The 72089-nt window shown below is 40.6% G+C and overlaps 3 protein-coding genes across 3 annotated transcripts in view; 1 reads left to right on the top strand and 2 right to left on the bottom strand.

The window, feature by feature from the left end:
• Window positions 1-208: 208 nt before the first annotated feature.
• LOC311049330 (myosin heavy chain, fast skeletal muscle-like) lies at window positions 209-16015 on the top strand (the record flags this gene model as incomplete). Its single annotated transcript, XM_084062883.1, has 39 exons — window positions 209-409; window positions 536-679; window positions 1056-1212; window positions 1301-1328; window positions 1412-1523; window positions 1608-1700; window positions 1811-1874; window positions 1972-2070; window positions 2169-2272; window positions 2418-2556; window positions 2730-2848; window positions 3025-3174; window positions 3692-3862; window positions 4133-4439; window positions 4585-4658; window positions 4788-4875; window positions 5059-5176; window positions 5260-5383; window positions 5487-5623; window positions 5722-5977; window positions 6443-6685; window positions 6770-6946; window positions 7030-7175; window positions 7664-7754; window positions 9222-9611; window positions 9898-10024; window positions 10281-10399; window positions 10507-10703; window positions 10794-10977; window positions 11075-11240; window positions 11640-11764; window positions 11851-12159; window positions 12266-12469; window positions 13404-13529; window positions 13722-13892; window positions 14035-14139; window positions 14456-14551; window positions 14888-15019; window positions 15906-16015. The coding sequence occupies 39 exons, from the start codon at window positions 209-211 to the stop codon at window positions 15921-15923; spliced, it is 5811 nt and encodes a 1936-aa protein (XP_083919009.1). The 3' UTR covers window positions 15924-16015.
• A 3898-nt stretch (window positions 16016-19913) lies between these two features.
• Window positions 19914-35573, bottom strand: LOC311049331 (myosin heavy chain, fast skeletal muscle-like; the record flags this gene model as incomplete). Its single annotated transcript, XM_084062884.1, has 39 exons — window positions 19914-19943; window positions 20379-20510; window positions 20649-20744; window positions 21334-21438; window positions 21542-21712; window positions 22116-22241; window positions 23043-23246; window positions 23346-23654; window positions 23959-24083; window positions 24659-24824; window positions 24925-25108; window positions 25204-25400; window positions 25511-25629; window positions 25737-25863; window positions 26705-27094; window positions 27986-28076; window positions 28175-28320; window positions 28398-28574; window positions 28694-28936; window positions 29113-29368; window positions 29656-29792; window positions 29889-30012; window positions 30152-30269; window positions 30489-30576; window positions 30906-30973; window positions 31425-31734; window positions 31840-32010; window positions 32105-32254; window positions 32350-32468; window positions 32954-33092; window positions 33228-33331; window positions 33431-33529; window positions 33620-33683; window positions 33772-33864; window positions 34156-34270; window positions 34360-34387; window positions 34491-34647; window positions 34734-34877; window positions 35373-35573. The coding sequence occupies 39 exons, from the start codon at window positions 35571-35573 to the stop codon at window positions 19923-19925; spliced, it is 5814 nt and encodes a 1937-aa protein (XP_083919010.1). The 3' UTR covers window positions 19914-19922.
• A 6242-nt stretch (window positions 35574-41815) lies between these two features.
• Window positions 41816-72089, bottom strand: part of cacna2d2b (calcium channel, voltage-dependent, alpha 2/delta subunit 2b) — a gene marked incomplete at both ends in the record, with an annotated part of 43825 nt that continues 13551 nt past the window's right edge. Inside the window, 34 exons of the mRNA XM_084061841.1 lie at window positions 41816-41911; window positions 42161-42243; window positions 43035-43144; window positions 44166-44289; window positions 45681-45736; window positions 46008-46060; window positions 46961-47113; window positions 47805-47876; window positions 49593-49640; window positions 49735-49826; window positions 50006-50104; window positions 51038-51141; window positions 51304-51366; window positions 51549-51639; window positions 51738-51835; window positions 51933-51993; window positions 53291-53367; window positions 53535-53596; window positions 53836-53907; window positions 54604-54678; window positions 55609-55683; window positions 56362-56436; window positions 59047-59115; window positions 59688-59777; window positions 59966-60015; window positions 61673-61751; window positions 62265-62375; window positions 62557-62718; window positions 62852-62951; window positions 63696-63746; window positions 64062-64119; window positions 64252-64383; window positions 65902-66037; window positions 66444-66488. Coding sequence (XP_083917967.1) covers window positions 41816-41911; window positions 42161-42243; window positions 43035-43144; window positions 44166-44289; window positions 45681-45736; window positions 46008-46060; window positions 46961-47113; window positions 47805-47876; window positions 49593-49640; window positions 49735-49826; window positions 50006-50104; window positions 51038-51141; window positions 51304-51366; window positions 51549-51639; window positions 51738-51835; window positions 51933-51993; window positions 53291-53367; window positions 53535-53596; window positions 53836-53907; window positions 54604-54678; window positions 55609-55683; window positions 56362-56436; window positions 59047-59115; window positions 59688-59777; window positions 59966-60015; window positions 61673-61751; window positions 62265-62375; window positions 62557-62718; window positions 62852-62951; window positions 63696-63746; window positions 64062-64119; window positions 64252-64383; window positions 65902-66037; window positions 66444-66488 — 2922 coding nt within the window. The remainder of the gene's footprint in view (window positions 41912-42160; window positions 42244-43034; window positions 43145-44165; window positions 44290-45680; window positions 45737-46007; window positions 46061-46960; window positions 47114-47804; window positions 47877-49592; window positions 49641-49734; window positions 49827-50005; window positions 50105-51037; window positions 51142-51303; window positions 51367-51548; window positions 51640-51737; window positions 51836-51932; window positions 51994-53290; window positions 53368-53534; window positions 53597-53835; window positions 53908-54603; window positions 54679-55608; window positions 55684-56361; window positions 56437-59046; window positions 59116-59687; window positions 59778-59965; window positions 60016-61672; window positions 61752-62264; window positions 62376-62556; window positions 62719-62851; window positions 62952-63695; window positions 63747-64061; window positions 64120-64251; window positions 64384-65901; window positions 66038-66443; window positions 66489-72089) is intronic.

Here is a 72089-nt window from a genome sequence, read left to right on the forward strand (position 1 = left end):
TATGCCCCAGTTAGCTAAAATACAGATATATTGGGCCAAAATATTGGCCGGCCTAGGCCATCAATAAATACGTAATTCATTCACTAACAGTAGTCAATAATAATAATAAAATAATAATAATACATGTGATCACATAAAGCTCATATTTGTGGTTTAAATAAAACAGATTTTTTGTTAAACATCTACTGTCTTGCAGTGAAGTGTCATCATGGGGGATAAGGAAATGGCGTGTTTTGGCCCTGCGGCCATTTACCTCCGGAAGCCAGAAAGGGAGAGAATTGAGGCCCAGACCATCCCATTCGATGCTAAAACAGCTTACTTTGTGGTTGAACCCAAGGAGATGTACCTCAAGGGTACGCTTCAAAGCAGAGAGGGTGGAAAAGCCACTGTCAATACCCTATGTGGACAAGTAAGTATAGACGACTAACAGAGTCTCCTGCCATCATTATTATGCCAAACAATTATAAATACGGTATTATAAACAAATCTTAATTATGTGAATAATGTTATGTTATGTTATGTCACTGACTGACAGACCCTCACCGTGAAAGAGGATGAGATCCACCCCATGAATCCTCCAAAGTATGATAAAATGGAGGACATGGCCATGATGACCCACCTTAGTGAGCCATCTGTGCTGTATAACCTCAAAGAGCGCTATGCAGCATGGATGATCTATGTGAGTTTTTGGTGGTGCGGGGTGGGAGTGGGAACAGTTGATTTTTCAGTATTGAACATATCTATATTAATCATAATATGTTTTTACACTTGAACTCAAGTAAAAGTATGACTGAGCAACTTTCACTTGTAGTTGAGTAATATTTGATCAGGAGCAGCCTATCTATACTTTGACGCAAGTACTGGGGTTGGGTACTTCATCCATCACGTAAGGTATTTTTCAGTTTATGTATGTCTGATCATGGTACTGTGGGGCCTACTTCCTTCTTCTGATGTTCCAAAATAAATAAATAGTGTCTATTTTAGAGGTAAAGGACAATTATAATTAAATAAATCTGTATGAAAATATAATGCGCACAAATATCCTCTTGTTACAGACCTACTCCGGGCTGTTCTGTGTCACTGTGAACCCCTACAAGTGGCTCCCAGTGTATGATTCTGCGGTCGTGGCAGCATACAGGGGGAGAAAGAGGATTGAGGCTCCTCCACACATCTTCTCTATCTCTGACAATGCCTATCAGTTCATGCTCCAAGGTACTAATTATTTTGTGAGTGACTATGCACACTGAAAGTCTACATGCGAAGAGCACACTACAGTATATCTCGTTTTCCTTCCTTGCAGATAGAGAAAACCAGTCTATCCTTATTACGTAAGTGCCACAGTTAAAAGAACATTGGAATGGTGCGATCAGTATGTTTCAATAATGTGCCCTTTTGATCTTCCTCCCAACAGCGGAGAATCCGGTGCAGGGAAGACTGTGAACACCAAGCGTGTCATTCAGTACTTTGCGACAATCGCAGTGTCAGGACCAAAGAAAACTGATCCAGTCGCTGGCAAGATGCAGGTTGACAAAGCTGAACAGAAACAGGAATGTTAAATCATAACGGCTGTGCATTGCTCATACTTATGTCATAAATATTTTCTCCAGGGGTCACTGGAAGACCAGATCATTGCAGCAAATCCCCTCTTGGAAGCTTATGGAAACGCCAAGACTGTGAGGAATGACAACTCCTCACGTTTTGTAAGCTTTATTTGACTACATTTCGGGATTTATACGCTGATGTGGTAACATTTATGATTGAACAAATACAAATTCTCACTACTTAAAATTTTCAATCCGTCTCTTGATAGGGAAAGTTTATCAGAATTCACTTTGGAACAACTGGAAAGTTGGCCTCTGCAGATATTGAAACATGTAAGATATTTTTCTGACAGTCCATTCAGTATAGTCCATGATTACTATCCATACTCAGTCACTAAACTGTGCTTCTCATGGCTTAAATTCCCTACAGATTTACTGGAGAAGTCTAGAGTGACGTTCCAGTTGTCTGCTGAGAGAAGCTACCATATCTTCTATCAGCTCATGACTGGCCACAAACCTGAGCTTATAGGTGGGAAATAAGTCGATGTTAATGTAAATGGTGTTATTTTTTTCTTTTGTAAGTGGGCAGTAATGTAAAATTATTGTTTGTACATTACATATTTTCAGAAGCTCTTCTGATCACCACCAATCCATATGACTACCATATGATCAGTCAGGGGGAAATCACTGTCAAGAGTATCAATGACATTGAGGAGTTCATGGCCACTGATGTATGTCGCTCTCCACACATCTATAGCTAACACAGACTATTATTAGGATTATACAATAGGCTCACCTATCATGTGAATGCAATGTATACTGTAGGCTATAAGATCTTATGTTGGGCGACTGATTCATGATAACTTTATATCTCAGGCGGCAATCGACATCTTGGGCTTCACTGCAGATGAGAAGATTGGCATCTACAAGCTGACTGGCGCTGTGATGCATCATGGGAGCATGAAGTTCAAGCAGAAACAGCGTGAGGAGCAGGCTGAACCAGACGGCACTGAGGGTATGAAACCTATAGAGCCTCAAGCTGCATTGTCATATCTTTCGTATGAAACTTACAGAACCATGAGTTGCAGTGGCATATTTTTCTCACATGGACAAAGACTTGGGGATCATATCTACAGTAGATGCATTTGCCTGTTGTAGATTTAAAACAAAATGTCTGTCATTTTTTAGTGGCAGACAAAATTGCCTATCTGATGGGCCTGAACTCCGCTGACGTGCTCAAAGCACTGTGCTACCCCAGAGTAAAGGTTGGAAATGAGTTTGTGACCAAAGGCCAAACTGTGCCTCAGGTACTAGATGCCACCATATACCGTAAATGAAAAGCAAATGATTCCCAGTGAACACATACTGCACAAAATTCGGTCTGCTTTCATCTTTAAATATCAAGGAGACATATTTATAAAAAATAAATAATATATATATATACTGTATAATTATTTTTTTATGTTATCTATTTTTATGTTAGGTTCACAACGCAACCATGGCTCTCTGCAAGTCTGTCTATGAGAAAATGTTCTTGTGGATGGTCGTCAGAATCAATGAGATGCTGGATACTAAACAGCCCAGAAGCTTTTTCATTGGTGTGCTGGATATTGCTGGGTTTGAAATCTTTGACGTAAGTATGGAAGGGAAAGGGAGACCTTTGTTAGTCCCGTGGAGGGACATTCTATTAAATTCTTCACCCAACCGATGGCTGCTCAGATGGTTATGATGAGCGCCCGGTAGGTTGGCAGGAGCAGTATACAGTAGGGGTTACGTGTCTTGCTCAGGGACACTTTGACACGTAGGCTGGGGCCAGCTAGGAGGCGAAACGGTGACCTTCTGATTAACAGACGGCCTCTCTACCCACTAAGCAACAGCCGTCCAAGTATGTTAATGCTATAAGGTTTCTGGCAGATTCATGATTTAGGACAAAGTTGACAGACATTTTCTCAAGATCAGGTCGGCATGAGGAAGCCCTTGACGAAAGGTTAGGATGTGTGATTCTATGAGAAAAATGCTAGTTATATCTTATTTTAAGTGTATATATCCACCATAAGAGTTAAATTATAATTAGCCTACATTTTCCTCTAAGTGTGACTGAATCAGCTTACAGTTATTTTACCCTGCATATTTCTTTTCTCTTTATGTAGTATAACAGCCTGGAGCAGCTGTGCATCAACTTCACCAATGAGAAACTGCAACAGTTCTTCAACCACCACATGTTTGTCCTGGAACAGGAAGAGTACAAGAAAGAGGGGATTGAATGGACGTTCATTGACTTCGGTATGGATCTGGCTGCCTGTATTGAACTGATAGAAAAGGTACGCAATCTTTTATGGCAATGAACATTTTCATTGAAACCTGTGCACTTAAATGCAATTAAGGTGGATACTGTACGTACAAAACTGTTACTTTTCAGGATTCAAATTAAAAAACAGCAAAATGAGTAGATCTACAAGCTTGTGGATCTGGTACTTTTGATGCTTTTGTGTGACACTGTAGTATGATCAAGTAAGGCATTCATTTACAAAAAAAAATAATATGGAGATAATAAGTTTCTGCCCGACAGCGACGATATATGTTTTTTTCAGCCAATGGGCATCTTCTCCATCCTTGAAGAGGAGTGCATGTTCCCAAAGGCTTCAGACACCACCTTCAAGAACAAGCTCAATGACCAGCATCTGGGTAAAACTGCAGCCTTCCAGAAGCCAAAAGCTGTCAAAGGCAAGGCTGAGGCTCATTTCTCCCTGGTCCACTATGCTGGCACGGTGGATTACAACATCACAGGCTGGCTCGACAAGAACAAAGACCCGCTGAATGACTCAGTTATTCAGCTCTACCAGAAGTCCTCAGTCAAGCTGCTGGCCCTTCTCTATGCCTCACACGCTGCAGCAGAAGGTACAAGTCAACAGCAGTTTTATTTGTTTATTTATCTATTGTGTCCTGTATTATATTTGTACATTTCTTGGGTAGATGGAACACCATTAAAAAAGCAAGTTATGTTAGTTCGAGTTGATAATTCATTCTAACGTCTTCTTTACAGCTGAAGGTGGCAAGAAAGCTGGCGGCAAAAAGCAAAAGGGAGGCTCTTTTCAGACCGTGTCTGCTCTTTTCAGGGTCAGTTCACCAATGTTTGGGGTTTTATCCACTATATTTAGTTATTATTGTACTATACAGTACTGTATACAGTATATCTTCTAAAGATACAAGAAGTAAACCTAACTAATTTGAAATGTAATATTCCAGGAGAACTTGGGCAAGCTGATGACCAACTTAAGATGCACTCATCCTCACTTTGTACGTTGCTTGATTCCCAATGAATCAAAGACTCCGGGTAAGCCTCATTCCAACACTAAAATTCATGTTCACCAACACTTGCATTTCAGTACAATATAGAATCAAGCTTCACATTTAAGTCTTCAAGGTTTCTCGTGGGATATCTTGGTCATCCAACAACAGGTTGTGTTAATGCTGTTAAAGCCACAGTCTGTGAAGAATGTTTTATGATACATTTTAGGGCTTATGGAGAACTTCCTGGTGATCCATCAGCTGAGGTGTAATGGTGTACTGGAAGGCATCAGAATCTGCAGAAAGGGTTTTCCCAGCAGAATCCTCTATGGAGACTTCAAGCAGAGGTACAGTATACAAATGCTAAGATTGTTTTTTTGGCGAGCTTGTGATTAGTTATTCCTCACAAATCCATTAACTCCTCAATTAGATACAAAGTATTGAATGCCACTGTCATACCTGAGGGACACTTCATTGACAACAAGAAGGCCTCGGAGAAGCTACTGGGATCAATCGATGTTGACCACACTCAGTACAAGTTTGGTCACACAAAGGTAATGTTTCTGATTTATGGCTGTCGACAGTTATAGTGAACATCAGAGCTGTCTTTGTTCAAAGTGAAAAACAATCAAAAAACTAAGTAATATGGTGTTTTAGGTCTTCTTTAAAGCTGGTCTACTAGGTCAGTTGGAGGAGATGCGTGATGATAAACTTGCAACCCTAGTGACCCTGACACAGGCCCTCTGCAGAGGATACATCAAGAGAAAAGAGTTGGACAACATGGCAGCAACGAGGTAGACGCTTTAATTCAGTGGTATTAGTAATAATATACTATAATGCTACCCAATAGAACTGTCAAAATTGATCTGCCACCTTTGACTTTTATCAACAGGGAAGCTATCGATTCCATCCAATACAACATCCGCTCATTTATGCATGTCAAAACGTGGCCATGGATGAAGCTGTACTTTAAAATAAAGCCTCTTCTGAAGAGCGCTGAGACTGAAAAGGAGATGGCCAAAATGAAGGAAGAATTTGAAAAAACAAAGACCGATTTTTCTAAGACGCTGGCCAAGAAGAAAGAGCTTGAAGAAAAGATGGTTTCCCTGTTGCAAGAAAATAGGGATCTGAAGCTTCAAATTCAATCAGTGAGTCAAACTGATGGAGGCGATGGAAGCACTTATCAAAGTTAAAAACGCAGAAAAAAATGAAAAATTGATTAACCACTTAAGCCTTGTATTATAATTCATTGTACAATGATGACACTTTTTTTTGGGTACATTTTTAGAAAACAGCCAATGTATAAGCTCACAAGCTTGTACATCTGGTATTTTCACATATCTTTTTATTAAGCATTTATTACTCGTAATAGAAGCAGAACAAAACATGTGATTAATAATCGTCAAATGTAGATTTGAAGTCATATCGCCCAATCCTAGCTAGTAGGATCGTTGCAGGGCCAAGAATGAGTTAAACACAGAATCAGATTTACAATCTTCAAGTGCTTACAGTATCTCTCGTAACCTATCCTAAAATTCAAAACTGAAATTAGTTTGTAAATTATCTATTAGAATAATTAATAATTGAGCCGAACTGCCTAATTTTACTTCCAGGAAGGTGATACTCTTTCTGATGCAGAAGAGAGGTGTGAGGGGCTCATTAAAGGAAAAATCCAGCTCGAGGCGAAGCTCAAAGAGACGTCTGAGAGACTGGAAGATGAGGAGGAAGTGAACGCTGAGCTGACTGTCAAAAAGAGAAAACTGGAGGATGAGTGTTCTGAGTTGAAGAAAGACATTGATGACTTGGAGCTCACCTTGGCCAAAGTGGAAAAGGAGAAACATGCTACAGAGAATAAGGTTAGAAAGAGGATCTTTTGATGTATTACTGCTACCTGTACACGAAAACACTGTGCTGATTTAAAATGATATACAATTGTTTAGGTCAAAAACCTTACAGAGGAAATGTCTTCTCAAGATGAAATCATTGCCACATTGAGCAAGGAGAAGAAAGGCCTCCAAGAAGCTCATCAGCAGACACTTGATGACCTCCAGGCAGAGGAGGACAAAGTCAACACTCTGACCAAGGCCAAGGTCAAGCTGGAACAGCAAATGGATGATGTAAGAACGGCCATTCTGTGAGGTGAATTCAATGTCCTGAAAAGGAACAACAAGAAAACAATGTTCTTTCTCTGTTATAACAGCTGGAGGGTTCTTTGGAACAAGAGAAGAAGCTTCGAATGGACCTGGAGAGATCCAAGAGGAAGCTTGAAGGAGATCTGAAACTGTCTCAAGAAACCATAATGGATCTGGAGAATGAGAAGCAGCAGTCTGATGAGAAAATCAAGAAGTGAGTGAATATTCACCTGTAACATCATACAAGGAAAATATGTTCAATGTTAAAATCACTTTGAATGAAAATCTATTACTGAAAAGTGCTAGAGAGCAATTTCAGAATAATGATTAATAGTGTCTGATTATGTGGATCTCGTGATCTGCATGGGAATGGCATGGCTTCATGTGGATCTGCAGACTTCATGTAGCCAGCCTGTGTATGTCAATAATCTATTAAATCAGTTGTCTTTGAGGTAACTATGACAAAGGACTTTGGGAAAGGTTTTAGCCTGATCCAAGCCCAATTGAAGTTAAATATCCACACACACACACACACACACACACACACACACACACACACACACACACACACACACACACACACACACACACACACACACACACACACACACACACACACACACACACACACACTCTCTTATAGATGGCAAGCCTCAAAGTTGGCCTATATGAACTTGTTTATCACCGCCCGGCCCTTTGCAGGAAGGACTTTGAAATGAGCCAGCTTCATGGAAAGATTGAGGATGAGCAAGTACTCTCTGCCCAGCTTCAGAAAAAGATCAAAGAACTTCAGGTTTGATGTTTTTTCTTGTTTTTGTTTTTGTTCATTTTCTATTTTTGGGGCGGTGTAACCGCCCCCTATAAGTGAGGTTTGGACACTGACCAATCCTGCACCGTGATTGGCCAAAGTCTACAACGCAGTCTACAACGCTAACCCTTCCACAGTCAATGCAAATCTATACTTTTGCAAAGTCAGCCAATCACATTACAGCTAGTGTCATCACCACTAGCTGTAATGTGATTGGCTGACTTTGCAAATTCAGGACTGTGATTGGCTAGCGAAACACATGACACATGTGCAGCCCTATGAATAGCAGTATGGACTTAAGTGAATCATTTCCATCACTGTGATGACCACTGTGACCACACCGCCCACTTCACACTGGGTGTGATTTTTTTGGGGCGGTGTAGCCGCCCCCTATAAGTGAGTTTTGGACACCGACCAAAAGATTTGTATACCCCCTAACCCTGCCATTGTTAATGCAAATCGATACCTTTACAAAGTCAGCCAATCACATTACAGCTAGTGTCATCACCACTTACTGTAATGTGATTGGCTGACTTTGCAAATTCAGGACTGTGATTGGCTAGCGAAACACATGACACATGTGCAGCCCTATGAATAGCAGTATGGACTTTAAAAAAAGTCCTTTATCCTTTTTTTAAAGTGAGTCATGTTGTGATGACCACACACCGCCCACTTCACACTGGGTGTGATTTTTTTGGGGCGGTGTAGCCGCCCCCTATAAGTGAGTTTTGGACACCGACCAAAAGATTTGTATACCCCCTAACCCTGCCATTGTTAATGCAAATCGATACCTTTACAAAGTCAGCCAATCACATTACAGCTAGTGTCATCACCACTTACTGTAATGTGATTGGCTGACTTTGCAAATTCAGGACTGTGATTGGCTAGCGAAACACATGACACATGTGCAGCCCTATGAATAGCAGTATGGACTTTAAAAAAAGTCCTTTATCCTTTTTTTAAAGTGAGTCATGTTGTGATGACCACACACCGCCCACTTCACACTGGGTGTGATTTTTGGGGCGGTGTAGCCGCCCCCTATAAGTGAGTTTTGGACACCGACCAAAAGATTTGTATACCCCCTAACCCTGCCATTGTTAATGCAAATCGATACTTTTGCAAAGTCAGCCAATCACATTACAGCTAGTGTCATCACCACTTACTGTAATGTGATTGGCTGACTTTGCAAATTCAGGACTGTGATTGGCTAGCGAAACACATGACACATGTGCAGCCCTATGAATAGCAGTATGGACTTTAAAAAAAGTCATTTATCCTTTTTTTAAAGTGAGTCATGTTGTGATGACCACACACCGCCCACTTCACACTGGGTGTGATTTTTAATAAAGATGTAAAGAATCTATTCTGTTCGATGGCCCTCGCATACAATACTTAGAAACACTGATAGGATAAACTGAAATCAAATGCAATTCTCACAATAACACATTTTAGGCTCGTATTGAAGAGCTAGAGGAGGAGATTGAGGCTGAGCGTGCGGCTCGGGCCAAGGTGGAGAAACAGAGGTCAGATCTCTCCAGGGAACTTGAGGAGATCAGTGAGAGGTTGGAGGAGGCAGGGGGAGCAACATCTGCTCAGATTGAGATGAACAAGAAGCGTGAGAGTGAGTTACAGAAGCTGCGTCGTGACCTTGAAGAGTCCACCCTGCACCATGAGGCCACCTCTGCAGCTCTCCGTAAGAAACAGGCTGACAGTGTGGCTGAACTGGGAGAGCAGATTGACAACCTGCAGCGTGTCAAACAGAAACTGGAGAAGGAGAAGAGTGAATACAAGATGGAGGTCGACGATCTTTCAAGCAACATGGAGGCTGTTGCCAAATCCAAGGTAAAGAGAGTAAATCAATTGGTCACAAACTAAATGAAGAGGTTGCACTTAGTAAAGTGCATACATCAATGCTATGCTATTGTCAAGATATGCTATTTTCAGCATGCCAATGTTAATTCACACCAATTGTACAGGTATTTTGTATAGACATAGATAGATAATAGATTTTGTATGATTACTACATTTCAAAAATGTCTGTAGCATGATAAAACACTTCACTTCCTCCTTTAATGTATCATCTCAGATCATCTTACATACTCTTAAATAACCTACTTTACATTTTCAGGCTAATCTTGAGAAAATGTGCCGCACCCTTGAAGATCAACTGAGTGAACTCAAGTCCAAACATGATGAACATGTAAGACAACTGAGTGACGTAGGGATGCAAAGGGCAAGACTGCAAACAGAAAATGGTGAGAAATATGTAGGCTTTGTCTCTCTGTTATACTACACTAAGATAAAATTGCTTCCAGGTCAAGCACTTTATCAAGGACTGGTTTATCATTCTGCCTTTCCCTAAAAGTACCCCTGAAGTTCTTTTAAAGATTTGCTGTAGTCAAACTTTTTTTTTAAATTTGTTGTCAGAGGTGCAACACTAAACTAGTATGCTAAGCTTTACCTAGTCTTTAGTGGTACTGAATGTTGTTACATCTACAAATTCCCTCTTAGGTGAAATTAGTCGTCAGCTGGAAGAGAAAGCAGCCCTTATTTCCCAGCTGACAAGAGGCAAGGTCGCTTACACTCAGCAGATTGAGGAGCTGAAGAGGCACATAGAGGAGGAAGTTAAAGTACAGTATGAGTTTTGTATCAATACAGCATTGTAGTATAAAATGACTGAACAACTCAACTTTTAGTTTTAATAAAATAATTGTTTATTTGTGCGTTTCTTTGAAAGGCCAAGAATGCCCTGGCCCACTCTGTCCAGTCCTCTCGTCATGATTGTGATCTGCTCAGAGAGCAGTATGAGGAGGAACAGGAGGCTAAATCTGAGCTGCAGCGGGCAATGTCCAAGGCCAACAGTGAGGTGGCTCAGTGGAGGAGTAGATATGAGACTGATGCTATCCAACGCACAGAGGAGCTTGAGGAAGCAAAGTAACGACTGATGCAAACATTTCACTTCATGGAATATGACTTAATCCAAAGTAAACCAGTGTTTTGACGTAAACCTTTTTGTCTTTACAGGAAAAAGCTTGCTCAGCGTCTTCAGGATGCTGAGGAATCTATTGAGGCCGTGAATGCAAAGTGTGCCTCTCTGGAAAAGACCAAACAGAGACTGCAGGGTGAGGTGGAGGACCTCATGATTGATGTGGAAAGAGCTAATGCTCTGGCTGCTAACCTTGACAAGAAGCAGAGGAACTTTGACAAGGTTAGATTTTCATTTAGGCCGTGTATGCAATGCACTGGAAAAGGTAGCCCTTGAGAGACAGAAGAGAGAACACTCTTTCTTGTTGGTGGTTTTCCAGGTTATTGCAGAGTGGAAGCAAAAGTATGAGGAGAGCCAAGCAGAGCTGGAGGGATCTCTGAAAGAGGCTCGTTCTCTCAGCACTGAGGTCTTCAAGATGAAGAATTCATATGAAGAAGCTTTGGACCAGCTTGATACCCTGAAGAGAGAGAACAAGAACCTGCAACGTAAACAAACTTTTGAATACGGTCCATGGTCAAACAGCTAATAACTTCCTGACTCTGCATTATTGCTATGCATCGCTTTGACAACGCATTTAAACTTGTAGCACCAGAGCATGTTCTTCCACTAAGATTGTATTAATATTCAGGGCATTACCGTATTTGAATGCTTTACCATGAGATTAGTTGAAAGGACTGAGTGATGCCATCCAGTCCATGAAACAGCTTTATTAGCATGTGTGCATCATTGTAAACAAACTTCATTATATACATCATATAAAATGCATGTGAAAGTGTAATATTTTACAGGTACTGTGAAACTGAAATAATCACCAAAAGCGTGAGCATTATAACTGATTCAGTTACCAGCTCGTGAAATAACAATGGATATCCTGTTTCTTAAAGAGGAGATTGGTGACCTAACCGAGCAAATCGGTGAGACCGGAAAAACCATACATGAACTGGAGAAAATCAAGAAGACTGTTGAGACCGAGAAGTCAGAACTCCAGACTTCACTTGAGGAGGCAGAGGTATGGTCTAACAACACTTATGAAATAGTACTACAGTACATTAGCACCTACTATTGGAGTCACATCTCATATTGCATTTTGTCAAGGCTACACTGGAGCATGAGGAATCCAAGATTCTCCGTACTCAGCTGGAGCTCACGCAGCTGAAAGGTGAAGTAGACAGGAAAGTGTCTGAGAAGGAGGAGGAGATCGAGCAGATAAAGCGGAACAGCCAGAGAGTGATAGAGACGATGCAGAGCACTCTGGATGCTGAGATCAGGAGCAGGAACGATGCCTTAAGGGTCAAGAAGAAGATGGAGGGTGACCTCAATGAGATGGAGGTTCAGCTGAGCCACGCCAACCGAGTGGCTGTCGAGGCTCAGAAACAGCTGAGAAACATCCAGAGCCAACTGAAGGTACAGAAGAACCTTCTTCTGAATTTGAAGTATAGTAGAATCCTGAAATGATTAATTTGCATTTTCACTTATTTTTCTTTCTATCCATCTTTTATTAACACCTCAGGATGCTCATCTGCACCTTGACGACGCCTTGAGAGGACAGGAAGACATGAAGGAGCAGGTTGTCCTGGTGGAACGCAGGAACAACCTGATGCTGGCTGAGATTGAGGAGCTGAGAGTTGCTCTGGAGCAGGCAGAGAGAGGCCGCAAAGTGGCTGAACAGGAGCTGGTTGATGCCAGTGAGCGTGCGGGGCTGCTGCACTCACAGGTAAACAGGAGTATACCACAACGATATACTATATACCCAGATATACCATATCTAAGAAGGCAAACTAGAGGTGTGCATCGTTGAGCTACTTAAGCATCCTGTGGTGGACAAATCTGCAGATTTAAGTAGATATAAATGTATACAGATTTTTTTTTGTGTCCAGCCCACATGGACTTACAGTATAGTCTCATTATTGTCTCCGCCAGTTATTGTCTTCGCCAGGCCGAAGGCGTGGCCGAGACTATGTTTTCGCCCCTGTCCATCCGTCCTTGTGTGTGTGTGTGCGTGTGTGTGTGTGTTTGTGTGTGTCGCCGTCTGTCTGTGAACAGCTAATCTCCTGTTATAGCGCCATCAGGAGGCCGATTTTTGGTAAACACATTTTTTGATATTAGTCTTGCAGATTTTGTCCAAACATCACACAAATCGGTGCACATTATCTCTAAGTCATGTGATCAAGAAGGGTCCTTCAGATTTTTTCATATTCCATCCAGATTGGCTAAGATTGGTTTCCAAAGTTTACAGGGGTGGCCCCAAATCATGAACGCATGAAGCGTTGAACTTTGAACGCACATTCCCTCTAAGCCAAGGAAGAAATGCTATCCTACATTTTTCAAATCGGCCTCGCTATAAGAGGCAGAGTCATGTTATAAAGGAGGCTGTTTTTTGGCAAAACTCAGATTTTGTCATTTTGACGGATGTGTATTCCATCCTGATTGACTAAGATTGGCTTCCAAAGTTTGCAGGAGTGCCCCGTTTTGAACAAAATGCCTCAAATCATGAACACAGCGTCCGGTTGCCGTGAAACATTGCTGGCCCCACAACAAGCTACCTGCCCTGGCGGAGACCTGTGCTCCGAGGAGCACGTTTTCTAGTTATAGTTTTGTGTTTCTTCACGGCTCAACAAAAAATAAACAGATTCTAATCATCTGTTTAGAATACCAGCCTCCTCAACACTAAGAAGAAGCTGGAAGCTGATCTTATACAGATCCAAGGAGAAGTAGAAGACACTGTCCACGAAGCAAGGAATGCAGAAGAAAAGGCCAAGAGAGCGATCACTGATGTGAGTCCTCGTCTCCCTGTTATATATCAAAGTGGAAAATAGAGTTATGTGTAAGCGTATAATTAATCACCCACCCATTTTGGACATAACAAAACACTGTGTTAGGCTAAAGTATCTTCCAAATCAGATGTTTTGCTGAGTGTGAGCCATAGAAGAATAGCTATTATCCACCACTTCTATGCAAAATTCCAGGCTGCCATGATGGCCGAGGAGCTGAAGAAGGAGCAGGACACCAGCTCTCACCTGGAGAGGATGAAGAGGAACCTGGAGGTCTCCGTCAAGGACCTGCAGCACCGTCTGGAGGAGGCAGAGAACCTGGCCATGAAGGGTGGCAAGAAACAGCTCCAGAAACTGGAGGCTAGGGTGTTTATACCTATATTCTATCAACTAGGGTGTTTATACCTATATTCTAGGGTGTTTACCTGTATTCTTGTCAGTTTACACAAATATCAGCTGCGCTGTGACATTTGCAGATTTTAAACGCATGCTTTTGTTTTCGTTTCAGGTTCGTGAACTAGAGGGCGAGGTTGATTCTGAACTGAGACATGCAGTTGAGGCCATCAAATGTGTCCGCAAATCTGAGAGGAAATTGAAGGAGCTCACTTATCAGGTATTTTATAGTTTTGGACATGATTATATACATATATACTGTATGCTGTCGTACACTATTTTATGTTTTTTCGTAAATTATCTTAAAGCCATTCTTCGTCATACTACGGTGTCACACAAAAGTAGCAAACATAACCGATCTACAAGCTTACAACGCGTTGCAATGCGGCACTTTTTGAGCTTGTAGAATCCTGAAAAGTAACAGTTTTGGACTTACAGTATGAGGTTTCCACCCGACATCGACGATATACAAGATATGACGGTATGAGTAAAGTTATTTTGTAAGATAATATTTTATCATTCCTCATTTACAATAGACAGAGGAGGACAAGAAGAATATCACCGGACTGCAGGATCTGGTCGATAAGCTGCAGTTGAAAATGAAGTCCTACAAGAGACAGGCTGAGGATGCGGTACGTATGGCCGGGCAACATGGACTAAATCAAATATCACAATATTTTTGAACAAATACCTCCATGTTCATATTGTGATAATAATATCATAGTGTAGCGATAATACAAATATTCGTAAAATAGCAACAAAAAAAGCTGATCCACAAACCTCACATCGCCTCACATTGCAACAAGTGTGAGTAAGTGAGTGAAACCAGGTAAAAACACCACTTATCACGACATTACGATATGCCAAATCCAAGACGATATCTAGTCTCGTATCACAATATATATATATATATGTATATCTTATGTAACAATGCAGAGTTTTAACTTGAATCTGGCTTTATTGTGCAGGAGGAGCAGGCCAACACTCACCTGTCCAGGTACAGGAAGGTGCAGAATGAGCTGGAGGAGGCTCAGGAGCGTGCAGACATCGCTGAATCCCAGGTCAACAAGCTGAGGGCCAAGAGTCGTGAGATTGGAAAGGTATATTTTAATTCTGGTCTGATAGGAATCCAAATGAAAGGTAGTGTAGTGCATTGGTTCTCAACCTGTGGGTCGGACCCCACATGATTATGGGGGGAGGGGTGACAATTGAAGGACTTTTAAGACTTTTCAATAAAAAGAGAAAATACCATTACTGCATAGCCGATGCATAGCCGATCTACAAATGGCCGATCTACAAGCTCACAACGCCTCGCTTGGCCTTGTAGATCTGCTATTTTCACAACATTTATCTGTGGAACGGAGTCAAACTAAATGTAATGCCTCAACTCCTACATTCCAAGTGCTTTTCAGGGTGGGGGGTCCCCAGTTCAAATATGATTCTTTTGGGGGGTCGCAGCCTGAAAAGGTTGAGAACCAGTGGTGTTCGTTGCTATAAAGTGTTTGTTCAATAAGATGGGTCTCCTTGTCTGAGTCCAGCTCTTTAAAGGCATAGTTTGTAACTTTGCCCTGTGTTTACATACCAAAACAATATAGTTGTTCAATATAATATACGTTTTTGACCCATCATTTCCCTCTATACCAGCGGCCACTGGAGTAGTGTGGTGTTTACCTAGGTGCGCTCTCACTGTATTTCTGTGTTCTCACTGTTTGTTTTGGTAGACAGGGATGTTTTTGGGCAACCAAAACAAACCGTGAACACACAAAGTCAAAACACAACGAGGGGGCAATGTGTTTCTGCAGGTAAACACCACCACACTACGCCCGTGGCTGATAACTGCTGGTATAGAGTGAAATGATGGGTAAACAAAACATATTTATTCTTTTGTTATGTAAAGACAGGGCAAAATGACATACTATGCCAAAAAAAATAATTAATGTAGGACTAAACTTTGACCATTTGTTCTCTCTTGTTTTGTCATTCTAGGGCAAGGATGCAGAGTGAGAACCAAATCCATATGATATTGCAACAAGGATCATACAATATGAATGTCTTGTTACATGTTAGAGTGAAAACTGAGGTCAATAAAAGTAGATAGTTCACTGCATCTCGTGTCTGTGTCATGTACGTATATGCTACAATGCAATGCCAGTCAGATCATTTCTCATTCATGACTTCTTATTGGCTATAATTCACTTTTGCAATATACTTCTTGTTACTTGTGTTCATCAGCTACTATGCACGTTGATGCGCTTGTGTATGCAAACAAACACCAAAACAAATAGCATAAGCATTAGGCTAATGTCCCTGTGGAAACAGTTTTTTATTAAAATGGCTTACACAAAATGCCCAGAAATAAATGAAACAGCTGGCAGACGTTACCTCGCTTTATCCTGTGCAGTCACAGGGGAATCACTTGGACTTTATGTACATCTGAAAGCATGATTAAAGAGTCAGCACCACAAATTAACTTGAAAAAATGATGACACAGATCTCTCAAGTACCCCCTAAATATATAAACATACATTTTTGATCATAATTACAGTATATGAACAGACATAGGCACATTTGAAGTTAATAACTAAAATAAATAAATAAATATATATATATATATATATATATATACTAGAAGTTCGGGCCGCTATGCGGCCTGAACGTCTAGCGTGACGCGTCGTTCACTTTGCAGTGCCACCTTACAGGCACCTCACAGTGTGAGAGAGAGTTTTGTGCTCTCCTAAATCCACGGCAGGCTTTGAAAGTACCCACTGCTGTCGTGAGATTACGTCACACTGGCGTTGTGTCCATATTCGGGACGACCGTCTCATCGTGATGTCACGACCGTGATGTCATGCTGTCGTGAGATGACGTCACACTGGCCACATACAACGTACATACATACTGACAACCGACATGGCGCAGGATTCAAATTGTATATATATACTAGAAGTTCGGGCCGTCTAGCGTGACGCGTCGTTCACTTTGCAGTGCCACCTTACAGGCACCTCACAGTGTGAGAGAGAGTTTTGTGCTCTCCTAAATCCACGGCAGGCTTTGAAAGTACCCACTTCAGAAAGAGGTGACGTGCATCACCTCTCCAATGACCAAAACCCACTATGGAAGCCGTCGAACTGGTGCGATCTGACGGCATCCTAGAATTTATAGGTAGGATGTGATGTCATGTGATGTCATGCTGTCGTGAGATTACGTCACACTGGCGTTGTCATCGTGATGTCAGATTACGTCACACCGTCACACTGGCGTCGCATACGGACAACCGACATGGCGCAGGATTCAAATTGTATATATAGATATATATGATTTACTTTTATCATATATATAATATGACAATAATAAAACTAACAATAGGGTGCCTAGTGCGTGCTTGGCCCCCTAAATAAAGCCAGGGATAAAAAAAAACACGGAACTGGCTGACGGAAGTAAAAGTAATTAGTTTTCCCCTATGACAGGAATTATGTAGGGAGCAAATGTGATTGGAATGGGTAAGCAAAAGCAACCCATTTCGTAGCCCCATATAGTACCTCTCCCTCCGCTATGTAGCTCCGAGATGAGGTCCTATATCGTTCTCTGCCGTTCGGCTGAAAAATGTCCGCACATTTGCCACTTTACTAGCTCCGACGGAACCTCTCCCTCCGCTGTATAGCTCCGAGATGAGGTTCCTCGTTAGTTACTGCCGTCTGTTTTCGAAATGGTCGCACGTCGTCCACTTTACATGTTTCTTACCCCTTTCTGCACATCGTATCCAAAAAGTAAAGCATTTCCGCCACTCTCTCAGATGTTTGAAGTTTTAACGCGCCATAAAAGCCATCCAACGGGTTGAAGAAAGTATTTAATTTGCCTCGGTTTTCATCCGGTTACATGGTTTTTAAGACATTGCGCAAGAGTTGCGCCCGTAGAGATAACATTACTTTTGACCCTACTGGTCAAATGTTGAATTGCATCTTCTAATGCAAAATATTATGGAACCGGATGAAAACCGAGGCAAATTAAATACTTTCTTCAACCCGTTGGATAGCTTTTATGGCGCGTTAAAACTTCAAACATCTGAGAGAGTGGCGGAAATGCTTTACTTTTTGGATACGATGTGCAGAAAGGGGTAAGAAACATGTAAAGTGGACGACGTGCGACCATTTCGAAAACAGACGGCAGTAACTAACGAGGGACCTCATCTCGGAGCTATACAGCGTACAGCGGAGGGAGAGGTTCCGTAGGGGCTACCACTTTACATGTTTCTTACCCCTTTCTGCACATCCGATCCAAAAAGTGAAAATATTCTGAAATGATCACAGATGTTTGAAATTTTAACTCACCATAAAATCTAACAAACGAGTTGAAAAAAGCACTTTATTCGCCTCTCTCCTCAGCCGGTTCAATAATATTATGCATTAGAAGATGCAATTCAACATTTGACCAGTAGGGGAATCAGTAATGTTATCTCTATGGGCGCAACTCTTGCGCAATGTCTTAAAAACATGTTACTGGCGGAGGAGAGAGGCGAATAAAGTGCTTTTTTCAACTCGTTTGTTAGATTTTATGGTGAGTTAAAATTTCAAACATCTGTGATCATTTCAGAATACCTTTACTTTTTGGATACGATGTGCAGAAAGGGGTAAGAAACATGTAAAGTGGCAAATGTGCGGACATTTTTCAGCCGAACGGCAGAGAACGATATGGAACCTCATCTCGGAGCTATACAGCGGAGGGTGAGGTTCCGATTGGAGCTACCCATTTCGTAGCTTTTGTCTGTTTGTCATTGTCAGTTGCAGCCAGCTCGCTCAACTTGGTTTGAAGCTTTGTTAGATTTTGTAGCAGCTACAAACGTTGGGTGTATCTTTGCATCTTTGTGTCAATTAAGTGAATAGTGGCCTTCTTTAGCTTTGTAGCTACCAGTGGCAGTGTGTGAACGCAGCATAGAGCCCTCTCAGTGTAAGTTATCTTTAGCTGCTAAGCTAAATGGCTAAGCATGGAGGACGTTACTACACATCAAAACAAACATTGTGGAGACAAATGGCCACCATCCCTGGTCATAATGCTACTTCATGTGTGTAAGATTACCCATGTTATGTTACCTCACCTGCAACAAGACAGTCTGCACTACACTGCTTGCTGCAATGGATTGACTTCCTTGCTTATTGGAGTTTATATGCCCCCTTGTGGCGCGGTGGGGCTATAGCTCTGTATGTGTTGTCTCTTGCAGGAATGGAACACAGTGACTATTTTAGAAGACTACACTATAAAACAATATGACAGAAATAAAATACACATCTGCTATGAACTTGAATATGAATAATTACAGTGCTATTTTTGTTGTTTATTTCATTGTAATTAAATGGACCCGACAAACCTAAAATGCTGTTCTACCACAGAATAGGCGAGATGTCAGCTGTAGCAGTCTACTATAAGAGACATTCACCTCGATGAATAAGTAGGCTTTTTTTTATCCAAAATAATTATGCAAATCTTTTCAATATATATATTTTTAAAAGACCTGAGACCAATTCTACAAAATGTCTTCTAAATCCTAACAGTTTTCTGAAAAAACATATGTTGCTAACCCCTCAAAATTACATGTATTTGCCTGTAGACCCCCCCATCTACAAATGTTTTGTTTCAGGGACCCCCCAGAAGCAAAGATTTGAGTTAAAAACGTTTGCTTAAAAGTATATACATATTCAAAGATTTGCACACATTTTTATGATTTTCCAAAAATAGCAGATCTACAAGCTCATATCGCGGCACTCGGTTGTATACTGCCATTTGGTGGAAGATAAGCGAGTGAAGGCTGCTTGATGGCAGCATTCTGCTCACAGCCTCACATCTACATACTTAGCACATATTGCTTTTTTCTATTGGAAAATAACAACAACAAGACTTGAGATTCACAAAATTGTTTTGCAAATGTATTTATTGCACAAAAGAAGACAAGTCAGCAAAAAATCATATTGTATGATTTCTTGATATTGTGTGTCGTCTACACTTCAAAGCTCATTCTTCAGCCTCCTTGCCCTTTAAAGAAACACAAAGGAGACACAAATCAGTGGTTGAAAATATGCACAAGTTGTATTATGATCCTCAACCAGTCGTTCCTGGTTAGACTGTTTTTGGAAAAAAAAAATGTAATTGCAGTAATCTTATTAGACAAGACAATTTGATTATGCTGCATTAATACTTCTGATCATGGGCACCGGGGGACCCTAACTGATTCATCATTAGCCTGAGACCTAGAGTTCCAGGGGTCCTGGAACATGCCACAGATACCAGGCTAAAATACATTTTTTTCCTTGAATGTGTACTTCTAGCAGTTCCTTATGTTCAAAATGTTGGCTATTTTGAAGTATTCTAAAGGTGAACTGTGTTTGTCGGTGGTACAAACAACTTGCAAAGAGGAATGGCCACTTAAGTGTGAACCCTGGTAAATATTAAGAAAATGTTCAATAATACCATTCCAATCTCACGACTCTTGGCCCTCAGCTTGTTGACCTGGGATTCAGCGATGTCTGCACGCTCCTGAGCCTCCTCCAGCTCATGATGCACCATCCTGTACCTGGACAGGTGAGTGTTGGCCTGCTCCTCCTGTTAGGAAGGGGATTTTCATGGAAATCAAAATAAATATTTGATACTGTAGCAACAGTACCAATATTTTGCCTTACATCTGTGCTGATGACATGAACAATACTTCTATACGATGATAGCGGCATGGAAAACACTCACAGCGTCCTCAGATAGTCTCTTGTAGGACTTCATTTTTAGCTGCAGCTTGTCCACCAGATCTTGAAGTCTAGTGATATTCTTCTTGTCCTCCTCAGCCTGTGGACAGTATAATATAATTATGACACAAAAACTAAAAGCAGTAAGGTATCCTAATTTGATGCGATATGTTTGCTTGATTTGTACATCCTCAGAGCATTTGTACACTCTCAGAGTTACAAATGGAAAAATGAACACTGGTGATTTTACTGTGCAATAATAGTGGGAAGTAATACAAGTAAAGAGAACAGTTGGCACTTTTTGTAAAGGCATATTTGTCATGCAGTGATGAAAATCCCTCATCCAATCAAGATGCACATGGGCACAGTAAACACACGCTAGAGTTTCCTGTTACTACTTCCACACAGTGAAAAGTATAATTCACACATCACTTTCTCTATTCTAATCATAGTCACAATGACAACATGTCTGTTCATCTCTTCAGTCTGTCTGCAGATCAGTCTGTCTGTCACTCCATGGAGACATTATGCCCTCTAGGGGTCACATTCCAACATACCATTGTCTTCAATCGGTCAGTTTAAATATTTTGGGGGAAAAGTATGACATTTGTGATAATGAATGGTCATTATCCACTTAACTGAAAAGTGATGATTTTTGTTACCTTTGTATATCATCATTCAGTTCGTACCTGGTAGCAGAGTTCCTTCACTCTCCGTTCATATTTGCGGACGCCTTTCACAGCCTCAGCACCACGTCTTTGCTCAGCATCAACTTCAGCTTCCAACTCACGGATCTTGACAACGAGAATTTCAGATTGTGACTACAGTACAGGGCTGCCAGAGATCTAAACATTTTGTGTAACGTAATGCAATATTTCCACATTGTGCACAACATACCCTAGCCTCCAGTTTCTGGAGATGCTTCTTGCCACCCTTCATGGCCAGGTTCTCAGCCTCCTCCAGACGGTGCTGCAGGTCCTTGACGGAGACCTCCAGGTTCTTCTTCATCCTCTCCAGGTGAGAGCCGGTGTCCTGCTCCTTCTTCAGCTCCTCCGCCATCATGGCGGCCTGCATCAGTCAACAGTTGAAGCAACAAAGGCCGATTCTACAAAATGTCTTCTAAATCCCAACAGTTTTATGAAAAACCTATGTTGCTATATCAGTGGTGCTCAAAACATTTTCATGTCAAGGACCCCCAAAATTATATGTATTTGGCCGCAAAAAATAATGGTTAAAGTGGTTAGCTAAAATCTAAAATGACACAGATGCTTTCCCGGTGTTAATGGGTTAAACTGTGATTATTGAAGCTAAATGTAACAGCAGCCCCATCCATGACAAGCATTTGTGTTGGAAATGTAAAACTCAAATGTAAACTTCATTATATTCATTTGGGAGTTTTGAAAAGTTTGTTACGGTTGAAATGTAAATTAAGTGATGTGAATGATAACGTAGACGGTAAGGTCAATCTCACATCGGTGATGGCTTTCTTGGCCTTCTCCTCAGCGTTTCTTGCCTCCTGGGTGGCATCTTCAACTTCACCTTGGACCTGGCCAAGGTCACCCTCCAACTTCCTCTTAGTGTTGATGAGGTTTATGTTCTTTAAAAAAGTACAGTGAGGTATTTATTTACCGCACACTCTACAGTAATAGTCATTGATAACATGGATTGATAGTGATGAAATAATTACATGTAAACCAACTGCGATGCCATATTGTTATGTTGCACTTATTTTATATTGTTAAAGGAGTAATTCACTTTATTACACACCCCATGACCCCTTGAATTCATGGAGATTTTTTATTTTCGTTGCATTCCTAAGCCAATAATTTGATGACCTGAATAATCATAAAATTATTGGCAAAGGAATGCGACAAAAACAAAAAAATCTCCATGAATTCAAGGCTTCATAATTATGTGTAATTGGTAGAAAATACCTAATTTATTGGGTGAACTACTCCTTTAAAGGAAGCTTCATACACTAAAGTTTTATTTCAAAAGATGTCCAAACTACAATAAAGATGGCAGCGCATGTAGTGTCCAAAACCGTGTGTCGCCACCTTTTTGCTATCAGGTGCCTTGTTGCTAAGGCAGTCAGGAACTACTTTCTTATTTTTGTAATTTGTTATTTAGATTGGGATGCATATGATTTTCATGTTACCATATTTGGTAACCATTTTCTAAAAGCCATAACTGACTCCAGGCCATGGTATATCGTCATTATATCACATCTGATCAGCTATGCTGGAGACGCGATGTGGAGGGCTAAACAATGGGCTATTGTTCATTGTTATTTACGTTATTGTTTAAAAATCCAGTCATTATAGATCAGGATGGAAGCTCATTGTTATAACAGATTATTGATAACTGCTGTGAGAGATAATTGAACCTCTGACATTACCTGTGAGTGCAGCAGCCCCGCACGCTCACTGACATCAAGCAGCTCCTGTTCAGCCACTTTGCGGCTTCTATCTGTCTGCTCCAGAGCAACTCTCAGCTCCTCGATCTCAGCCAGCAACAGGGTGTTCCTGCGTTCTACGATGGCAACATGCTCCTTCATGTCTGCCTGTCCTCTCCAGGCGTCATCAAGGTGCAGTTGGGCATCCTAAGTTTATGGCAATACAACATGTCGTTTGTAAAAGTATGCTTTTGACGCCCTTCTGATTGTGGATTATTTGATGTGTTTTAGGAGATTCCGCTGTACCTTCAGCTGCCCCTGGACGTTTCTCAGCTGTTTCTGAGCCTCGACAGCCACTCGGTTGGCGTGGCTCAGCTGAACCTCCATCTCATTGAGGTCACCCTCCATCTTCTTCTTGACCCTCAAGGCATCGTTCCTGCTCCTGATCTCAGCATCCAGAGTGCTCTGCATCGTCTCCATCACTCTCTGGCTGTTCCGCTTGATCTGATCGATCTCCTCATCCTTCTCAGACACCTTCCTGTCTACTTCACCTTTCAACTGCATGAGCTCCAGCTGAACACGGAGAATCTTGGATTCTTCATGCTCCAGTGTGGCCTACAAGTCAAACGCAATCATGGTGTCATTGACAACCGTCTTAAATGACCTACATTTGAGGAAAACCATCTGGATATTAGTTGATCCACAAAGTGATTCAAAACTATTGTAATGAGGCTGAATGTTCAGTATCACTGTCTGCAAAGAGGGTGCTGAAAACATGTTTCGAATACGCACACTTTTCGCTTGCCTTGTTAACAGAAAATAGAGTAATCAAATAGTAATTACAGTATACTTTTCAATAAATAGTACCGCTTTGCATTATATGTTTTTCTGCAAAATGAGAAATGTTTTTTTTTTTTACCTCAGCCTCCTCTAGAGCTGTATGTATTTCTGCCTTGTCTGCCTCCACCGCCTTCTTCCCTTTTTCCAGTTCATGAATGGTCTTTCCTGATTCACCAATAAGTTCCGTCAGATCAGAGATTTCCTCTGTTGAGAGAAATAAAACAGTACATACAGTATATATGATATATTAATTTGAGACAATTCAGTAAAATGTGGACAGTATATTCACATAATAATAATATATGTTAAGTGGGCTCGGTTGGTGTACCATTAGCTGACAAAGCATGCCTCGCTGCTCATTGTTCAACCAATCACAAAATCAGTTGTGACAAAATGAGAGTGTCCGCCCTGAGATTAGGAGGTTGGTCACCATCTGAGTTATACCAAAGACACGTTTCTGTTTTACCCAATAATACCTCCCTGCTTGGCACTCAGAATCAAGGGTTGGATTGGGGTGAAGTTCCTGTGACATACTAGTCATGTCCAGGGGGTGTACTTGTACATCAAGCTGCCTCACGCTAAGGAAACAGGAGACAGGACCTATGGGCCACAAGCTTGGGAACCGTTTGTTCCCAAGGCTACTTGCTAGACAAAATGACAGCACTTCAAATTGCACAATCAGACAGGGCTGATGACAAGCAAGAATCACATTGCACAGTCTGACATGTAACAAATATAAAAGACGACCATAATCGCATAGTGTGTGAGGACAAATTTACGTTGCAGGTTCTTGTTCTCTCTCTTCAGGGTGTCAAGATGGTCCAAAGCTTCTTCATAGGAGTTCTTCATCTTGAAGACCTCAGTGCTGAGAGAACGAGCCTCTTTCAGAGATCCCTCCAGCTCAGCCTGGCTCTCTTCATACTTCTGCTTCCATTCAGCGAGAACCTGGAACGCAAACAAATTAGAGATTATGATCAGCAGAGACCTGGTAAGTTGTCTATGACAATGGACTTTGTGGAATTATGTGTATTTCAAAATATCTAACCTTGTCAAAGTTCCTCTGCTTCTTGTCAAGGTTAGCAGCCAGAGCATTAGATCTCTCCACATCAATCATGAGGTCCTCCACCTCACCCTGCAGTCTCTGTTTGGTCTTTTCCAGAGAGGCACACTTTGAATTCACAGCCTCAATAGATTCCTCAGCATCCTGAAGACGCTGAGCAAGCTTTTTCCTGTAAAGACAAAAAGGTTTACGTAAAAAAAACTGGTTCACTTTGGATTAAGTTAATTCCATTCTAATACATGAAACATTTGTATCAGTCATTACTTTGCTTCCTCAAGCTCCTCTGTGCGTTGGATAGCATCAGTCTCATATCTACCCCTCCACTGAGCCACCTCACTGTTGGCCTTGGACATTGCCCGCTGCAGCTCAGATTTAGCCTCCTGTTCCTCCTCATACTGCTCTCTGAGCAGATCAATGTCATGACGAGAGGACTGGATAGAGTGGGCCAGGGCTTGCTTTGCCTGATAATAATGAAATTGAAACAATGGGGGAAAAAAAGAACAGGAAAATGAATAATGTTCCTGACACTTAATAAATAAATAGACTTGAGCCATACGAGATGATGTCATACCTTAACTTCCTCGTCAAGGTGCCTCTTAAGCTCCTCAATCTGCTGGATAAAACCTGTTTTGCCTCGTGTCAGCTGGGAAACATGCGTTTCCCTTTCCTCCAACTGGCGACCAAATTCCCCTGATTGGATGGAGGAAAAGGTTTTCTGAAAACTGTTGTAGGCAGCACTGTGTGATACGCTAATGTCCAGTATACTGAACCATTACATGGTCTGTTTTCAAACTCACCATTTTCAGTCATCAGCCTTGCTCTCTGAACACTAATGTCATTAAGTTGACGCACATGCTCATCGTTCTTGGCCTTTATTTCACTTAGCTGATCCTCAAGAGAACGGCATATTTTCTCCAGGTTAAGCTGTCAACAAAAATCAGTATAATTTAGTACTAATTATTAATAATAATAATACATTTTATTTGTAACCCACTTTACCTTTTTACCTTTTTACAGTGCTACAGTGTTAAAAGAATTGGCATAAGAAATCAGAAAGCTGTATCAGAAAGTAAGCAGAAAAACAACGGCAACAACATACTGTAAGACCCTACTTGGGGTAAACAGTAGATTAAAACTAATTAAATTCAAAGAAAAAAACTAAGAAAATGCAGTGTTAAAAAGGTGTGTTTTTAGTCCACTTTTAAAAGCGTCGGTCGACTGTGGGTCTCTCAAGTGGTCGGGAGGGCATTCCACCGGTGTGGGGTAGAGGAGCAGAACGACCGGTCGCCCATGGTGCATTAACCCTTTAAGACCTGAGGCCGATTCTACAAAATGTCTTCTGATTCCTAACTGTTTTTTGAAAAAACTTATGTTAATATGTCAGTGGTTCTCAATCTTTTTCATGTCAAGGACCCCCAAAATTATATGTATTTGACCGCGGACCCCCATCTCAAAACATTTTGTTCCAGGGACCCCCAGAAGCAAATATTTGAGTTACAAATGTTTGCTTAAAAAAAAAAAAGATCAAAGATTTGCACACATTTTCACGATTTCTCAAAAATAGCAGATCTACAAGCTCATAGCGCGGCACTCGGTGCCGTGCTATGAGCTTGTACAGTATATCTGCTATTTTTGAATAGCCAAAGTGTAAAATAAATAATGCTTTTTAGGTCAAATCTAAAAATGACACAGATGCTTTTCCAGGTCTTAATGGGTTTATGTTGGGACAAAAGGTTGTGAAACAAACCAAAAAGAATCGACCTACCTTAGATTTGGCAACAGCCTCCATGTTACTTGAAAGATCGTCGACCTCCATCTTGTATTCACTCTTCTCCTTCTCCAGTTTCTGTTTGACACGCTGCAGGTTGTCAATCTGCTCTCCCAGTTCAGCCACACTGTCGGCCTGTTTCTTACGGAGAGCTGCAGAGGTGGCCTCATGGTGCAGGGTGGACTCTTCAAGGTCACGACGCAGCTTCTGGAACTCAGCATCGCGCTTCTTGTTCATCTCAATCTGAACAGATGTTGCTCCACCTGCCTCCTCCAACCTCTCACTAATCTCCTCAAGTTCCCTGGAGAGATCTGACCTCTGTTTCTCCACCTTGGCCCGAGCCGCACGCTCAGCCTCGATCTCCTCCTCTAGCTCCTCGATACGAGCCTGTGACACAAAATACAAATAATACATGGTCTTTAGATTTATGCCACATCCCTGAGTTATAATTCAGTCATAAATAATTAGGATGAACCTTCCTTCGAGGATGATGCCACTGTATAGGGTGTAGCCGTGATGGCCATTTTGTGGTGCCACAGATAAAAAAAACATAAATTTGTCCCATAGAGCAGGGGTCTTCAACGTTTTCAGGCCAAGGACCCCCTAGCTGAGAGAGAGATGAAGCAGGGACCCCCTACTCTATATTGTATAAAATTGTGTTGCAGATTAAACTCTTTTTTCTTTTAATTGGTCTGCTCTTTTTTCCCTCTACACCTATACCTCTTTGCCAAAAATATCCGATCTACAAGCTCACAACGCCTCGCAGCACGAGGCGTTGTCAGCTTGTAGATCTGATATTTTTGGCTATATTTTTGGCGGACCCCCTATATTAGCTCTGAGGACCCCCTGTTGAAGACCTCTGCCATAGAGATTTCTAGAAATATTTATATAAATTATTTTAAGCCTGGAACCACCCAGGCTCCTGGTGAATATCTTGAATAAGGTGGACCTCAATTGGGGCTAATACTAAGCCAAATGAATGGAACATTACTTGCATGCATTTGAATGCTGCTGAATGGCAATTTTCAGTTACCGACAAAAAATTTCAGCAAAATAAACTGCATCACAAATGTTAAAGCCGTCACATTCAATAATGTTTTTTGAAATAATCACAAACATTGCTGCATAATCCTGGACAGACTGGATAAATGACAAATTTGCAATATACTAGATTATATATTTACACTTAATAGTGTTAAATACCACATTTACTGTGGTATAGTGTACATTATACAGTAGCTGTACTTTTCTCATAGTGTCACACTGTAGTCACATCACCTGCAGTTCCTTGATTCTCTTCTGAAGCTGAGCCCCAAGTAATTGTTCATCTTCAATCTTACTGAGGAGCTGGCTAGTCTCGAAATCCTTCCTTTTGATTCCAGATATAATCAAGGGTGTTACAGTGTACATTGCAAATAAGGATTATAAAAAATAATCAAGATTATCTTATCTTAACATTATACATACTTTTTGATCTTTTCCTCAGACTGCTGCTTCTCATTCTCCAGATCCATTATGGTTTCATGGGCCAGTTTCAGATCTCCTTCAAGCTTCCTCTTGGATCTCTCCAGGTCCATTCGAAGCTTCTTCTCTTGTTCCAAAGAACCCTCCAGCTGTTATAACAGAGAAAGATCATTTATTTTCTTGTTCCTTTTCAGGATATTGAATTCACCAGAATGGTCTTTCTTACGTCATCCACTTGCTGTTCCAGCTTGACCTTGGCCTTGGTCAGAGTGTTGACTTTGTCCTCCTCTGTCTGGAGGTCATCGAGTGTCTGCTGATGAGCCTCTCCAAGGGCTTTCTTCTCCATGCTCAACTTGGCAATGATGTCATCTTGAGAAGCCATTTTCTCAACCAAATTTTTTACCTAAAAGTAATTGTTAATTTACGGTACATTGTCATGTAATTGTCATGCAATCATATTTTTTCTCTTCTTGAAGTATATTATGCCGGGAACTGATTTACAACTAAATGCAAATAGTTTACCTTGTTCTCAGTAGCATGTCTCTCCTTCTCCACTTTGGCCAAGGTGAGCTCCAAGTCATCAATGTCTTTCTTCAACTCAGAACTCTCATCCTCCAGTTTTCTCTTCTTGGCAGTCAGCTCAGCGTTCACTTCCTCCTCATCTTCCAGTCTCTCAGACGTCTCTTTGAGCTTCGCCTCAAGCTGGATTTTTCCTTTAATGAGCCCCTCACACCTCTCTTCTGCATCAGAAAGAGTATCACCTTCCTGGAAGTCAATAAAGGTGGAAACATGGTTCATATAATTATTGATATTAATATTCTTCATCCTCCAGTCTTCCAGACAACCGGTTCTCACTCCCCTATAGTTGTAATCATAGGATGTGTTAAGACAGTTAGAGGTCAATATATTGTCAAACAATTTCCTCCCTCAGTTTGACTCACTGATTGCATCTGAAGCTGCAAATCCTTATTCTCTTGTAGGAGGGAAACCATCTTCTCTTCCAGCTCTTTCTTCTTAGCCAGGGCCTTTGCGAGTTCCTCTTTTGTTTTTTCAAATTCTTCCTTCATTTGGGCCATCTCCTTTTCAGTCTCAGCACTCTTCAGAAGAGGCTTTATTCTAAAGTACAGCTTCATCCATGGCCAATGTTTGACATTCATGAATGAGCGGATGTTGTATTGGATGGAGTAAATAGCTTCCCTGTTGATATAGGTCAAAGAAGGCAACAGATTAATTTAGAAATATCAATTGGCATATAGCATATATATATATATATATATATATATATATATATATATATATATATATATATATATATATATATATATATATATATATATATATATACTGTATATATACTGTGTGTGTGTGTGTGTGTGTGTGTGTGTGTGTGTGTGTGTGTGTGTGTGTGTGTGTGTGTGTGTGTGTGTGTGTGTGTGCTTTTACTAATATGCTTATTACTAATACCACTCAAATAAAGTTTCTACCTCCGTGCCATCATCTTATCAAACTCTCTTCTCATGACGAATCCTCTGCAGATTGCCTGGGTCATTGTCACCAGTTGAACCAATTTCTCATCCCTCATCTCCTCCAGCACACCCAGCAGACCAGCTTTGAAAAATACCTGTTGAAGGGTTTTGGCGATATTGGCTTGACAAAAATAGTTCTTTCTTTTATGTTGCTAGTGATTCTTTTATTTTTAAGTGGATATCAATCTTACCTTGGTGTGTCCAAATCTGTACTGGGATTTGTCAATATCTATTGATTCCAGCAGTTTCTCTGAGGCCTTCTTATTGTCAATGAACTGTCCATCTGGGATGACACTGGCATTCAATACTTTGTATCTGGAAGAATTGTGTCAATAGTGATTATGAAAACATGTTATGGTAAGAATATTGTAATATCTATATTTATGACACCGCATAAATATGTGTTGGACACTGTTGTACTAAGTATAAATCAGCCTTTAGAGTTAGACCTTACCTCTGCTTGAAGTCTGCATAGAGGATTCTGCTGGGAAAACCCTTTCTGCAGATTCTGATGCCTTCTAGTACACCATTACACCTCAGCTGATGGATCACCAGGAAGTTCTCCATAAGCCCTAAAATAATGCAACGGTAACAGCATGAAATTACATGCCCTCAACTAAGATGCACAAAGAGTATGAAGATAAGATGTGATAAGGCATGATATACTTTCAGACTGTATTATACTATACACACTGGATCCGGGATACATTGGGGTAAATGTTTAAGCTCTCAAAGTTAAATTAACACTGCAGAATTGACTGTGCATCACATTTTGGTTTATGAATATATACCTGGTGTTTTTGATTCATTGGGAATCAAACAGCGCACAAAATGTGGATGAGTGCTTCTTAAGTTGGTCATCAGCTTCCCCAGGTTTTCCTATTGGATATACAGGTGTAATATAATGAGAATTTCCACGGAATGGTATAATTATATTGGGGCTGCTGAACATGGGATTTCTGAAGCATCCACATGTTCTGATTTCTGTTCAGATTTTTCTTTTGGACACATTCTCTAATTATGTTTCTTTCTATTTAGACAGGAAAAAACAAAAACAACATCAATATACTCGAATGAATGCCAGAATTTATTTAGTTAAACACAATTAGAAAATCTGTGCGTATGCATGGTGAAAAGCTGTTAGTTCTGCACTGAATAAACCCCTACAATTGTTTGCAATTAGTTAAAGTTAAAAATAATCATTTTACCCTGAAGACAGCTGAAACCGTCTGGAAGGAACCACCCTTCTTCTTCCCCCCCTTCTTTGCTTTTGCATCTGCAAAATATTCATAGTTATTTTTATGGTTGTTTTCAAGCACAGTTTACATAATTTTCAGATTTTCAAATCCAGCCCTATATTGCGCTGATCAGAGCAATGGTCACTGGCTATTCTGATAGCAGACCCCTGAACAGTGTTTCTGCCAAGTTTGGTGCGGATCGGAGCAACGTTGCACCTGTGGCACCCAGGGGCCCCTAGTGGAGTCCCTGGAGCCACATGGGGCCCCTGGTGGAGCCCCTGGTGGCCACATGGGGCCCCTGGTGTAGCTATTCTGATGGCAGACCCCTGAACAGTGTTTGTGCCAAGTTTGGTGCGGATCGGAGCAACGGTGCACCTCGCAGGTCCACATGTTACGTTTGTGACGTCCACCCACATTCCGCCCGCCCGCCCGCCATCGTCGGTTGACCCTGTGGGCAATTTTAATATAGGATAGGAAGATGGCTAATACCTTCTCCTGAACCAGCATGAGATGCATAGAGCAGAGCCAACAGTTTCATTGGAGACTTCTGGTAGAGCTGAATAACAGAGTCATTCAGCGGGTCCTTGTTCTTGTCGAGCCAGCCTGAGATGTTGTAATCCACTGTGCCGGCATAGTGGACCAGGGAGAAGTGTGCCTCAGCCTTGCCTTTTCCAGGTTTAGGCTTCTCAAAGGCCTTGGTCTTACCAAGGTGCTGGTCATTGAGCTTGTTCTTGAAGGTGGTGTCTGAAGCCTTTGGGAACATGCACTCCTCTTCGAGGATGGAGAAGATGCCCATTGGCTGATGAACAAAATCGTTAATAAAATGAAACTCTGCTGCCTTGATACACAAATGAATGGCATGGTGTAATTTGTTCATTCTGTTCTCATTGTGAAAAACATGTACCTTTTCAATGAGCTCGATGCAAGCAGCCAGATCCATGCCGAAGTCAATGAACTCCCATTCAATCCCCTCTTTCTTGTACTCTTCTTGTTCCAGGACAAACATGTGGTGGTTGAAGAACTGTTGCAGTTTCTCATTGGTGAAGTTGATGCACAGCTGCTCCATGCTGTTGAACTTGAGGTGGAAAAAAACAAAAGTTGTGCTGTGCATTTCTCCTGCTTGTTCACTATGATTAGACTCAAACATTGCTTTTGTGTTTCTTACTCACGTCAAAGATTTCAAACCCAGCGATGTCCAGCACACCAATGAAAAAGCTCCTGGACTGCTTGGTATCCAGCATCTCATTGATTCTGACAACCATCCATAAAAACATTTTCTCATAGACAGACTTGCACAGAGCCAAGGTTGAATTGTGCACCTAGATTGGATCAGATAATGGTGGTTCCTGGTTATACAGGACAGAAGGTATATGTCATATATATTAATTCATTTTTGAATGTTGATGTAAATTACCTGTGGTACAGTTTGACCTTTGGTGACCATTTCATTGCCAACCTTGACTCTTGGGTAGCACAGAGCCTTAAGCATATCAGCTGAGTTCAGGCCCAAGAGGTATGCGATTTTATCAGCCTCTAATTAGGACAGAAACATAATTTAAAAAACATTTTTAAAGTCAGTTATAGTTTTCTACTTTTACATTTAAATAGTTGGTTTCCTTTAGCTTTGTTATTGATGTATACTTATAAGAGAGATAAAAAAAAAGAGACTACCCATTCCGTATGACATTAAGATGATGTACAGTAGTCCAGTATATGTACTGTAGTGTGCCCCTGTGGTTCTCAGACTCTTTCATTTCAAGGACCCCTCCAGTTTGGTATGCATCAGGCCACATACCCTCATAACTCAGAGAGTGTACAGAACCAAATGGACCCATAACAGACCTGTAAGGGTCCATTTGGTTCCTCCTAACTCATTAGTTCATCATGATCAATTAACCACTTCCTTTGACATGAAAAAGTTTGAGAAACACTGTCCTAACCATCAATGATTTAGCAGGGGACCCCCTTGAACGACCCCTGGGCGTCCCCGGACCCCACATTGAGAACCGGTGCTGTACCCTCATTGCCGTCAGGCTCCGCCTGCTCTTCACGTTGCTTCTGCTTGAACTTCATGTTCCCATGATGCATCACTGCACCGGTCAGCTTGTAGATGCCAATCTTCTCATCCGCAGTGAAGCCCAAGATATCAATGGCAGTCTAATAACATGAATACAAAAATAATCACAATCAATTTCACACACTTCTTTACACTTGTAAACCTGTGATGTGACAATACAGCTGATTCAGATTCTAGTTCGAATTCTCAGAAATGTAGAAATTAGTTCTACTTACATCAGTGGCGATGAATTCTTCAACATCATCGATACTCTTGACAGCGATTTCACCCTGACTGATCATGTGATAGTCATAAGGGTTCTTGGTGATCAGGAGAGCCTCTGAAAAAGGTTGATTGATGTACAGTACAACACACAGTATGACTACAGGTGTAGCATAAGTTTAATGTAAAAACAATCAAACAAACAAACCTCCCCTACCTAAAAGCTCAGGTTTGTGGCCAGTCATGAGCTGATAAAATATATGGTAGCTTCTCTCAGCAGACAACTGGAATGTCACTCTTGACTTCTCCAGTAGATCTATAAAGCAATGCATTAAATGTGTGTGGTTTACAGTATCCCCATTTACCATTAAACGCTATATAATGACACAGTATGCGAGATACTTACAAGTTTCAATGTCAGCAGAAGCCAGCTTTCCAGTTGATGCAAAATGGATTCGGATGAATTTACCCTACATGACAATTAATTTGTAAATCAACATTTTAGGGTAATCAAAATGCTTTCTTTTTAAATAGCAGGATCTTATCAGGTAAACTTACAAAACGGGAGGAGTTGTCATTCCTCACAGTCTTCGCATTACCATAAGCCTCCAGCAGGGGGTTGGCTGCGATGATTTGATCCTCCAGTGACCCCTTAAAATAGTGTGACATGTTATGTATTTGTAATTAACATTTAGTGTGTGTGTGTGTGTGTGTGTGTGTGTGTGTGTGTGTGTGTGTGTGTGTGTGTGTGTGTGTGTGTGTGTGTGTGTGTGTGTGTGTGTGTGTGTGTGTGTGTGTGTGTGTGTGTGTGTGTGTGTGTGTGTGTGTGTGTGTGTGTGTGTGTGTATGTGTGTGTGTGTGTGTGTGTGTGTGTGTGTGTGTGTGTGTGTGTTATGTTTAAGTATCTTTCAAACATTTTAGAAAACAGCCATATCCTTGTACCTGTATTTTTCCAGCAGCTGCTGGCTCAGCTTTCTTCCCTCCAGACACTGCAATTGTTGCAAAGTACTGGATGACACGCTTGGTGTTCACAGTCTTTCCAGCACCAGATTCTCCACTACAACACAGATCATATTTATAAACATGGCATTTAAATGAACTGTAGCTGTCATTAGTCCACTTCAACGCTCTTAATATTAGACTTACGTAATGAGGATTGACTGGTTCTCCCGATCTGTTAACAAAACATACAAATGTGAGAACAGCATCTCATTTATCATATTCATTTATCAATTACAAGTGACCATGGACTGGGTGCATAGTCTCTTAATTGATACCTTGGAGCATGAACTGATAGGCATTGTCAGAGATAGAGAAGATGTGTGGAGGAGCCTCAATCCTCTTTTTCCCCCTGTATCCAGCCACAACCACAGCATCGTACACTGGGAGCCACTTGTAGGGGTTCACAGTGACACAGAACAGCCCAGAGTAGGTCTGTTATAAGAAGAGAAAACATATTTTAAGTCCAGGTTGAAGCCAATATACAAAAACTAATAAAGCTGCATCTATCATGAACTTACATAGAGCATCCATGCTGCATAGCGCTCTTTGAGGTTATACAGCACAGATGGCTCACTGAGGTGGGTCATCATGGCCATGTCCTCAATTTTGTCATACTTAGGGGGATTCATGGGGAAGATGTCATCCTCTTTCACAGTGAGGGTCTGCACCAGAAAAGCAAAGGAACAGTCACGTAATATACTGTACAGCACCGTTGATGGGTAAGACATGACAGTGGTCAACAATACAACAATACACAATCTCTAGGCAACAGTTAGCCTATAGGTCTAAGTTATGACAGTGGCTTTGTCACCCTCTAACCTGACGCACTATGGATTCAGTGCCCCCATACCCTGATTTCTGAATCCAAGCACACCCTTTACCCATCAACATTTTGCTTAGTAAAATGCGAGAGAAATCCATATAGTAGCTAGCATATGAAGTTACGAATGAATGCTAATTACTAACCCACTTTTTGAAGAATATAACAAATTAGAAATGGAGTGAAGGAGTTACAATTAGTGCCTCCTTTAACAGATGCCAGTAAGGTCAATTTGGTTACCTTTGTACACCCTCTGAGTTGGATAAATGAATGTGTAAATTAACCCTGAGGATTCTTCTTCGTATTGTAACAACTTACAGTATTCATGTATGCTTACCTTTCCATTCAGAGTTTCAACAGTGGCTTTGCCACCCTCCTTCTTAACGAGTTTCCCCTTGAGGTACATCTCAGAAGGTTCAGCCACATAGTAAGCTGTTTTAGCATCAAAGGGAAGGTTCTGGCACTCTATCCTCTCTTTCTCAGTCTTCCGGAGGTAAAGGGCAGCCGGCCCAAAACATTGCATGTCCGGATCACCCATGATGGCTCTGTTCCCATTGAAAAATAAAGAATGTAAAATTGTTTATTTAATTTTACAAACTAGATACTTGTTTGATGTGGGCCAACACAGTGAACATATAAAACTATCAAAAGTTCTATAAGTAAGACATTTTAAGTTCATGTCATAATGTTTCTCTTCATGAACTTGGAAAGTTAGTTATCTAATGTGTTGTGCCATTTCATTCAATACAGCCTGCAGTGCAAATCAAAGTCATGCAAGGCAGGTAAATCCCCAATTCAAACCTTGTGTTGCAGAAGTCTTTGCATGTACTATATTACTTTACCTTTTCTGGTGACTTCAAAGTGATTTGGCTGTTATGCTGACACCTGATGAAATTCAGAAGAGAAAGTACAAGCCTCATGAAGACTACAGAATATACTGTACATGTACATTTATAACCTTGAGAAAGAATTGATGTTCAACTGAGCGAAATGGGAAAAGAAAAAAGTGAGGAAAAAAAAGTCTCACCTGTGTCTCTCAGCCTGTTTGTCCAAAGCTTCTGAAGGAGTCTGTGACTGCTTCTTTTATGGACACATCTCTGACCACCAGGGAGGAGCAGCCCTCCCGTTTTGGTCATTACCATCACATCGTGGGTGAACTTTAACTGACGGATGTCTATCCCATTTTATCATCAGGACTGGTGTCACCTTACACTGCACAGTGAACACCAACATTAAGTGAAACCCTAGACACAAGCTGAGTTGAAAAGATCAGTGATGATGGCATGTTATGGAATAATTAATATATATTAATATAATTAATTCACCATAACATGTCTAGCACAACTTTGCATTGCTAGGTGAAGTAGTACATGTCAATACCTTTGTTGGGTTGGGGTGGGAGGGGGGGGCTATAATAGACTTCAGATATTACTGTATGTCCAAAAGTGTATTTTGTACAAGTGAACACACAAATGAGCATTGCTTTAAACTCTTAAACACTATATACTTAGTTGACCGGGGTCTTCCAGAGGTCTATACTCAATCCCCTCCTTTTCCCCTTTACACCCCTACACCAAATTTCCCGTGTTGCATTGCGACACATTCTGAGCTTGGAGATCTGGTATTTTCGCCAAATGTTTGCCAAATGTTAAACTATTACGACTAGGGATACTTGTGGTTAAGCAGGAACATTCTTTCAAACATCTCTAGAGTATAGCGAGTAGCGACAAATGTTCACTCATTACGACTAGGGATACTTGGGTTCATGTGGTTAAGCGGGAACATTGTTTCAAACATCTCTTGAGTATAGCGACAAATGTTCAGTTGAATCTAATTTAAGATCCCATTATAACCGATTAGCTTCTGCACTTCCACTCCTCCCAGGCGAAAGATGACACCAAAGGCGTTGTGTTAAATGCATTCTCTTGTGGTATACGATTAAGTTGCAATAAAAGGTGATATTCAATATGTCTGGCCTTTCTTTGTGGTCTTATTAGGAGTTAAAGCAAATATAGCCTCCAGCTGATTCATGCCCAAGCTCTTGCTATTGCAATTGTTGACAAATGCATTGAGTCCCTCTGCTAATTGTGTGTCGCATGCCTTTCAGCAGCTAGCTGAGCATTTCAAATGCAAAATGTATCCAAACTGTTGCAACTTAGTTCTGGTTCAGAGAATCAGTATTACTGTATAACATGAGAACGGGATGATTCCATTCACTATTCTTCTTGGTAAGTAATTTGTCATCTTGAGTAGAGCAGTTACTGCATGGTACAGTAAGTACTTTGGGTTTGATATGTCTGCCTTGCACTGCTATAAATGCATGACATTATAAAACATTACGAGTGCTGAAAACATGAGATGTGCTAAGTGTGTTTGTACAGTGGCTCATGTCTCTTATGTCTATGATAATGATCGGCATCATAATGACTATTGCAATTCTAGTGTGCTGGCAGCTGGCACTGCTGGCATATTGGTTGCCTATGTTTTACATGCAAAGCCAGCCCTGTCACTGGCTGAAGTAGAATGTACAGAATGTACACTTGTACAGTATATGCGTTGTACTGTAGCCTGCACAAATGTGAAAAAGAGAGGGCTTTGCTTGACATGGATGTTTGGTTAGGTTTCATAATATTTTATATTAAATGTATGTATGTATGTTTCCGTACTTGTGTTGAGTAAACTAACGATTGTAGCATCAGTTTACTTGCCCTACTTGCCTCAAAGTGCATCAACAGAATCTCCAATGGCAAATAAAAAGATAGTTAATGAATAAATGATCCTGTTAACAAATCCACACTGTCTACTGCACAGTGCAAGCGCTAGGTGGCCGACCAACCAAATATTAACTAATGGACAAAGGTGGTGATGGATGCGGTCATGGCTCTCTAGGTAGACAAAACCCAGACGGTTTAATTTAGAAACAATATACTGAGTGTTGACGTGTATGAATCCCCTGGCTGTGGCAGCACGATGGATATCTCAAGTGTAAGTGATTGTACATGCACTGATAACTGTTAATATATAGATAGATAAACTATAAAATAATAAATATGTTTTGAAATAATCAAATATGTGTATGTGTTCCAGCATGGCCTGGGATTTACTCACTTTTCCAATTAAACAACAAGCACACAGAAAAAAGGAAATGGAAATTAGGATGCTGAGCTGAAGTGAAAAATATCAACAGCATTTAATCACCAAATATCAGATATAAACATTTAGTATGTGGCTGACAAAATCTTTACAAAGTTAGCCTTCTTCTGCTTACTGCTTTTGCATCTGTACAAAAATGAGGTGACATTGGAGACTGGCACAAATAGAGCAAACTCTCCCAAGTAAACAACAATATACTGTATCAGCAAACTAAAAGCAGAAATTACAGCAGAACATTCACATTCTCATTATTTCATAAGCTGATTAAAAGAAAACGACAAGGACGGCTTTGTAAACTGCTCATAGTGCCCACCCGCAAACTTCAAAAACATTCAGTTTCCCTTCAGTTCAATACAAACAATGTTTGCATTACCAAAAAAAAAACAGTACTTCGACCTCATTAAGAGACAACATCGGTTGTTTATAAAAGGACATCTCTGAAATTACCCACATGCCCCCACCCTTGTTATAGCCTGCAAACATGATTTTAATTATGTGTATTCATAACACTTGGAAGGCATCTTCCTAATTCTATGATAAAAGTCTATCAGGCAGTAGTAGATTTCTTCATAATTCCAAACCTTTTCTGTGCTTTGTCCTAAAGAACTAATCAGTAAAATACTGCAAATTGGGCGTCACTGAAGTCAAACTTTAAACTTCATTTTAGTAAACAGTAACCTAACCCTGAAGCCCTCTCATGCCCATATCACTCAGAAATGTCCATAGCAGGCACCCTTCATTCTCTCTGCAGTATCGGAGAGCTGGGTGTGGAAAAGGAATGTAAATTATCCATCATTACACTAACTGTATGTACATAAATCTGTAATTCTTCCAAAATACCATGCAGTTAAATATTTTAAAACCAAACATTGCAAACCACAACACTGACCTCGCCAACAGCAATACATTTTAGGCTATAAAGAGCAATTTTACAAAATGCGTTCCTTCAATGTGCTGCACTGTACAGTGTATTTAAGGTCTTTCAATAATGCAAATACATACTGTAAATCTCAGATCAATTAATGCAGTGGTTCTCAAACTTGGTATACATTACCAAACTGACATTAGTCCTTAAGCCGCAGGGGAAACCCTGGAACTCTCTCAAGGACCCCTGGGGGTCCCCAGATCGACCCCACTTTGAGAGCCATTGGATTAATGCTTCTTTAAAAAGCAATGTTTGTGCTGAGGTCTCCAAAACAGTGTTGAGCTTTAATCTGCTTCACCAAGGTCCCCCCCCATGCGTGGGATCAGCAGAGATGCACTACTGTCTGCACAATACATAAACATTCACTCACTTCAGTCAATCATTCTGGAAACTATTATGCTAGGCTTCAAATATAACTTTTTTGTTTTCTCATTTTTTTTTATCCAGAGTGCAGATGAAATGAATTAGAAAATAAAACAGACAGAGTCTGTGCTTTGAACCAGGATTGAACCACAGTGTAGAAGAGAGATGACACTTTGCCCCTCCTTAAGCCTATCATTTATACTTTGTCGTACCACTTGAAAAGCAGTCATTGTCGGCGACGGATGTGGTCGTACGACAAAGCATATATTTCACATTACTCTTCTCATCTTTCTATAAAACAACAGGATAGGAGCATGCTCAATAGAGAGAGGGGGAGGGCAGTTGGTACTGTACCGTCTCACAATAGTGCAGTGTGCCGTAGAATTTTGTACTATCCCTCATCCAGTCCAAGAGAGAATCAGAATCTTTCCGAGGGTTGTTTCTGATCTATGAGTCCATTCAGAGTTGTGCCATTGCAAACCTTGAAATTCAAAGAGTGTCATTTTCATGGGGCTGCAAGAATAGTGTCCAGATCCAAGATCCAAAAAGTTCCTGCCATCCAATCGGAGTGCAACAAGGCACTACTGGGTGGAACACCAGGCATACAGAAGGGAGAAAACAAACATCTTACAAATATGTAAGGAGAGGGAAAAAAGGGGGGAAAGAAAGGTAATTAAAATGTCCCCTTTAACTCTGAAACCAAATAAAGGTTGATCAAATTGTAACACAAAATTGACTCCCGGGACTTTACTTTGGTAAAACATTGTTTTCATATCATTACTCCACATATGATCATGAACAGTCAACCACTAATATGCTGGCACTCTGGGATGTTAATGTTTCTTTTACTATTCTGTCTAGCGCAGCCATTTACTGACATTTATTTTGAAAGCCACAGTCTACTCTTTAGTGCCAGAATCTCCACACTTTTAATCATGAATTTACAATTTCTGTCATCTGTGGCTAATGTGAATTAATTCAGATAACACTTAGACTGTTATCAAAATCAATGTTTTGAGCCTGAACAATTTCAATGGAATCTATGGATCTCTGGAACAGCTGATATTTATGTTTAACCATTCATGAACTCATATAAAGCTATGCACACAAAACATGTAAATGATCTCCCACCTTAAATAAATAAATACAAAATAATGAGGGGATTATCAACAAGCTATTATCATCATCACACAATGATAACATCAAAAGCTGTTCATAAACTACATTCCCCATACATATTAAGCATACATAAGTGCATGACTTGACAATTAGTGGCAATATATAAGTTACAAAATGGGACTAAAAGCTCACCACCAATCTGCCAAATTACATAACACATGTAATACATTTAAATAAATGATGACTACACATAATGCCTGATTTATACTTGGTGCATTGACACCACAAATTGCAGATCGACAAGCTCACAAGGCATTGCACTGTGACGCATTGTGAGCTTGTACGTTGGCCAGTTTTGGTGCATGACACCTGTGCGCGACTACTGTAAGTATAACTCAGGCTTTAAATTCAGCAGATTTTTGTGTTACTAAGCTGAATAGATCACATTGTATGTAAACCACTTAGAAGTATTTTCATCATCATCAACCCATGTAATCAATCACTAGTTACCAATAGTATAAAACGTTGTTCCAATAATCGTAGCATTGTTGCACTATTTAAGAACAACTTCATGCAAAGTAGTATGTACTGTACTTCAATGTGTATGTAATTGAACACGTACTTTTATGTATTAAACAAATCAGTGTAAAGTTTGATGAGTTTTGGCCTGTTGTTAACTTAATTTTACACCATTCAGTTGTCTTGTTGGAATTCGTGAAGCACCTCAAGTTCATACTGTACTATAAATGTCAGTGGAAGCATTTCAATGAAATACACATTTACTAAAATACTCCATTCACTAACTAATAGACAAAGGAGTGGATTATCAGTGAGATTTTTTTATGAATAGATACCCTTGTGAAATCTTGAAGATATGATTACTGCAGGGGGCAACACACTAGAACGCTTTATGAGCCGCTGTCCCAGACACATTTTCTGCATTACGACAGGTGCTCAAAGAAAACCTTAAGATCCTGTCCCTAATGCTCTTGTGTTGGGCATCCTGGTTAAGAATTCATTTAGCTCAAATCTTGTATAGTGTCTGCTAGCTCTAGGAAATACGATAAATAAAAGGGGAAGAGAAAAAAAATGACTCCGAGTCATTAGTCATTTTTCTGACAGGGATAAAATGCTGACTTGAAAGACTATGGCGTGAAAATGAGATCATAGTGTCAGGACTCAGGAGATGCAAGGGCCTCAGTTACGGTCTAGTCCAGATGTCAGAGACAAACTAGCCTCAGAACAAGCTGGATGAAGAGAAGAATCCCTATGGAGGACTTCAAGGAATGGGCCCGTCCGCACTCAGATGTGTTCTCCTGCAATAAGAGAGTATATCCCATTAAGACCTGGAACGCATCTGTGTCACTTTAGATTTCTTTGGCTATTCAAAAATAGCAGATATACAAGCTCATAGCTCTGCACCGAGTGCCGCGCTATGAGCTTGTAGATCTGCTATTTTTGAAAAATCATGCAAGACATGCCTGAATATAGCACAAACAACTGCAGCATGTAATGTGTCAGATCAAAAGAGATTGTTGCAATGGTAGTAATTGATATTATTTTACCCAGGCACTGTAGTCAAAGCAGGTAGGTGGGCCTTTACGGTACCGTGCGCTGCTCAGCACTTCACATGGATTTTCCTCCTGAACTGTTTACAGGAGTTAAGGGCAGTGGTGGAAAGTAACTTAAGTACATATACTCAAGTACAATTCTGAGGTATTTTTCACTTTCTTCAGTATTTTCAGTACTTCAGTATACTTTAATTTCTACCCCACTACATCTCAGAGGAAACTATTGTACTCCACTACAATTATATGAAGTGAGTTACTAGTTACTTAGATTTTGATTATTATTACAAAACAAACTAACCACATCAGTCCTATATATATTTCAGCCATTTGAAAATAGCAGATCTACAAGTTCCCAATGCATTGATGCGACGCATTGTGAGCTTGTAGATTTTTCATATATTTTGAACTGAAAATGGAACAATCTGCACAATGACTACTTTCTACTTTCGGTACTTTAAATACATTTTTATACCAATACTTTTCTACTTTTACTCAAGTACATTTTTAATCCCGGATTATTTGTACATTACAGTATTGATAATTTTACTTAAGTAAAACATGGGAGTACTTTTTCCGCCACTGCTAATATGCACGGGTAGTAAAACATGAACAGCACTGTGATTTACAGTATGTGGTAATATAGCATCAAAATAAGTTTAACCACTTTAGCCCTATATACACATCAGCTATTCAAAAATAGCTGATCTACAAGCTCACAACTCGTCACGATGCGGCGCGTTGTGAACCCGGGAAATGTGGAATATTTTGAAACATTTTGACAAGACAAATCTTGTATGGGGGTCCCTGGCACAACATATGTTCAGACGGGGGGGTCCTTGACGTGAAAAAGTTATGATGTAAAGGATACATTCTGTCCTGACTTGGGTCAGTCTCTCTATCTCACAGGAGCTGCAGGGCAACGTCTCAGCAACCACAAAGAGAAGGTTTGTACCCTCAATCCTCTTTGCGTGGAACAACCTATGATGACAAATAAGGTGCGTTCGGATATAAGGCACTGAGCGCACTGGTCCAATACAAACCAATACGTGAGTGCGCTCCCGGTGCGCATATCCAAACGCACCCACAGACAGGTCGAGTGAGCCATTCAACATGAAAAGGTGCAGAGGTCGGAGAAGCAATCAAACACTGAAAATGTATTTTGTTGATGGTGTAAGAACACACCTTGAAGCATTTCTCAGTGGTTTAAGAAACTAACTAGCCAATATGCTTTTCTTTGTAACAAAACTATGTTAACTCTTAGAGACAAACTAGAGCTTTTCCAAAAAGTATGGGGATGATTTTTTCAATATGTCAAGAACAATGATCTATCTAACGAACGAGCCTGTTAGGGTGACCACCCGTCCCGAAATTCGCGGGACAGTCCCGAAATTGGACCCTCTGTCCCGCGTCCCGCACAAGCAGAGCAATGTCCCGAAAATCAAAGATATGAAAAAAAAAAAAAAAAAAAAATGTTGTGATAATAAATCGATAAAATCAGGCAAAAATAAGAATTAAATAACATAACCCTAACCTAACCCTAATCTTAACCCTAAAACCGAAATAAAGAAACCTTATTTCGGTTTTAGGGCATGAGGACGGGAGGTCCTCATTCACGCGCGCTGCGCTGCGCACGCGTGCATGTGTCCCGCGATGTCCCGCGGAATGGGTACGTCTGTCCCTCAATGGATCTGTTTGAAGGTGGTCACCCTAGAGCCTGTGGCTGGATAATTGCATCCTCGGCAGATGTGAGGTCATATATGGTCATTTAGACTTGGATTGTGATATTAGTTTAAGTGCGTACTGTATGTATGTATTGTTTGTATTTTTGTTTTGTTTTTTTCTTTTGTCAGTCATTGTGAATTATTCATCGTTTCATCATAGGTAGGTGAGTGTTGTGTCGGTTTTGTGTTGTCAATCGGTTTTGTGTTGTCAATTTAAGTCATTTAGTATCTTGTATGATCAATAAATATACTAATGAAAAGAAGAAAGAAAAACACACCTTGAGCAATTTCCACAGTCTTGTAGCACATTGTATGAGTTGGTAGTGTTGGTAAAATAGAACTGGCTTTGAATGGTCACACAGCTGCTTTCCCTTTGTTCAAACCCTTCTACTAGTGCATCACCTGCAACAAGTGGAGGAAACCTAGGTTAATGAGTAGTCTGTAAGGCATTCTTGCACATCGCTGTCACACAGAAACTCGTATCTCCAATTTTTAAATTAATGCCCTATTTCAACTTCATCGTATGACAGTGTCAAAAGAAATTGCTGATCTACAGTACAATCTCACAACGCATCACGATGCAACACGTTGTGAGCTTATACAGAAGATCTGCCATTTAAACTATTTTTGAAAATGTTTGACTTTTACATATTTATTTATTTATTTTAGACAATAATGATATGCCCAAAATATCAAGTGGTTAAAGCCTCACTATGTAACTTTTTTTTAAATGAATACAATTTTATTTTGTCCAATCTGTATGGTAGAGTACCGTATGTTAATACAATATAACTTATACAATTGGGGTGATTGTATTTTGTGTCCCTGCTAGTGATGCGCGGGTTGACCCGTAACCCGCGGGACCCGCGGGTCAACCCGCGGCGCGGGTGGGTCAAGTCAGAATTTCGGAGGCAATTATGCGGGCTGCGGGTGAGCGGGTCAGCCGCTCTCACACGCAAAAAAATAAAATAAATCACATGCTCTTGTTTTGTCTTTATTCCTAATAAGAATAAGAATAATAACAATAAAACAGTTTGAATACACTTGGGGATTATTTTCTAACCATGATTTTACAGAATAAAAAAAAAAATCGCGGGTCGCAGGGCGGGTTGAGCCATAGATTTATATATGGGTTCGCGGGGCGGGCTGAGGCGGGTTGGGTTCCGTCGCGGGGCGGGGCGGGGCGGGTCATGAAAAAACCCGACCCGCGCATCACTAGTCCCTGCTCTTCTGTTGAGACATTTAGATCGTGTCAAAGGTATCACCTAGACACAGGATCTGACACAAATTTTGACCACATGGTCAAGATTCAATTTATTCCCTGAGCAAGCTGGCAGGCTCTATTAGCTCAATGGTAAAACTTTCTGCACTTACGCAGGAAACCAGGTTCAAATCCGAGGTAGAAGAGCAAAGTTACTTTGTGCTGCTTTAAGTCTGTCTATGTGTTTTATAAATATTTAACCAATGAACAGTATTAACAAGAGCTTGTGACTAAATAACCCATTGGAACACTGGTTCTTTTTTCCATTTCCTGAAATGTAATGTTTTTGGGACGTTTTTTCGCCAAAATGTGACTAAATGCCAGAATGGCTGTGCTTCTGGGGCATATGATTATATTCTCAGCCACATCTCAACACTAATTTTCCTTGTACTCTACTATCTCATAGGGGTGCTTATTTTAGCATATACTGTAGAATAGAGGCTGTATCCGTACTACATACATTGATTTATACATGCATGCATTCATGTACTGTACATTGTACATATATTTTTTCATTATATAAAATACCAACCTGAGAAGAACCAGGTGTTATAAGCCATTCCATAGAATAACTGCTGCATTACAGACCTGAAAAAGTGAGAAAATTACAGCTTGTGAGAAAGTGAAGCACACTCTGGAATCAATACAGTATGTCACATTAACGGTGTGTCAACACACTGCAGTAACGTCAAGCTCCATAAAGCTCCAGTTTGTAATGCCCAGGTGCCAAGCACTGGGAAAATTGCCATCCTGGCATCATCACATCTTTGATTTCACTTACAGTCTGGAAACGATTAAAAGGAAAGTACACTTCACTTGCACTTAACATGGTGTGATGCGTACTGGGAGTAAAACTCACCATGCCACTGCAGAGGACCACCAGGCTAAGTTTAAGATGTCAGCAACTGAAGGCTATAGTGACAACATGATGATGAATAGAAAAGAGATTAGCAGTTAGAGAAATCATTTAAATAATGTCATTCCTAAAAAATAGAAGGTCACAGTTTAACCCATTAAAACATTTGTAGAATGGGCCTCAGGTCTTAATTAATGGGTTAGACCAGTGGTTCTCAACCTTTTCAGGCCGCGACCCCCCAAAAGAATCATATTTGAACTGGGGACCCCCCTGACAAGCACTTGAAATTGGAAAATAGCCGATCTACAAGCTCACAATGCCTCGCAAACAAAATGTTTGCCTCTTATATTACTGTATATGTATATTTTGATGCCAATACTTTTGTACTTTTACTCAAGTAAAGTTTTGAACACAGGACTTTTGCTTGTAACAGAGTATTTCTACATTGTGGCATTGTTTTCTTTTCCCAAGTAAAAAATCTGCGTACTTTAATTATTTAGACATTTCTGTTAGATAAGCTCAGGTCTTAATGGGTTAGACCAGTGGTTCTCAACCTTTTCAGGCCGCGACCCCCCAAAAAATCATAATTCGAACTGGGGACCCCCCTGACAAGCACTTGAAATTGGAAAATAGCCGATCTACAAGCTCACAGCGCCTCGCAACAAAATGTCTTCCTCTTATATTACTTGACGATTTGGCCAATGCTCGAGCAGTTTCTATTGTATAGTTTGTTGATTATTTTTGATGCCGTAATGATCTTTTTTTCATTTTTTTTTTTTAGGTATTAAAAGTCCTTAGTAAAGTCCCCAGATGACTTTACTGTCACCCAGATGATTTTACTGTCATCTGGGGACCCCCTCAAAATCATTTGGGGACCCCCCTGGGGGTTGAGAACCACTGGGTTACACCGTAGAGATGTTCGCATTAGAATTGTCTCTGTCCTCCCTGCCTCTCACCACAAATATGCCTCTTGGAGCTGCACCAGTGTGACTGCTGCTGACCGGTTCACATGCAGACTGGTACTGGAAGGACTGACGACGGACATAGATGGAGTTATTGTAGAGCGCGTGCATCAGGTAAGGGTCCACGTCACCAAAGAATAGGCCCACCTGTGAAACATCAAATTAATTAAAGTTACTTTGCAAACATACATTTACCAATTAAGCCCTATCATATACTTGTCTACTCAAAGACAGCCGTTCTACAAGCTCACATGTCACATCGCAATGTGTTGTGAGTTTGTACTGTGTGTACTGTATGAATCTACTGTTTTTGAAAGATTTCACGAAAACTTGTGAAATAGGACATTCTGCACTTTTACTTACTTAAGTATATTTTGATGCCAATACTTTTGCACTTTTACTCAAGTAAAGTTTTGAACACAGGACTTTTGCTTGTAACAGAGTATTTCTACATTGTGGCATTGTTTGCTTTCCCCAAGTAAAACATCTGCGTGCTTTAATTATTTAGACATTTCTGTTAGAGGATAAGCCCCTTGAGATGCATCATCTCGTTTTCGAGGAGGTCAACCTTCTTCCACCACTGTCTGCGACGCAGAGCGAGTAGACAGAAATGGAGCGATTATATAAAGATAACGTTGAGAATGGGTGACGTGCTTCTTTAAGTACTGTAACAGCTTGATGGGGTTTTCATCTCCTTTCCACTTTAAGTGGTTCCCTCTCCTCCACTTTCGTTCTCTTGCATGATACATAATCTACAGTACTGTGCCGTGTTAGCTTGGACCTTCAGTTAAAGTGTGCCTCTGAATGTCATACACCAAATAAACACACACATGCATACCTTCTTCCAGCTATCCCTCTGGTTGGACATAACCAGGAACCCACCGTCATCAAGTAGATAGCAGAGTAGGTCCTACAGACAACATTACATAGTTAACAACACTACACTATACTGACAGCTACACACCCATTTTATTGTGTTGTGTTGTGTTGTGTTGTGTTGTGTTGTGTTGTGTTGTGTGTACACTACAGTGATATGATATTACATGATATATCATATCATATCATATCATATCAAAGTCATTCACATAAAAGGGTCAGTGTTTGCAGCATATGACCAATCGTGACCATGGACAATATTATAATAACACATAATCGAGGCTAGAAGCAACATACAGCTGCCAAACGCAGGAAGGCCATCTGGCAAAGAGAAATCTAGGACTGTGTGAATGCGTAGGCTTCACAAAGTAGGCTTATAATATCACAGCTCCGTCATTAGGGCACAAGTAGATCTGATTATAATTACGTTTGTGTATTCCATTAAATGAATGTATTGCTTGCTATTGTTTTATTCATATGGCGTCTATACAGATGTTGCCATATTCTTATAGGTGTAAAACTGGCGTTGTAAAATGGACTTGGAAGCAAATGACAGATAGATATGAAAAGTGAAAACATAATCATACTTTCATATCTTAATTTATTAAGTCCAAAAAGTTCAAGCCGTGCTTCAAGCAGTCTGTTCTATGATGATACTGCATGGGTATACAAAAGCACAATGAAATGACTCTGATAATGCTCTGATAAGCTGACACAGATAACTCACTCCCTCCAACGAGAATATATACCTCTCAAATATTGTCTGGGAAAGCAAAAGGGTTTTGCCTGTCTCTGAACATTCTTGACCCCCTATGAGACGCACTCATGATCCATGCACCGAGCTCCACAGGATTTCCCAGATACTATTTTCCAAGACAACTTACTGGTCCGTAGGTGGTGCTTTTCTACATGTTGATCTGTTAGCAGTTTCCATGGTGAGTGAATACCGTTTTATGCCGGAAAACCCAGGATTAAACCTGAATTCAGCGCACTAACCCCAAATCCTTTCACAGTACAGACCTCAGATCATATCAAGTACAGTCTTTGAGTGATAAAAACGTATCAGAGGGTAATAAGCTGATATTGCTGGCTGATCAATCAGCACAAACTACAGTGCCTATCACGTGCTGAACTCTGTGAGTGACCACACACAAGAAAATCAGTACATCAAACATGGATTAAAATCGGCCACCAAATTCGGTTGCTGTGGATGGTGTGGTCAAATTAAAATCTGAGAAGAAATGTAGGAGTTTAGGAGAATTTCGGTTTACAAAGGCAACAAAAAGTCAGAGTGGAAAACAGCAACCTTCGGCACAGTTCACAGATTACTTGCGCACCAAGGATGAGGGACAGCTGCACCTGTCATGTTGTCAGCCAACTCCCTCCCCACACTGTTGGGAAATCCCAGCGGGATTATCCTTCAGTAGAGTATACACAGAGGAGGTCTGTGCTTCTCCCCAGAGATACACAGCCAAATATAACTACACAAAACGCTTACTCTTTTAAACCCTGCCTCCAGCAATACAACACAGGGCATTGTAATTGCTCCTGTCTGTGTGTCTGTGAACAAATCACGGATGGACGGGTTTCCACGAAACATGGCGGAATATGTGCGACAAAAGCCAACCTTAAACCAAGTCATACTGGTGTCGACAGGTTTTGAGGTTTTCTATAGCTATGTGTCATGCCTCTATGAATGTTAGTTTACAATCTAATAGTTATGCTCATGTGAAAGAAGAAATATTCTTACATCAGTGTTCGCTTCACAGTCCATCTCACAACTTCTTGATGGCCCACACTGTTAGAGGGTAAGAAAAACAACTTTGAGAACCCAACCAAGGATAATCTATGCAATCAGTTATCACTCATAAATGGTGGTGAATTCAAAGTACCTTCTGTGAGCCTTGACGGCTGTCTGACACATTGCTGGCCAAGATCTTAAACTTGTCCACCCAAGCTTCCAAATCCAGCTTTACTCCCACAACTGATCGGTGATAAGATTCACAGGGTCAGATCACACAGAGAACAAATGTGGCAAGATGAGACGCAGATCATTGGGAAAATATAAGAGGACAAGGTAGTCTAACAACAGTTAAAACATTTTAACATTTTAACAATCCCATAAGGTAAAGTATGATATTTGAATATGAAAGTGTCACATACCTGCTGGCTTGAGAAGCTTGCCTCCTAAATTAACTTCAACAGATGAACTAACCAGTACCCCAATGGTGCCATTCTCTGAGCCCACAGGGTCATCCATGGCTGTTTATAGGGGCATAGTTAAAAAACATATGCATGATGAGAATAGTCTCAGTGTTTGAAATGAGCGTATGTATGGCTATGCCATTTTGACCCAAGACAATATTATCATTTTCCTTAAATAACCACATTTAACACAAGGAGAGGATAATGACCAGTTAATGAACTCTTATAATTAGGGCTGGACAATATATCGATATTACATTGATATCATGATATGAGACTAAATATCATCTGGGATTTTTGATATTGTGATGCGTTGTGAGATCGCAGATCTGTTATTTTTGGGAAAAAAATAAAAACTATAGGGCGATGCCTGTTGGGAATGCATGCTCCTCAGTTTTGCAATACCCATTGTAACCATTGTCAGAGTAGTTAGAGCAAAACCCAATATCATAGCACTCACAGTATCACAATACAATATTATCGTCACAATATCGCTATTTGGTAGGGTGACCACCTTCAAACAGACCCATTGAGGGACAGACGTGTCCGTTCCGCGGGACATCGCGGGACACGCGCGCGTGCATGTGGACCTCCCGTGCGCGCGATTTTTTTGGGTCGGGTCTGGGCGGATTGGGTTCGTTTTTGGTTTCTTTATTTCGGTTTTAGGGTTAAGATTAGGGTTAGGTTAGGGTTATGTTATTTAATTCTTATTTTTGCCTGATTTTACCGATTTATTATCAAAAAAAAATCTTTTTTTTTTCTTTTTTCATATCTTTGATTTTCGGGACATTGCTCTGCTTGTACGGGACGCGGGACAGAGGGTCCAATTTCGGGACTGTCCCGCGAATTTCGGGACGGGTGGTCACCCTACTATTTGGTAAAAAATATTGCGATGTTTGATTTTCCCCAGCCCTACTTATAATGATGTAAAGGTGTCCCCCATTACTAAAACAGAGAATGTCTTTCAGTGAAACACAGTTTGTTACTCACAGGTCCTCGGTGGAGCTCTGAACATATAACCTTTATTGTCTAAGCTTCGTCTGTAGTAGTTGGAATTGTAAGGTTCAGGATCCTCGTCCCATGTCTCAGCGGCCCTGCATAGATAAGACAAAATAATTATACAGGCTTTAGGTAAAATCACTGAGACAATGAACAAACCACTGCCTTACCAAAATAAGCTAGACATTGACTTAAGGGCAAAATAGCTGCCGTGTGATTGAGGTCAATTATGAGGCCAATTATACAGCCTTACTTACATGTTGGGAAAAACTCGCGTTACTCCACCATCTGTAGAGGCAAACACAGCCAGGAAGCCATACCTGCAACACAGAAACATGAAGTCAGTATATCCTGTACAGTATCTTACATCAGCTCGATACCATCCATTCTTCTTAAACATTGAAAGGTACGTTTTAAAAATGAAGGACGGCTTTTCAGACTTAAGACTTATCGCAAGGCATGCCCATACATACACTGCATCCTGAATAGTGTGTTGACTCACGCATTGAGATCCTTGTTCTTCCATACTCTGGAAGCAAGCTGTCCAATAATGCCAGAATCCAATATCAGGTTGTGAATGAGGCCTTGGTCGCCTGAAACACAAACAAGCAGATAGAGTGACCATCCATTACATGATTAGAATCAGATATTGTGATCCACAACAAACAAGTGACACATCTCATGAACTCACAGTCTTCAGATTCCGGTGTTATATCCACCATGAGTGAAAGGAAGTTCTCCAAAAACTGTGTGTTGTTGTCGGAAAGTTGTAGACGCTTGCAATATTCCCTAGAGGAAGAACAGATGGCATTTTTTTACATTGACGCAAAGATAAAAACAGGGGTAAATAGAGTGCGTGGTGCGGTGCCAGAGTGACAGTGTTCACCTAGGAGCCAGAAACACATGTCCTGATGACTCAAAGGAGCTGGGCAGTAAAGACTGCAAATCTGAAAAGAGTTATGAGGTAGACAGAGACGAGAGAGAGGGAGGAAGAGATTGTGTGATAGAGAGAGACAGACAGACAGACAGACAGACAGACAGACAGACAGAGCTTTTAGCTTGGTGCAATATCATGTTTATCGTCGCTGTTGGGGAAAAACTTTGCATCCATATTTCATCTTTTATGTTTCTTTTATGTATGCCCCATTTTATACAAAAGTAGTGGAAATAGCCGATCTACCAGCTCACCACTGCACTACACTGCACTCTAAAGTCCTCAATAAACTAGCCATCTTTACGACATTACATTACCCATTTGGGAATTTTGATATTTACGGTGAAATAAATAAAGTCTGCACACCGGCTCTCAGTTCCACTTTTGTATTGCTGCTTTCAACATTTCAAATGTTGAGCAGCAATTTACAATTTAAGCATTTAGCAGACACTCTTAATCCAGAGCGATTTACAGTAAGCAAGGTAAACACAAGGTAATACATCAAATGCATAGAGACAGTGTAGTAATCTAGTAAACAGTAATCAGTCTAAACTTTATAATATTAAAAAATATATACTATGTACATTGAAACTATATATGCAAACTATAGGATACCAGGTCAACAAATGAACCTGGCATCAGTCTACATAACATGCTATCTACTGTACATTATACTGTATTTTAACCTTTGCATAAGACTGCATGGTCGTCAAGGCTAGGGCAAGTGCTACGGCAAGTGCTACAGGCTAAAGAATAGTCTGAAGAGGTGAGTCTTCACTTTACGGTAGAGAGACTGCAGTTCTAACTGCAATGGGGAGTTTGTTCACACAGCTGTGACAAAAATAACTACATTGGGTCCATTTTCGGAAAAGAAATGGTTTTGGACATACAAGGTTACCCGGTCCAACAGTGACATTATGTTAACCCATTAAAACCGGGAAAGCATCTGTGTCATTTTAGATTTAAACCACTTTAACCATTATCTTACACTTTGGCTATTCAGAAATAGCAGATATACAAGCTCATAGCGCGTCACTTCGTGAAGTGCTATGAGCTTGTAGATCTGCTATTTTTGAAAATATGTGAAGAATTTAGCAAATCTTTGAATATATATATATATATATATATATATATAACTAAAAAAATGTCTTCTGGAGGTCCCTGGAACAAAATATTTTGAGATGGGGGTTCGGAGTTCCACGGCCAAATACGTTTTGCGCACCACTCATATAGCAACGTTACGATTTAGTCATTTTGTAGAATCGGCTTCAGGTCTTAATGGGTTGAAAGCTCAGTGGCCAGACACTCACATTGAAGCTGCAGCATCACATCGCTCAGGTCTGCCTGGATGTAGAATTCGTTGTAGGGAGGCAATACCAATCCAAGACTGTAGGTGGCAGCATCACAAAGTGGAAAAGGGCACATGAGTAATATAAGGCAACGAAAACACAATCTTTGAATCCTACTCAAAGTGGATCTGCCTCAACATACTCCTCATACAGTATGAGCACAAGCTGTTTTGAGTATTTTCAATTCAGATGGCCAACTACTCACCTATAATCTGTACCATTGATAGGTGTCCAGGTGTAACCTCTATATGCCTCATCAATGTATTGCTGCAACAGAGGAAACATTCCATAAAAGCCCAACCCACAGAATGGTACCACACTTCATGACTCTCTTCACTACTGTCTTTGGTTATCTATATAAAACCGCTGTCTGTACATCCTGCAAATTATTTTAGTGTGCAAGAAATGAGGACAGAGACACAGTTTAAAATAACCAAATCCACGACAAGATTTGAACATTTTAATAATTAATGAATTCATTACATATAATAATTTAAACAACTTACCTCATCAATTGATTTAAGAAGTGTTTTAATCTGCATTTCACCTGGTCTTCCGTCAATCATCTGTCGACGAATCTAAAATGCAAAAAAAAAAAGAAAATGTTGATTTTGTACGTCCAACGTACATAGAAGCGACCTCCATTACCACTGCATGTGGAGCGTCTCCAAGCAGATGCTATTCATTGACCCAAAAATAATACAGCTAATCAGCAGAAGGCGTGCAAACAGAAGTGCTCCATTACCACGTTGCACCAAGCACCAGTGGTGGGATAAGTATTCATATTTTTTACCTAAGTAAAAGTATCAATACTGCAATGTAGAAATACTCTGTTACAAGTAAGAGTCCGGAAATCAAATTTTACTTGAGTAAAAGTACAAACGTATTGGTATCAAAATGTACTTAAAGTACCAAAAGTAGAACGTAGTCATTATGCAGAATGTCCCATTTCACAAGTTTTCAAATGTGTAAAAATCATTTGAAAATAGCAGATTTACAAGCTCACAATGTGTCGTATTTTCTATTGGCCGAAATGTATAGGGTTGAAGTGGTTAATGTATGTTTTGTAATAATAATCAAAAACAAAAAAGTAACGAGTAACTTAAGTTTTCAAATAATTGTAGTGGAGTAAAAGTACAATATTTGCCTCTGAGATGTAGTGGAGTAGAAGTGAAAGTATAAAAAATTGGAAATACTCCAGTAAAGTAAAAATACCTCAAAAGTGTACTTAAGTAAATGTACTTTGTTACTTTCTACCACTGCTAAGCACCTACCTCCTCTTTATTGCTGTCTTCTACCTCTGCATCCAGAAAATCCAATGTTACAGGCTCTGGAAGGTCGAGATCAAGCTGGGGAAAAAAACACATAACATGATGACATATTTATCCACCATGTACAATGTTATATATGGGTCAAAGACGAGACGTGCAAATATTTTCATACCGTTTTATCTTATTTTCAGTGTAAGGCAGGAGGTTTTTGCAACAAACAACAACCCGTAACACATAAAATATGTGCTATTAAAAATTAAATAATGTTTTTCTTTTACTGGCTAGTAACATTTTTGACAGTACAAGCATTGATATATAACCTTGTGATTATGAAAAATGGGCATTATTTTATTTTATTTTATTTAAACACTTTGCGTTACACTGAATGACATTTCATACTTTATAGGGTACATTCATACTGTATGAATGACAATCAAATATAATTATTGGATTTATTCTCAAATATAAATAATACTAGGGCATAGGTGACAGTCCAATGAACAGAAAACCCTTTTTAGGGTATTTTAATTGCCGTTTGAATTTTTTTATACCTTGAAAAACTAAACAAGAGCGGGGTAGAATCATCAGAGTAACATTTTAGACAATTTCTTACTCATCTGGACTTTTTCTTGACCTATGTAATCACTTCTCAGGCCCATATGTACCAATTATATTACGTAACCACTTAAGCCCTATTCTATACTTGATCTACATGCTCACAACACGCCGAGATGCTACGCATTGTGAGTTTGTAGATCAGCTATTTTCAATATGTACCATAATGACATGCCCAAAATACAGTAGGAACACCAGGTTGAATGTCATTAAATATAGATCATACAAAAACTCGTAGAATACGCACATCACTTGGTTCAGGAGCAGTCTTGGAAAGTAACATGAAGAAAAAGAAAAAGAATAAAGCCGCACACTCATCTGCTCCAATGTAATTTATTGACAACATTTCGAGCCAAGGCTCTTCACTTCTCAGATTAAATATAGATCACCCACCTTTGGCAGAAGGTTAGGATGCAGTAGGAGGTATCCATTTGGATCAATGGCAAATATGTATCCATTGGCTCCGAGCTGTATAAGACAGAACGGAACCAGTAAGTAATACAGTGGTAATACACAGTCACAAAGTGCTTGACAAAGGAATCCACAACACAAAGATAAAAACAATGCACCACAATAACAAGAAATAACGACACACATTAAGATTAAGAGTGCTGGGGGTTGAAAGCAGCTTTATAAAGGTGAGTTTTCAGAAGGGATATAAAACGGGGCAGAGACTCAGCAAGCCTTTGGATACTTAACTAGTTGCCTGCCAATAACGCATATATGCGTTCTTTAGAATCCATCACTTGCCTGCCAATAACGCATATATGCGTTTTTAGAAAAATTAAATAAAAAAAAACATGATTTTTCGAAGATCTAGACTCCTATCCACTTCCTTGTTAACTTGAAACTTAAAAATTCTGTATCTCGGCTCCTGAGTACTTTTTTGTTTTTTCAATAAAAAATCTCTGGCAGAAAACTGCAAAAAATCTGAAATAATTCTGGCAGTCAATGATTAAAAGTATCCAAAATATTTTTAAAATGTAAATAATAGTCCATCAAATATTGAACAAATAGGCGGAAATAAAGTATAGAAATAATGACTGTTAATTGTGCATAGTGTCAGTTAGGATTGTTTGAAATGTGTTAGTGGTTCAGAGCTCAAAAAAAGGTTGAGGACCCCAGACATAGCCTATATGTACTCACATTGTACCGTGGGGTCAGTCGCTTTATCTCATCCAGATGCACATCAACTCCCATGACACCTAATATGAGCTGGTTCTGGTGAAACAACATTAATGAATAGTTTGGAAAATAGCACAGAGACTATCATTCAACACAATGACATTTCATTTCAATCCAATTCAATCCATTCGTTACTATAGGACCCTCTACAGTAGCATTAAAGTACTAAAGTACATTATTTTGTAAAGATTGAATATTATCTAATACAACCTTCTAACAAAAAATGTTTGAATGAATATCTTGTAGAAGATGTTGCCCCTGGCCTGCACGCATCTACATACGTATATTTAAGTTGCGTGCTCCGCTCCACCACACACACACACAATAGGTTTGACTGTAAAGCCTAGTTCAGATCAATGATTCATGATGTGATGAAACGGTTTTAGTAGAACATTCCAAGAAAACTCATAGCAATTTGAATTACCCGTTGCAGGTTGGCTGATGATTGAGTCGCGAGGGATTCAACTTCCAATTGCGAGCAACAAGTTGCAATACCTTTCTGGTCACATCAACATGCCATTGTAGCGTATACATCTTTCGCTCTCTCTCTCTCTCTCTCTGTCTCTCGCACGCGCACACGCACACGCGCACACACACACACACACACACACACACACACACACACACACACACACACACACACACACACACACACACACACACACACACACACACACACACACACACACACACACACACACACACACACACACACACACACACACACACACACACACACACACACACACACACACACACACACACACAGTCTAGTGCTGCCTGAGTTCGTCTTTTCTTTTTACCGCACTTACCTGCCTGTGAGAGAGAGAGAGAGATAGTCAGGGGGCCAAAGCTGATATTGACACCTAAGATAACACCTCTGGGTAAAAGCAGACAACCTATCCAGTATTAATCTTTAACCCCTTGTCATGTGTTCTAGCCTGGTTGGCATCTCAGAAAATTATCTTTAGGTCATTTTATCATGATATACTTAAAACTGATAAAGTCTGATTTTTTTTCTTCACAATACTGACATGCTATTTTAAAGGTAATACTATAATGTTGAGCACATTTGCTTATGTACAGTAATTGTACTGCTAATGTGGTAATGTAATGAAAATGCAATTAGCAAAGTTAATATTAGCTGATGCTGCCTAGAGTGATGATGATGAATATTATTTCAAGAGCATGATGCCCTGGTTTGCTGCTTATGATCACACCCATTATACAAGACGGGGTGCTGTATTCGTAGCAGACATGGAACATCTGGCACAGACAGCACCAGAGGTCTACCAGGGCTCCATATATGGTGATTTGTGTAGCCAAGGAGACAAAACACAGCTTCAATTAAGTTCCTTTTGAGCTTCGCCTTGAGCATATCAACAAAACTGGAAAGGTTGCTGGAGGGCTGATAGGCATCACTATATGAGACAGCTAGAAACCGTTGATCCATCACCTACAATGCAACCTTGGCAGAGGATACCAGATCCTTGTTTGGACTGACACATGAGGATGATGAAGACACCCACAAAGACTGTCTTCCATCAAGAAACAAAAGAGATCATACTGATGTCATCCAACTTGTTGACCAGTTCCAGAGATACCACGTCTTCCAACAGGAGAAGAGTGTATGGTCTAGTGTCTCTGACAACTGGGGATGTTGCTTCAGATATACTGATGGACCTTTGAAATACTGAAGATTCTGGCACGCAAATGATCACTGAATTTGTTATAAACCAACTGGTCACAAAGAACACAGACTTCCACGACAGCCTCACCAAGAGGAAACCAAAAACGTTCTCAAGCCTCTACAGTGCAGATGCCAAGCTTGAAAAACTCAAAACCAAGTGTGAGAAGCCAGACAGGGATACAAAAGGAACTGTGTGCAGCACCCCTGTCACTTGCAGCAACCGATGCAATGCTCAGACCTACCAATAAAGCTGAATTAGCTACCATACTACAAGAAGGTTCAAAGGAGACAGAGCTCAGTTCTTCCAATGTGTAAACAAGTGATGCCTTGACTCTGCACATCATGACGGCCCACTATCAAACAAGGGTTTGGAAACAGTCCCTAGTGACCCATCCACAGCTATACCTTCACCAATCAATTGTGGTTGGCACATGGTAGAAGGCAGGTTGGTCCCCCAGCTTTCAACCGAAGAACCTCTACAGGCCAGATGCTTGGAAATGACAGTGTGTGGCTGCAAGGAAAGTGTAAACCAGTGAAGTACCAGGCATTGTCTCTGTCGTAAAAGAGGGATTTACTGCAGTGGAGCATGTGGATGTGCCTGTGCAGCTTGGTGCAACATGTGCTCTGCCTACCGGCCCGGCTTTGACTTGTTCCGCCACTGGGGACGGGGCCCGTCTGCTGTTTATATCCCATATCCCGGAAGGACTGTGACAATACCGGTGCTATGGAAACATCAATCGGTCGCGGCTTGGTGCTTGCGTGTGGACTGTCCAGTTTTATAAGGATGCAGTGTTGGGGATACCCCACAATTTGGGGGATTCTGTTGCAGGTGGTTGCAAGTTCAACTCGGCCAATCATGAATCTTTATTCTGAACTAGGCTAAAGTTATACATGCAATTGACTCATTGCCATGGAAGCCTTTGCATTGGAATATCCATCCAGATATGGTACATTACCTGTCCTGAGTTTAGATCCGCTGTGAGATTAAATACAGGCATAGTTCCAGTCACCACCATCCCAAGACCCTGAGAACAAAAATATACCAACAGAACATGAGACCTACAGTATAGTACATTTCCGCATTCAAGACCAATTAACCAAACAACTATTACTGTAATGCAGGGGTCTTCAATGTTTTTCAGGCCAAGGACCCGTTAGCTCAGAGAGAGATGAAGCAGGGAACCCCACTACATATTGGATTCATGTTAAATGTGTGTTTTTAGACATTTAACGACTTATAAGCCCTCAATACTTTGTAAACCTGACCTTTGGCTCTGTACTTGGTCTGCTCTTTTTTGCCCTGTACACCAAAGCTCTTTGCCGAAAATATTTTTGGCTAATATTCCCCCCAGAATAGGGATGCTAGGGTTCAAGTGGTTAATGGCAATATGCAAATTAAAGTCCCTATCACACAAAGATTAGGCGGCCCCCCTGCAGTATCTCTGAGGACCCCCTAGGGGTCCCGGACCCCCTGTTGAAGACCCCTGTAATGTGTACTGTATAATGCATATTGATTTCATATGTGATGCAATGCAAGTGGAATGTATACATATTGTAACCCATAATGCACAAAACAATGTCAGTATACAAACGTTACCAAGGCATCCTGATAGACATTTGTCCATTGGACCTGCTTGGCAATGCCGCCAGCCAGAACCATGGGGCGACCCAGCACATCAAGGTACTCCTGGCAACACACAGAATACAAAATGGGCCGGAGCTTCAAAACAAACAACTAAAGGCAGCATGGACATTGTGTACACCAAATATGTGGAATTTAGATGTTTGCCAGGAATCAGTCAGTGCCACAAGCACAAGGAACACTAGAGACTGTAGATTGGGATCAGCTGTATGTGAGTCCCTCGACAAACCCACCTGGGTGTTAATCCTTATAGCACAGATGGAGCGAATCTCAAAATAGTAACCTGGCAGGAGAGGGAGAGAAGAGAGAGAGAGAGAGAAAGAGAGAGAGGGAGAGAGAGAGAGATGGTTACTACTACAGTTGTAGGCTTCTTCACTATGCTCACTATAGGATGGTGACATTTCTTTTTTTTTCTTTTAGTAGAGCCTCTGCCCTACTCTTCCCTCCCAACGCTTCCCGCTGAGAGGTGCAACCCCAGGCCGTAGAACTATGTGCAGTGACACGTATCACCCTCCCCGCCCCGGCTTCCCTCTGCCGAACACGGGCCAATTGTGTTAGCATAGACCCTCGACATAGCCGGATGCACCGCGGCGGCTTCGAATCCCCAGACTCCGCTGTGGTGAGCAAGTACTGTAACACTGAGCCACGCGAGCGCCCCGGATGGTGCCATTTCTGTCTACTCGGTCTGTGTCTCAGACGTGGGAGAAGACCTCAAGAGGCGGCTGTTCTTAGCTACAGTGGAGTCAGTACTGCTGTATGAGGCTGAGACATGGACCCTCACAGCACAACAGGAAAGGGCCCTGGATAGAGTCTACACAAGAATGTTACGAATGGCACTAGGTGGGACATGGACGGACCACATCAGAAATGTGGTCCTCTACGGGGACCTACGAAGGCTCACAGACAAAGTCAGAGAGAGAAGGATGAGGCTGGCAGGGCACTGCGTCAGGCACGCGGAACTAGTGGCAAGAAAACTGCGTGGGAGCCAACCCAGGGCAAAGCCAGGAAAGGCAAGAAGCGCACCACGTATGTAGATACACTGCGGCACCACAGCTTAGCTAAGGCCTAGCTCAAGACCCGGATGCTAGATAGGAGAGTGTGGAGGGCAGTGATTCAGGAGTCCCGAGTTGGTGTTGGCTAGACCGCAATCTCGCATCGCATCGGTCTGTGTCTCAGAGGTGGGATGTGGATAGCTCCAAAACTAGATTTCAAACTTCTTCTTTTTTTCAAGAACCGTGGCTACAACAGTATTTAAGAGTACCAATATTCCAGGAAAAGAAAGTCTGTGGTTTCCATTAGCTTGAAATACCCACCAATTCTGTAAATGTTTCAAGCCATCCACAGCCCGCCTCTGACCAAGCATTAGTGAGGGCCGATATACTGTATGTAGATGGACAAGGTTGAAAAAAGTAGAGTAACAGCAATGAGAGGCTATCACTGATAGCCTATATCAGTGATCTGAGAATACATTTAGATGCAGCCGCCAGCCAGTAAGAAGATACATAATTTAGACATACTGTACAGAAGCCTACAGTAGCTTTCAGTATAGCTTTTGGGAAACGGGGGTATAATTGTTTTGTGAAGCTACCTCATGACATCACATATAGGGTATTAATAGCAGTACCAACATTAGAAGTACCACACTTGTACACAACTGCCTAAATTATGAGAGACCAAGGTTTTTGTTTATTAAGCTTCATATAATTATTTTGCCTAGAACTACTCCGTTTATATTATAATTCAATATAATGTAATATTATGACATTATTATATGAAATTATCTTCAGAGTGAAATTCAGTGATGAGCCTGTTTAATAAAACAACAATATTTAAGGTGGGCCATTGTTAGCCTGGTTCCAGATGAATCTGCCATTGCGGAAAAGATAGAGACAGATTCATTTTAAAATAATATAGAACAACTTCACCTTGTTTCAGTTTACCTTTATTGGTGCATGCTATCCACTGCAAAGGGGTGACATCATAGTTGTGTTGACCCACAGAAAAGGTAAATACTCTGACCTGAGGAGAAAATGTTCAAATAATCGATCATTACTTATATCTAAAAATCCAAACCTTTGTCATAGACTTCAACAGTAAGTGGGCTATTAAGGGCCGTGTCCATAGAGAACGCCTTTTGAGATGAGGAGCACGTTGGACATCATGTATATCGGCCGCACGCACACAGTGTGAAATCTATCAACCATTGAGGTCTCACTGCTCAAACGTCCAGTCATCTGTGTTATTAGCACAAATATCTTAGCTGAAACAATGTAAACATGGACTTCTCGTGGTTGTAGTAATGATTCAATGTTGGGTGGTAAATTATCTGATTGTCACATACACATCAGGAGGATGAAATGACCGGTGCTCCTTTCTAAAATTTGAAGAACTGTTTCCAACTTGAAGCGCCCAGGGCGTGGTGCCAAAAAAACGCCAGACGTCGGAAGCGCTGAAGCGTGATGGTCAGTGCTGGGAAGAGGAGCGCAGCAGTGCATCTTTACCATAGAAATACATGCAGGAATGGAAACCTACCGTTTTGTTGGGCCAGTTGTATTGCACGAATATATCCTGCGCTCTGTCTTCCCCTCCATCAGTAAACAGCATGATTATTTTATTGCAGTTAGCCCGTGGGACATTTGTTTTCTAAAAACAAAAACAAAAAACCTTCGGTACAGAAACAAGATACAACATTGTACAACTGAAGAGGGCTTGTTACTGTATGTAATGGCAATTGAGTTGGTAATTGGTCAGTAAATAAACTGTGAAGAGCAGCCTGGCTATATTGACATAATTGACAGTGGGTGTAAATCAATGTGTCCTTTACGTTTAACAGCTGGTGGAAGGCAAAGTGGAAGCCAGACTTATAGTCAGTGGTGCCTTTAGCTTGCATTTGCTGCACTGCATCTTTGAAGATCTTTTTGTTGCGCACATTGGCCTGGACCAGGTGTCTGAAGCAAGGAACAACAGCCTCTGCCTTCTCATTAAACTGAAACAGAAGATGAGACAAAGGTGGAACTGCAGTTATAAAAAACAAGCATACAAGAACAACGACAAAACGAACAAGACAAGAATGAATGATGGCAGCGATAGAATAATTAATATATGGAGTAGATACTGACCCTAGCCACATTGACATAGTCATCATCAGACAATGTATCCAACATCTCCATCACTGATGCCTTGATCAGCTTCAGAGTAAGCCCACTAACGCTGCCACTCCTGAGGGGCATCACATTTCAGCATCAGCATCGACACACTCAGATGAATCATGCACACAAAGTCAATGTGATATTACATACATCAGCAAATGGAAGTACTGTATGAACCCAGTAAGCGGCGACATCTGATGCTGAGGTTTTCTGGCCCGCTTGTTATCCAACGTATGTGTTAAAGGGATAGTTCACCCCAAAAGTGACTTTTTTCAATCGATAAGTCACCCCAGACTTGAATTCATGGATATTTTTTAGTTTTTGTTGCATTCCTAAGCTAATAATTTTTTATTTTATATTGTCCTTTGTGTCTCCTACCGGGACCGCTGCCAACCGGTCCGCTGGTCATCAAATTATTGGCTTAGGAATGGGCCAAAAACAAAAAAATATCCATGAATTCAAGTCTCAATGGGGTGACTAATCGATAGAAAAAAAGTTTTTTTTATCCCTTTAACCATTGAGTAATAATAAGGTTAAGTGATGATCTACTATAAGAATATAAATTAAGTAACTTAAATTACATTGCTATGAAGGTTTCTTTAGATAATGAATAAGTGCAGTAAGTTTCCCCTTGTGTTACATTTGCATATTATTGTTTTATACAAAGTGAGCCAGAAATATCAGTTTAGCTGGATTTCATATACTTCCCTTTGCTGATGTACATAGTAGTATATATACTGTACATTCAGTATATACACAAGTCACTACTCCCAAATCAGTTATCAGCCAATACGTTTGAACATGTATCACTTACACATCCACAAGAATAACCATGTCTTTGGGGGATGAGGCACCCTGAATATACCTGTAACACAGAAAATTGACCATTCAACATTTACATCCTACATCAGTGGTTTTCAAAGTGGGGTCCTGGGACCCCATGGGGTCCTTGAGGGGGTTCCAGGGAGTCCCCAGCTAAATGATTGATATTTAAGAACCAAATGGACTCTAACCAGTCTGTCACTTTGAGAGCGTAAAAATGGAACCAAAACTTAGGGTTCTGTTTAGTTCCATTTGTTGCCAAACTGGGGGTCCTTGAAATTAAAAGGTTTGTGAACCAGTGTTCACAATAATTACACAGCACCTGATCAAAATCTGGAATGAGCATTAGATACCGTACCAGGGCCTTCTCCTAACGTCATAGAGGTCGATTTTATCAGGGGCTCTCCAAGGCGTGGCTGCAGAAATAACGGAAGTTTCTTTCAAGTATGTTCATTTAGTTATCAATTCAGTGTGCTCCAAATCAAGTACACATTTTCACATCATTTGCAGGTGAATGCTAAAGATATGTCTAGCTTAGTGCTCTATACCTGGGTAGTAGCGTGTGACACCTGTAGCACTCCCAAAGGCTTGCCATAGAAGAGATGGATCATCCCGGCTATTCTCCATGAACACCTTCTCCAGTGCCTGAGTCCAGTTCAACTCATTCAGAATGACTGGAGCTGATAGGAGGAATGGCAGGTTTAATTGATTGATTGCATATTTTATTAACGAGATGGTTGACAATACAGGTAGTACAGTCAAAGGCTATGCTAAAAAGGATAACACACCATTGTTGTCCATTGTACTCAATTCATCAGTAATACATACAATGCATTAAATACAATACAATACAATACAAATACAATACAAAATATATTGGGATAAAACTTGGTAGCATCATTAGGTATGGGCAGAGATTAGAAGAGAGAGTAACGTCACGTTTTGATTGATGGGCTATAGTTCCAAACATTGGAACTATCTCATTGAGATAGACAGAGCACGTCCGCATTCCATTCTTACAATGGGAGTCAACGCTAGTGTCGTAACTCTCTTATACGGCTCTGGGTATGGGGGGGTGGGGGGGAGTTTATCTCAACATAAGCTGTGTTTTCACTACAGTGCCAGAATTTTTCCAGCAAAAACATGTACATACAGTAACTTGCTGGAATGGCACTTCATTTGTTTATTTTATAACGGTAGTACTTTATGCTCGCGTGAGAGGTGACCGTAAGCCTGCGAGCTTGTAACTTTAATCCATCGAAAGAACAGAGGATAAGCGAGCGTTTTTCTCATTCTTTTTTTTTCTCTCTCTCTCTATCATTCATTATCACGAGGTTAACAGATGGCAGTTGGCAGATCTGTTTCTAGCTTAAAATCTCAAGACATATCTTGAATGTCAACATCGATCGTTTGTTTTTTAAGCGACCACTTATTAAATCCTATTAAAAACAGCTGCTTGCTGCCTGCAGTCAGGCCAGGCGCCAGGATGAAATGACTGAGGGGGCAGTTGAAAATTGTGGGGGGGCACACCAGTCGCGCAGCATGCACGCGCGCAAAATTTTGCGGTTAATTGCGCGGATTGTGGTCGTTTTTGGGTGTTTTTTTTTACTTTATTTCGGGTTTAGGGTTAGGTTAGGCTTATGTTATTTAATTCTTATTTTTGCCTGATTTTACCGATTTTTATCAAAAAATTAATTATAAAAAAATAAATTTTCATTTTTTTTTCTCCCCAAAATAAACTAAGGGGGCACAATTTGAAACTGAGGGGGCCCCCCCGTGGCGCCGGGCCTGCCTGCAGTGTGTTGCGACTTGCGAGCACTGAGCAGTGTACCTGTCTCCTCTCTCTTTTCTCTCTCTGAGAGACACCCTCTCCCTATAACGGAGCTCATTTTACTTACATCGTGTAGTTGGACAAGCCATCCCCATGCATCATATGTATTCTCAGAGTTATGTCAACATTGCTTTGAAGCATTTTGTCACTGAACAGTTTTGGTAACAGGTACAGTACGTAAAGGCAGCCTGTCACACGCTCACTCTCTTGTTGAAACTAATGCTCGCTCGACCACGATGACCGCCAGAACGCTCTCTCACTCGACGCTCTCTCTTTCTCTTTGTCAACATCATCACGCTATCCCAGTACTTTGATTTCATATTCAAGCAGCATTTGAAAATGCCCCCCCAACACCTTAGCCTCTTACCTCCTTTATAAATGTCTGTGGGGATCTGAACCGCCGTGTGAGAGTAGTTGACATTGTTCTTGAAGTTGGCATCGTACACAAACTCCAGCTTCATGTGGGAAGGATTTTCCATGTCTCCGTCTCCATCCATGGAATACTATGAGCATGCATAGACGTAGAGACATCCGTTGTTTGTTTAGTCACAGCATTATTACCACAATTAACACATTAATACAGAATTATAACTGCACTTGTCCGGGAACCTATAATGTTACCTTCAACATTGGTAAAGGTGCATTTATATGACGTGTTCACCCATTCACACATACATTCATACACCGACGGCGGAGGAAACCATGCAAGGCACCAACCAGCTCATCGGGAGCAAATTAGGGGTTCAGTGTCTTGCTCAAGGACACTTCGACACTAACTCAGGGGGAGCCCGGGATTGAACTGGAAACCTTCCGTTTCCCAAGCGGCCGCTCTATACCTCCTGAGCCACTGCCACATTAATTCATTGACATAACTTGAAGAAGAAGAATACATGTTTGTGCCCTACTCACATAATCCAGCTCTGCTTTTGAATCATAATATGCCATATCCAACTCCTGAAAAAGAAGGAAAAGATAAAATAAAAACAATTGGTAACACTTGCTACAGATGCATCCCTATGTCTATGATGCATTATAAACATACTTATAATGTAATATAATCTGCTTATAACACTGTATGATTATAGTTATAAGAACTCATAATGCTTTATAACAATAATCATAACACATTATAAAGCATTCTCTAATGACTTTTAAGGTCAACTATTATAATTGTCTCTTTCTTCTTTTAAAGCAACAAATGACCACTTATAGTGACTTATAGTGACAGTATAATGCCTTTTAACAGTGACTACAATGCATCATAATAGTGATTATGAAGCATTATAACATGATTATAATGTCTTACAACTATGAGAATTAACATGGATTGCATAGAAAGTGTCATTATAACATGGTTTATAATGTATTATGATTACATTATGAGTACTTATGAGTGCTCATACAGTAACTGTAATTATACAGTATTATATGCAGATCACAATGCATTTATACCTGACCTTATAAGTCATTATAGAATGCTTCATAATGTGTTATGAATATTGTTATAAAACATTATGAGCATTCATGAGTTCTTATAACTATAATTATGCAGTGTTATAAGCAGATTATAATGCATTATAAGTATGTTTATAATGCATTACATTTTATATAGCAACTGTTACCAAAAAGTTAAAATAAGTAAATAAATACATGTGTATTAGATGTATGACACAGTATATTTGAGCAAAACTGTTTACATGGATGATAAGGCTGATCGTATGATTTACATTTCTATGTACGATTCTAAACCTTCACAAAGTCTGTGTGTGTGCTACTTTCACTTTCATCTTTCTTGCACATGAAAACAGTCAATAGCAGATCTACACACTCACAGATGTGACGTGTTATGAGCTTGTAGCTGGGCTATTTTTCACCACATGACACAAAGTATAAAATAGGGCTTAACCCATTAGAACCGGGAGAGCATGTGTCATTTTAGATTTTAGCGTTGGCTATTCAAAAATAGCAGATATACAAGCTCACAGCGCGTCACTTCGTGCCACGCTGCGAGCTTGTACATCTACTGATTTAGAACGCATCTGTAGAGTCGGCCTCAGGTCTTAATGGGTTAAGTGGTTATAAAACCTTTTTCAGTGAAGTGGAACTCAGATGACTTTGACTATGTGAGCCCTCATCGATCAGATACGCTTCAAAGTCAGACAGCAGTGGCTCAACTTCAGACTTTATTAATTCCACTAAAAGGGCAATTGGTTTTGAGCAGCTTGAACACAAAGGAACACAGTAGAGATGTGTACCGATACCAGTTTTTCCTTCCCGATATACCGATTCCGATACCCAGTGTTGCAATGCTGAATTGGAACATGGTTGCACTCTATTTTAATGACGTGACGCGCACGTCGCTTAACACCTACACTACAGGTCACACAATGGATAATTGATATGCATCTAGGCTCATTCCTATCTTAATTCGCCTGGTGTGAGTCTGGAGCCTTTGTAAACTTTATTGAGGTGTGAATTTAAAGTTGTTTTAAATGTATGCATGTGCCTGCGCATGCTCCTGGTCAAATAGGTTCCTGCACGGCGTGCAAGGGCGTCCCATGAGCAATGCAACCCTGCCGATACCCATAACTTGCGTATCTGTCGGTACCGAGTGCCGTTCCGATACCAGTGTGTAATTAAAAAATTATCTAGGACAGTGGTTCTCCAGGGACCCTCAGTGTTCCTTGAGGGGGTTCCAAATGGACCCATACAGGGTCTGTAACTCTGAAAGTGAACAAATGGAACCAAATGGACCCGGATCCATTTGTACACTCTCAGAGTTATGGGGGTCCTTGATATTAAATGATTTGAGAACCACGGATCTAGGAAATTCAGATCAAAATTCCATGAATAATTGTGCAGCAACAAGTTAGTAAACTAATAATGTAAATAGTACAGTAAGAGTATAAAACGGTGTTCACTCTCCATTCCGACATCTCACCACTCCGACTAGTGGCTTCCGCGTGCGGTTAGGGTTAGGGTTAGGGTTAGGTATATGGTTCGTCAACGTCGGAAAGGCGACATGTCGGAAAGGAGAAATGCACCCGTATAAAACAGTCATGCAACATCAACTGAAACATTCAAAAATATGACTGTAAATTAAATATCATGTGATAAACGACGTGGTATCGGAATGGCATAGACTGGCATACTGGCCGATACCGACACCATCATTTTAGGCAGTATCTGCAGCTTTTCAGTTAGCTGGTATCGGTATCGGAACAACTCTAGAACACAGTAACATACAACGGGGTCATCATCTCTATGTTCCCCGTGTTCTATGTTCCTCATACAAACAAATATTCCAAGGAGCTACATGTGGAATAAAATTAACAGTAACAAGGTACAGTATGAAGGTAAAAATAAGGTTAGAAGAAAGAAAGAAAGAAAGAAAGAAAGAAAGAAAGAAAGAAAGAAAGAAAGAAAAAAAGAAATAACATACGGAGTATTTAGAAGTATATTGTTGAGGGGATGCACAGATTTCTACTGGGAGGCTGTGAAACCAGCAGATAAAAGAAAAGTTCATAAAACATAAGAAAGAAATATAAAAAACATAAAAAATAAATTCCGTAGAAGGTGAATTCTCTGTCGCCCCTGCTTCACAATAGCATCAGTGTTCACACTGAATGTAACATGGTCAACAAAAATATTACCCAAGTATTTGTATAATGAGAACATTTTCACACTCATTGTGTATGATGCACTCTTTGGCTGCATCTGTTACGTCTAAATGCATAAGTTCCTTGGTTTAGACACGTTGAAGTCCTAGAAGGAAACCCCAGGAAAATAAAGTCAGAGAGAGTGTTCCTGTGGCCTGAACCTCAAAGAACAGACAGCAATGCTGTGTCATCAGAGAATTTGACCAGATAGCTGTTCTCTTGAGAGCTCAGTGTACAGTACATAATGAAAAGGACAAAATGACGGACACTTGTGGCGAGCCTGGCTGGGCTGTGTGTGGACATACAGTAGCTACAGAGTCTGAGAAACAGCCATTTACAGACTCTCTGCTCACTTCTGCCAGTCAAGAAAGTCACACATCCACATTACAAGCTGGTGAGGCAAATTGAATAACATCCTCTCTAAAGGTGTGGCTGCATTGTGTTGAATGCCTTTGATAAGTATGCAAACAAAAGTGTTTTTATAGGTGACTAAGTATGCAAACTTTTCAGCCCCTACACCTATATCTCTGCTTAGTAAACACATTGTAGTGGATCAAGTTTTCCAACCACAGTTAACAGAACAGTTTTTCTCAAAGTTTTCAATTATTTATGATGTTTGGGGTGACCCGTCTAAAATCATTAAGTTGCTTATGGTGTTCTTCTTGGTGATTTGATTACAGTTAAGTGGCATCTGTCTGGAAACTATGGTGAAAGACACTGCTGGTGATGGTCAGGAGGTAGAACGACCAGACGGTTCCTGGTTCAGCTCCTCTTGTTAAAATGTGTTGAGCAAGACACTGAACCGCAGCAAGAATCACTATACTATACCGGTAACCATTCACCGTTGGTAGGGGTATAGAAATTACGATTTAAAACTACTATAACATCTTTGTTTTGATCTTTTTTTAGCACGTGCTGTGGTCTTATTTAGACGATCTGGTTGAGTTTGCAAATGCAGAGCACAAACACAGGGCGCAAATCTCCACATTTATAGTTAGACGGTGCTTATCTAGGCGCTGAAGGTCGGTGCATGGTGCAAAGGGGTTATATTTAGACTCTGAATTAGTCATGGGTGTATGAAAAATGATTGATGTCTTTGAGGTAGGCTAATATATCACTTGTCACTTAAAGTGTAAACATGAATGTGTTGAAAATGGATTTTGATTGCAATCTGTGTGCGCACAGGACAGGTGCATCTTAATCCCAACTAGAAAAAGTGCTCCTCAAAACACAGGTCTCCGTCAGGTCAGGTAGGTTATTGTGGGCCACTGGGCCAGCAATGTTGGGAATGCGCCAATCCGGATGGAATATGAAAAATCGGACGGTGACGTCTTGATCACTTGACTATAAAGATAATGCGTACCGATTTGCGTGATGTTTGGACAAACTTTGTAGGAGTAATATAAAAATAAATTGTTTAGCAAAAATTGGCCTCCTGGTGGCGCTATAGTAGGGCCATGTTGAAAGGGCCTTCATGATTTGCAGCATTTTATTCAAAACAGGCCACTTCTGCAAACTTTAGATCAATCTTAGCCAATCAGGATGGAATAAGAAGAATCAAATAGATTCGTCTTGATCACATGACTATAGAGATCATGTGTACCGATTTGCGTGAAATTTGGATCAAATCTGAAGGAGTAATATCAAAAAATGTGTTTTACACAAGTCGGCCTACTGGTGGCGCTATAAAAGGTAGATGTGAAAAATACAGGGCAAAGGTTTGTCCTGGAAGTGCGCATACAAAGTTTTACACAGATCGGTACAGTTATAGGTAGAAACACAAATCGGCCTGTTATAGCACCACCATGAGGCTGATTTGAAAAATGTCAAGTGGTATTTCTTTCTCGGCATAGTGGGAATGTGTGTGTAACATTTCACGAAAATCGCACGCTGTGTTCATGATTTGAGGCATTTTATTCAAAATGGAGCAGTCCTGCAAACTTTGGAACCCAATCTTAGCCACTTAGGATGGCATATGAAAAATCTGAAAGACCTATTTTGTTTATTGACTATAGAGATACTGTGTGCAGATTCGCGTGATGTGGTTTAGACAAAATCTGTAGGAGTATTGTCATAAAATGTGTTTTGAAGAAATCGGCCTCCTGGTGGCGCTATAACAGGCCCATGTGAAACATTTGGGGCAGAGGTTCTGCTCTGGCATTCAGGGAGTGAGCGTGCACAGTTTGGCTGCGATCCAACCAACGGTGCCAGAGATTAGCTGTTCACAGACGGAAACACACACACACACACAAACACAAACACACACACATGGACGGACGGACGGACAGGGAGCAAAACATAGTCTCGGCCATGTCTTTCAGCCTGGCGGAGAAAATAATGTGCTATCTAAATAGTAGGGAAATATCTGTGCTGTCACTGCGCCGGTAGTTCCAGACCAACTAAAAGCTGGTATTAGCGCGAAGTGCACAGTCTGTGCGTAAGATAGTAGTGCGCATTGTTTGCCCATGGGTGCTAAATAGTCACAAGATCCTTTGTTGTTTAAACAACGTGGAAGCGGGGGATAAAAATGACATGTGATGTGCGTTAGTTGGAGGATAGCAATGATAATTGGAAGATAGGGCCCTCTGAAGGGCTAAACATAAAAACTATTATTATTATTATAGGGGAATGTGCTGGTTTGTGCACAGAGAGCAAAACAGCAGTGAATATCCCCGGGGAGAGATGGAGTCGTGCGGGGGGGTGGTGGGGCTGATGACACCACAGTGCTGCTTCACTAGACTAATGAGCCAGACCAAGTGGAAAAGCGGAATGCCAATGTGTGTAGGACTCAAACACCGCTGACCCCGGTCGTCTTTTTCAGCCAGGCCAGCAGCTCTACACAGTACCAGCTCCTCCTGCAGCCTGGCATATGTCTGTCACTACACAATACAATTCC

This window comes from Gymnoscopelus microlampas (genome assembly GCF_963454915.1).
Source record: "Gymnoscopelus microlampas genome assembly, chromosome: 7".
Taxonomy (NCBI): Eukaryota; Metazoa; Chordata; class Actinopteri; order Myctophiformes; family Myctophidae; genus Gymnoscopelus; species Gymnoscopelus microlampas.